At 52.2% G+C, this 69799-nt stretch overlaps 2 protein-coding genes across 2 annotated transcripts; one reads left to right on the top strand and one right to left on the bottom strand.

The window, feature by feature from the left end:
- Positions 1-23804: 23804 nt before the first annotated feature.
- Positions 23805-32042, bottom strand: IL10RA (interleukin 10 receptor subunit alpha). The gene is made up of 7 exons (XM_074936631.1): positions 31905-32042; positions 29137-29257; positions 28769-28953; positions 28045-28214; positions 26888-27038; positions 25830-25954; positions 23805-25280 (listed from the first exon to the last, which is right to left on the bottom strand). The coding sequence occupies exons 1-7, from the start codon at positions 31966-31968 to the stop codon at positions 24306-24308; spliced, it is 1791 nt and encodes a 596-aa protein (XP_074792732.1). The 5' UTR covers positions 31969-32042; the 3' UTR covers positions 23805-24305.
- Positions 32043-45217: 13175 nt separating this feature from the next.
- Positions 45218-69421, top strand: TMPRSS13 (transmembrane serine protease 13). The gene is made up of 13 exons (XM_074936628.1): positions 45218-45247; positions 53296-53473; positions 54608-54718; positions 57690-57812; positions 58778-58907; positions 60324-60416; positions 61369-61412; positions 63455-63614; positions 64462-64634; positions 66351-66449; positions 67138-67280; positions 67560-67712; positions 68563-69421. The coding sequence occupies exons 2-13, from the start codon at positions 53413-53415 to the stop codon at positions 68575-68577; spliced, it is 1305 nt and encodes a 434-aa protein (XP_074792729.1). The 5' UTR covers positions 45218-45247; positions 53296-53412; the 3' UTR covers positions 68578-69421.
- Positions 69422-69799: the final 378 nt, after the last annotated feature.

Genomic DNA, 69799 nt, shown 5'->3' with positions numbered 1-69799 from the left:
GTTTGTTTTTTAACATGGCAACAACTAGTCACAATAGCTGGGAAGGCCAGAAGGGACTGTGATGTTCATCCAGTTCGACCCCCTGCAGCACATGAGCCAGGGGCCTCCCCCAGGGATGCCTGCAGCAATCCCAGGGCTTGTGGCTGAGCTAGATTGGCTGGGAGCCCCCAGTGATGTGAAAAAACGGAAACCTGCAGTCACCACAATGGGACAAAGTATGAAAACAGACCCCACACCTGGAACCGTGCCACCAGGTAATCTGGGTTTGGACGGAAACTGACTCACTAACTGGAGGCGAGACAGGGCAACACCAGGCCCCAGCTTGGGACCCACGTCCCAGGACAGCTCCTTTGGAAAGGGCTGACCCAGTTGATCCATTGGGCAGCGTCGACCCCAGGGCCGTGGCAGCTCAGAGCATGGCAGCCTGGCTAATGAGCATTGCCATAGGCCTGGGAAACTCTGTGGCAGGGCCAAGCTCTCTGCAGTGGGACACTCTCTGGTGCTGCGATTGGATTCAGTAACTTGGGACCCCAGTTACACAGACTGGCAGGCATGAGAGGACGTGCTGCTGACCTGCTCATGCCAGGAGCCTTAGGAGAGCTCAGCTTTGCACTCACTCCATATGTCTTTATATCTTTAAATTTGCGCCTTAAGAAGCAAATTTCCCCCCACTTTCAGGCCCAGCCGCAGTATCTGGATTTGGTGCAGCAGAAGGGGTCAGGAACCTGCAGCAATCCTCCCCCTGCCCCCTTCCACCAGCCATGCTGTTCCCTGAGCCACTGGGGCACTGGAGCTGAGGACTGTTTTGCAGATTGTTTTACATTGCCCACCTTGTGCCCAGTCGCTCATGTCCCCCGCTGTGAATGTTCTGCATTGTTCCCGTCCCTCCCTTGGTGGGTGCTGCAGGAGCTCAGGGGAAAGGGAGTAACCCCAGGGCAGCTGTGATACTGGGGGCAGCAGCCCTGGGGATTCCGGGGACAGCTTGTTCCTCTTTCTAGCTAAAAGAGAAGCTTCCCTTGAACTGCTGAGCTGGAACCAGGCACGGCTTGGAAAGTGCACCGATGTCTCTCCCTTGTGTTCCCAGAAATGCTCCCTCTTGCTTTGGGGCACAGGGAGCACGGCAGCGCTGGGGGGAAGCTGACATGGTACGATTAGCAGGCAGGATAAACCTCTGTCTCTGGTCTTCAGAAATTCCATGGGCGAGGCTGGCTAGACTGGGAGCTAGACAGAGAGCAGGAATCTATCCAGGCTCAGCTCCTGTTTTGTCCAATGGCCTCACTAAGGAAGAACCTCATTTACATTCAGCACAGTGGAGTCCTGTCTCTCCGTTACTGTGAGATGCAATCGCTTGCTAGGATTTACCAGAGACTGCGTGCTGTGCTGTGACTCAAGGGGCACTCACTGTCAGCGGCAGCTTTGCCTGCGTCAGGGCCACAAATCAGGATTGGTTCGTGCAGTGCCAAGATGGGGATTGGGCCGCAGGGCAGGATGTCAGCATGTGCATGGCACTAGGTCACCCTCTAGTGAAAAAGGGTTCCTACCTCTGGCTATATCTGCTGGCGTAACACCCCTGTGCCATTGCTTGTGAGGGTTTTATCTCCCCAGGAGGCTGGATCACTTGTTGGGAAAACGTTGGTCTTGTGGCTATGGGGCAAAGCTTGGAGATACTCCATGCCTCGGTTTCCCCTCCCCTCTTGTCTCGTTAGACTCCAGCTCTTGGGGGAAGGGACTAAGAGTCTGTGCAGCACCTGGCACAGTAGACCCCGATCTCAGTTTGGGGATTGAGGTGTTGCTGTGATACAAATACAGACACTAATAATCAAACCAAGGCACCCTCATGATTTAGATCAGCTGCAAAGCCAAGCCGCTGTTGCTGACTGTATTTTCCTGGGAAGTGGTTGTGTTCTGCCCACTGAAGCTATAGTGGTAACATAGGGACTCCAGTGTTACCAGCTCCACGTGCTCAAAAAATCACGAGTCAGGACCCAGAAAATCCTGAGTTTGGCTTACAAATCATGAGGTTTTAAAAACAATGGGTCGAAGGTTCTTTTTCTTTCCCTTCTGGTCTTGGAGATGTTAAGGTCGTTTAGATCTTCAAGCTTTTCTCTGCAATCACAGGGGCTAGAACCACCCCCCCTGAGATTGTCCCCTAATCCTGTCACTCCAGGAGCTGGGCTTTTAAGCAAAGTATCAAATATCATGAGACTCAATAAAATGGGAAGCGCTGGGATCTTAGATTGTCAGCTCTTTGGGGAAGGGAACCAGCGCTTTGTCCTGCGTTTGCACAGTGCCCAGCACCAAGGGGTCCTGGGCCGTGGCTGGAGCTGCCAGCCATGACAATAACCCAAGTAAATAATAACAATAACTACATGGGACATCACACCAAGAGCAGGGACAGTCCGACAGCTTTATTAATCTGGGGCTGAGACCTGCTCTCTGTAAGTAGGTGGCAGCAATTAGCACTTCTCCAGGGTCATAAGCTATAGCAGGGGTAGGTAACCTGCGGCCCCCGAGCTGATTGTCAGGGGCACTCACGCTGCCCGGGTCCTGGCCACCGGTCCAGGGGGCTCGGCATTTTAATTTAATTTTAAATGAAGCTTCTTAAACATTTTAAAAAACCTTATTTACTTTACATACAACAACGTTTAGTTATATAGTATGGACTTAGAGAAAGAGACCTTCTAAAAACGTTAAAATGTATCACTGGCACGCGAAACCTTAAATTAGAATGAATAAATGAAGACTCGGCACACCGCTTCTGAAAGGTTGCCGACCTCTGATCTATGGTTTGCAGACATGACGATGGATGTCCCCTGGAGGAAGATGAACATTTGGCTGGATGCTTGCATGCATGGGAGAGCTTGCTCTCCTTCATCCTTCTGGTGTGCTCTTTAGCATCCAGTGTGCAATCTCGCAGCTGTGCACTACAGGGCCACACAGCCACACATGGGTCCAGCGTCATGCCTGGTGCAAACTCCTCTGACTTCCAGCGACTTGCACTGGGGATGCCTTTGGCCTGTGGCTTTGGCACTTGTTAAGCCATGTGGTGTGAATCCTGCCCTAGGAGAAGGCAGAGCGAGGATGACTTGCTCCCTCTCGTGATGGGCTTTCTCAAACAGCATGCTAGATGCCTAGATAGCTGTGTTCCAGGTCCGCTGAGCCAGCTCTTTTTCCAGCTGGGAGGGTCTCTCTTGTCCCAGCAGGTTTTGCAGTGGGGTAGGGAAAATGCCAGACTATTACCATCTATGTTAGCACCATGCTATTCAAGCTCTCCCTGGGGGAGCCTGGCTGCCCTTTCTTCATTGTTTGTTTTCCTTTTACACACTGTCAGGAAAACACAGGGCATTGCTACACTGGAGAGGCATGAGATTGCGCAAGGGAAAGTCACCTGCAAGAGTTTCACGGGGCAGGGCTCCCTGTGCTGAATTCCCTTTGCAGTGGGCAAAGGGGCATGATGCTCCTGGGCTCCTGGGCCTGGCTAAACTCCCTTTCCACCCCAACAAGGCCAGGAGGCCAAGGCTGGGAATACACTCCCCAAAGGTCTCATGTCTCCCTTGGGTGCTGCAGCCTCAGGCCCTTGGCACCTACCTGGCTGTCCAGCTGAGCCCTGCTCCCTGCACAGCCATGGCTGGCCATTGCATGGGGGGGGCCCTGCTTCCATTCATTTGGATCCACTCATGCTACAAGTTTCAGTGTCCTGTGGGGCAGCTCAAGCCTCAGGGGAAGGAGCCTCCTGTTATGGTTATTTTAGGGGCAGGCCCCCTGAGCACCCTGGCAGGTTTTCATTCCTCGCCCTGGGCCTTTGCAGGGGGTCTGTCAACCAATCTCTGCCTCTCGTCTGCTCCGGGCCGGCTGGTGAGATCAGCTGCATCCCCAGGCTTCCATTCCACTCCCCCCTTAGACAGGGTGGAAATGCAGGAGCTGTTGGGCCATGGGACCCTTAAGGGCTGTGCAGAGCAGAGGGGCCCTCGACACACTGTTACCCGGGGGGATCTCCGTTCTGTAAGGACGGTGCAGTAGAGTCACATCTGGCTGCCTGGAGTCTGCCGGGATGAGGCGACCCTGCTGAGATTTGCCCTGCAGGCCCCATAAGCCCAGGTGTGTGGGACACAAGGAGAGAGGAGGACACCCTTGGCCTAGCTAAAGGAAGGTGGAGGCTCCAAGGCTGAGACGTGGCTGGGAGCCAAACTGCCACCGTCACCGCAGGGGATGTTTGAAGAGTGGCTGTGCCTTGTCGGGCAAACACAGAGCAGGTTGTGTCAACAGGGGGGAGAGACTGAGGCAGAGCCAGGCGGATGGGCTGAACAGGACAACCCTGTCTCAGCCAGCACTGCTTTCCTCTCACCCTCAGAAAGATGATCTGCCCACCTGGGTGCATTGCATAAGCTGTTCCCACGGGTTTGGGGACCCAGGAAATAGATGGATCCCAAGCCAGGTAATTAAACGGCATTTCCTCTCTCCCCTGTTGGGCTGAGGTAGCTCATTAATGATGCTGTTGGAGGAGGTGAAAGATTTAGAGCATTGGCTGCAGCGAGGCACCCTCTCTAATCTCTGCTGATGCTCCTCAGTCCTGACCGGCAGCCCCCTTGCTATTCCAGCCCGGGGCTCCCTGCCCCCCACCTCTGCCAGTGCACCTCAGTCTTGTTCTGCTACACTCTGGATGCAGGAGATTGCATGTGAAGACTGCTCCCTGTACCACGCAGCATGGTGGATTTTGTGATGCTGCAGAGAGATTTCTATGCGGATGATGCACTGAAACTACCAAACTCTTTGTGCTCGTGAGCTCGGCCCTAGGTTTCCAAACATGCTGAACTGATGCATGAAATTAGTGACCCAGGAGCCCCTAAATGAGGCCTGTCAGTGCTGGTGGATCTGGTGGTAGACCCGGCCCCCTTGGTTTGCTGTGCAGACTTGCACTTTGCACAGACCATTCTCTGGTCATGTACAGCAGCAGTCAGAAGGCCACAGGCCCTGTATTGCTCCAGGGGCCCAGCAAGAACATGCTCAGTTTGCAAGTCAAAGGATGGCTTTTCTCCCCACTGGGACAGCAAGCTCCATCCAGGCTCCAACCCCCTGCTGAGCCCCTCCTGCTCTTCGCATCCCCCAGGAAAGGTTCTGTCCGGGGTGCTGGCCTGGCCGCTCTGTTGATGATGCGTGAGGCAGAACAGAACCCAGCTCCCTCTGCTGTACCCACATAGATTGGTCACAGGAGGGAACAGGGAGCAGGTCTGATTCTGAGATGCAGGGAGCGGAGCTGTGGGGTCCATAGGTGCCATTTTTACCTAGCTGCTTTTGTAGCAGCATTGCACTATAGGCTGGTTTAATTCCGAGAACTGGGTGGTTCAAGGAGCTGGTAACAGAGCTGGCTCACTGATTCCAATCCAGGCCCAGGCCAACAGGGACTCATGATGGCTGCTCCCCACGTAGGCCCAGTGCCACACTTCGCGTCTTTCTGGTTGTGATGCAGGTAACACCTGGCTCTGAGGAACTCTGGGCTTAAACCAGCAGTTCCTTTTGTGTTGGCCAGCACTGGCTTTTAGTCACTGCCTGCCGGGGGGGAGTGTAAGCCAGCGCCTTGAGGCAAAGGCTCCACATCTTCCTCCGGCCGTCCGGAGTAATGATTCCTGTCAGGCTCCATACCTGGCTGACTCGGAGGCACAGTGGGGCAGGGCGGTGCAATGTCCCACTGTCAAGCACTTGTGCATGCAAAGCCCAGATCAGAACAGACTTGGTGGCCCTTGTGGTTGCTGTGGTGACACACTGAGACCAGGGACTGGGGTCCTCAGTCTCTCTCCAGCCCCCAGCACTGCAGTGTCTGAGCATTTGGAGGCCTGCTGCTCCCCGGTTCCAGCTGCACTTGGGGGCTGTGCTCAGTGGATCCCTGCAGTTTCCAGACCGTGCTGTCCACATTCCCAGGTGAGGCAGAGTAAGCGGCTGTGGAGCGGGTTCTGTGGTGTGTGGGGGTGAGGAGCGCCCATGCATAGCCACTCTGTTTTATGCCCTGCTTTGCCTAGCCGTGGGCAGGAAATCTGGACTCTGCTCCAACAAGTTCCGCCGGTGCCCTCTGAAAGCAGCGGGGGGTGTTAGACAGCACCAGGAGTCGTATCTCCGCAGTGCATTAGCTGTGTCTCACCGGGCTGTGCAAATGTTACCTGGGATCTAGCACATGGTGCAGACACTGTGATCTCCTGGGGAAATGTTCTCACCCCAGGGGCATTTTTATCTAAATTGAGCTTGCTTGTTAGGTCTTCCTCTGCTGCCCCTGAGCCACGGTGTGGGGATCTGACCCAGACACAAAGCTGTTCCAGGCTACCCCGGAGTATTCCAGTCCCTGGGCGGGTTCAGAGGCCACAGAGCAGTCTATGGGGAGAGAGCCCTGAAATCAAAGCGACAGGGCCACTTTACTATGCTGCATGGCAAGAGGTGCTGGAAGGTGGCACGGATGCTCCATGATATTGACAAACCCTGCAGGCGTCTTCCTCGGGCACTGTAAGAAGCTGTGGCCAGCTAGGATGTCACAGCGTCACCGTGCGGTACATTGTGCCTGTTTATAACATCACAGGGGCAGAACTCAGCTCCTCCTGCTCTGAAAGCATAGGCCCCTAGGAGAATCTCCCTTAGCTGTCAGCTGCATGGGGGTCTATGACACACCATAGAACAGTTCTTATTCCTGCCATTAGCACACCAGCCAATGCATTACTGTACTTTTCACTGACCAGACAGTGGGAAATTCTTGACTAGAGATTTGTGCTTGCCCAAACTGGCTAGTTGGGGTGTGTGACAGCATCGCTGACCCCAGCCAGATCCTGAGATGGGCTGCAAATTCATAGGATTTATATAATAAAATGCATCATATAGTGAAATCATTAATAGTTACGCCAATGTCATATACAATTATATACAGCAGTTATGGTCTATACAATATAAGGATACATAAGAAATGGAACAATAAATAATAATTTGGGTTTTGTTTTCTTGGCCTTCTGGTTTCTGAGCCTTTAGGGGTCATGTCTCCAAGCTCTGCTCTGAAAACACAAGGGTTAGAAACTTGCTTTTTAAAAACAGGAGATAGGAAAGTCTCCCATCATCACATGACTCCAGCAGCTGGGGTTTACGAAAAACACCCTACACCACTGGTTTTCAGCCTGTGGTCTGCGGATCCCTGGGGGACCGCAGACTGTCCAAGATTTCCAAAGGGGTCTGCACCTCCCCTCAGAATTTTTTAGGGGTCTGCAAATGAAAAAAAGTTTGAAAACCACTGGCCTACACAGCAAAAGTTGGCAGTGCTGGAGTTGCAGAAAGCTGCATGGTGCTGGCAATGGCTGTGTCTAACCACGCTTGTTGCTGGCAGGCTTCCTACTCCATTTCTTGACCAGTACAGTCAGGGATTTTCTGTCTGAGAGCTGTGCTAGCACCAGTGCTGATCCACAGCATGGATGTGACCGTTTTGGAGGACTCTCTTATACCATAGTCATCCTCCACATTTGCAGTTCATCTATTTATAGGAGCTTCGTGGCACTCCTGGTTTGATCGTGCTTTGCATATGGGCCCAAACCTCGTTTCCGAGCTGTGTTCCAGTCTCTGTATCAAGGGTTAATGGCTTCAGTGCCGTGTCTGTGGGAAAGCCGTTGCAGGGGTGTGGCTGAACTGGGTGCTAACTGGGCAGCGGGTGGCGACTGCAGGGCTGAGGGTGGCATGGCAGGCACAGAGGAGATGCTGAGTTCCCTGAGCCCCGCTTAAGTGGGAGGCAGAGCTTGGTGTCTGAACACTGGCACCAGCTGTGTTAGCTCCGAGGAGACGGCTGGTACAGAGACCGGTGTAGCTGTATAGACCTCACGCGTCAGTGAAGCGAGAAGAAGCCTGTAGTAGACGAGGCTCAGCGATATGCAGCACAGCGCCTGGGTTTTGTAGGGCTGACAGCACTTGTTGTTCTCTGCAAACTGCTGCCCCTGGGCAGCTCTTTATGGGGTTTTGACTGTGGCAGGGCAGAGGCAGTCACCTGTGAGCAGCGTCCCCGTCCCTGTTGTGATGCGAATGCACGGGGGCCTTTCTCTCTCATGCAGCCCCTGCACCTCCACCAGCAGTGGCCCTGTGTCGAGCCGCCCGGTGCCCTGTTGCTGGTCGCTCTCTGTGCTGGGGGGCTGCCTGCCTCAGGGGTGAGTGCCTCTGGCAGCTAGGGGGTTACCTCTCTCCCGAGCAGGGGCCTGGCACAGCTGAGGGAATGACTCAAGCTGGGGGCTGAGATCGCCGAGCCCGCGGGCGTCTCCCTCGCGCTGGGTGTGTGGTCCAGCTGCCCAGGCTGCGGGTAACAGCTGGCTCGGGGAAGCCCCCCGCAGTCCCAGGCTCAGGCTGTGGGCAGTGCTTTGGCACCTGAGGCCGTCAGCGGGTCCCCTTTGCCTGCCCTGAGCTCACCGGACCCATCAGTGTCACACAGCCCAGGAAAACAGCTAAAGTGACGCAAAGAGCTGGGGGGTGCTGCTCGGCTTTGCCCACAGAGAGCCCCCCAGAGCCTGTGGCTGGCCCAGCACTCACTGGGGTGCCTGGCTAGCAGGGAGAGGGGGCTAGGAAGCTGCTCTTCGGCAGGGGATGGAGCCCATGACTGGGGAGACCCTGGGATACGCACTGATTGTATGGAGAGCTCAGCTCCAGGGTCCCTGGAAATGGGGTGCCCGCTGCAAGGATGGAGGCTGTGGCACTTTAGCGCTAGACAGGTGGGGCCATCGGTTCCTTCCAGAGGCAAAGCTTTATGCCGCTGAAGTATATGCCCCAGCCCTGGGATGAATTGTCGCCACTGGGTTACCAGAAAGGGGTGACTCCCCTCTGAGGCAGAGATCAGCCCGCTCCCCCTTCTGCTTGTGGGGGCGTTTTTTATCAAAGGGCTGCTGCAGGGGCCCCAGTGCCCTGCCCATGTCCCCCCACTCCATGTCTGTGCCCCCAGCCCTGCAGCAGGATGGTGCCCTCAGAGTCAGGGGCGAGAGGGACATTAGAGCAGTGGGGATGGGATGGGACAGCATCGAGGTGGGGCTTGGCTGGCCTGGGGCTCCTTCGATTCTCAGGGTGGGTAAAACTTCCACTGGCACAGCAGGACATGGCCGCTAGAGGGTGCCGGCTGCCCAGGAATTGCCCTGCCCAGGGAGACACGCTGCTGTTCGCTGCACTAAGGGGGCTGATGCATCACGGAGCTGCCCTACATATGCCCTAACGCATTGGGTCCGGCTTCCTATGCCAGGAACCGAGCCGTGGGGGGAGTTAGGCCCTGCTGAAGCTGAGAGTGGCAGTGAAAGGGAGTCCAGGGGGGCCCTCAGCCAGGCCCAGACTTCAGCCGCTGACGCTTGCAGGGCCCCAGTTGGCTCCTGGGGGCGATGCGGTGAAGCTGAGCAAAGGGGCTGAATCCCAGGTGGACCCAGGAGCCTCCCCAGAGCGCAGGGGGCCCAGTGCCCGAAACACTGGGCAGCTCTGCCCCACACATCTGAGTGTGTCCAGGGCTGGCTCAGAGGCTGCTGCAGCAGCCTGGAGTTTTGTCTCTGGCCCCCGCCGCCCCCCATGATGATTGTGCTTTCACAACTCTCGCCTCACCTTCCCGCTTCTCGTAAACCTGCCGGAGACTGAGCAGCCTTGGCCACGGGGGCTGCTGGGGAGCAGAGGAGAGCAGGCAACCACTGGCTGCTTCCCCTGTGCTGCGGACCTGTGACTGCCCTGTCCGGGGCGAGGGAGGGAGCAGGTACCGCTCCTGCCCTGGGCTATGGGCATGCAGGCAGGATTGGAGCTGACTTGTTTGGGCCGAAACGTGCAGACTCAGGCTGACAGACAAATTGTGCTAACTTGTGTTGATTGAAATACAAATTAAACGTGCTCCCAGCCCTTCTCCCATGGCCGGACCATGGGCGTGGCAAGGGGCCTGTCCCAGGAAGGGCAGGCTCACCCCTCTGAATGAGCGCCCATGAGGACAGAGGGGCCAGGGGAATCCATGGACCCCACAAGGCTGCATGCTGTACTGTGCGGGGCAAGGAGGCTCTGCCCCCTGATATGGGGGCCCCACAATCCTTGCCCTCCCTGCTGCTCCCCCATCCAGCCAGGACATCCCTTATCTGGGCTCAGCACCAGGCCCTTCCCCATGGCCGTGTCCCAGTCTCAGCCAGGTGCAGCAGGGCCTGGCCATGCCGGGAAGGAGTTGCAGAGATGTGAGTGAGCAGCCTGAGCCCAGGGGACCCTCGGGCTGCCCAGAGCCGAGGTCAAACCCGGTCACCTCCTGGCGGTAAACGTAGGCCAGGAATAGCCGGGAATTGGCAGCTCCTGGGTCCTGCTCCTGCGGAATGAGGAATCCTGTTTATGGCCAGTGCAGCTTCCTGTTTAGACTGAAGGCAGAGAGTCTCCTACGCTGCCCAGACTCACTGTGGAGACGTCACACTCCCTTCCCGGGCCAATTTTCCAGCATGGGGGTTGTTACACCTGCAAATATCCCCATCCCGCTCCTGCCTTTGGGGTGAACGTGGGGGAGCTGCAAGCAAACATGGCGCCTTGCACTTGCCAGTGCTGGGCTCCCGTCTCCCAAAGCTCCCGTCCCTCCTTAGCAGCACGGTGCGTATGACGGGCGTGCTGAGAGGCCGTGGTTGAGCCAGGGCTCCATGGTGCCAGGTGCTGTGAGAGACCGTCCCTGCCCCAATGAGCTCACAGTCTAACTAGACAAGATAAAGGAGGGGTGGGGAGGCCCAGCATGGAGAGGAGACTCTTGCTTCTCCATGGGAGTCAAAGGGAACAAGCAGGGAGCCAAGGGTGTTTCCTACCAGATACCCCGTGTCACTGCTGCAGATGTTCAAGGACCATCGTCCTGGACCCACTGAGCCAGTGGGGGTGTGGGTGTGGGGGTTGGTCAGACAGGAGAGGACTTCGTTTCTTTAAAAATGAAAGCTGGGATTCTCCCACAATCCCGTGACTCCAAGAGCTGGGGCTTTAAGAACAACCCTGGATCCCTGAGACTCAAGAAGCCCCAGAGGGTTGGCTCCACTGTGCCATGTTAGGTATTGTCTACATAGCAGTAGTGCCGTGCACAATCTCACCATGCCTTAAGAAGAACAGCGCAGCCGGTGACCTGGCGGGGAAGGGCTCTGTAGCCGACCCCAGTCTCCGGGACCCATCTCCTTGCAGCACTGAGCACCAGAGCTCCAGATCACCTCCCCAGCGCCTTGGGAATGTTCCAGAGCATGTCCTGTTTCTGACTTGCAGGAATCGAGCCCATCAGCATCCTCGGGCTTATCCTGGGCATCAGCCTGGCCTTGCTGCTCCTGGGCACCTTTGGCTACACCGTTCTCAAGTGGTACCTGAGAGGACCAGGCTGGCGTCGTAAGTATGGGCCAGTGGAGAAAGCCTTAGGCAGAGGCAGATACTGAGCCTTTAGCAGAGGTCACAGCTACCACAGTCCCCTCTGAACATCTCCATGTACAGTCCCATGTCTGACTCTGAGCCGGGGCTGCCCCCGAGACAATGGGAGCTGCTGATGGGACAGTGCCCTGGTCAGAGAAGGGGCTCCCGCTGGACCCCGCACAAGGATTTTACGTTTGTGTCTCCAGTGTCAGACCCAAGCCAGCTGTGTGGCACAGCTGGTGAGTCCCTGTGCTGCCGGGCATTGCTGAGTGAGACAGGGAGCGTTTGTCCCACCGAGACTAGGGCCAGGAGCGCAGCATCCGGCGTCTGTCCCCTGCTGCATGATGCTCTCGGACTCAGAATGGTGGACAGCACCTGCCATTTCCCGTGTGCACAACAAGCTACCTGTGGGCAGGAATTGCTCCAGTCTTGGGAGGAGGCAGCAGACAAGCAGCACCCAGCATCAGCCAGGATGTTACGGAGGTGGGAGGTTTGGGACAGACCCCAGGGCACCCAGCTCTGTCTTGCAAAGCTGGATCTTTAGTGCCCATGCAGAGCAGACGGGAGCTTGGCTTTTCAGATCTTGAATCCCAAAGACTCCCTGAGTGGAACCCTAGCTCTCGAAGGGCTGCCTCTCTGTGTGATCCCAGGGTGAGGCCATCCAAAGTGAGTCAGGAGAGGCCAGTGCAGCTGTTCCAAGAGGAGCGCTGGGTGCATTCGGCTTTGGGAAGCTCTGTGGCTGTTCCCGGTGACTCAGACCAGCACACAAAGGGAGGAGCTGAACTCCTATAGTCCGCTAGCTCCCCACTCATGCAGCGCTCATGAGCCCCAGCCAGGGCCCTGGGCACCCTACCAGCCTGCCTTGAAAGCAGCTGAGCTCCCGGAGCCGGAGCCCATTTTCAGTCTGTTCGAGAACGTCCCAGTGCTGCATGCTGGAGCAATGCCTGTCATTAGCACACCTGCCTGGCCTGGACCAGAGAAAAGGGGCAGGGTTATATGAACCTGAAAGGTTTCAGAGCAGAGAAACTCCTGGACTTTATCTTTCCCCACAGAGAGCCTCCACGCGTAATTTCACCAACTAGCAAGGATCCAGGACAACAGCATGGCTTGTTTTCAGACAAAGGCAAACCAGGCTGGTGCTGCGGATAGCCAGAGGGGCTGAACGTGGTGAATCAGCACAGCCCCCACCTCATGCCACTCAGCTGCCCTGGTTGGCATGAGCTCCTGGCCCCGTCTGGCAGGACAGCTGGCAGTTAGAGGCTGGGACCATCCTAGAGCAAGCTGGCGGGAGCAAGGGACCCCCTGGGTCAGTGTCTGCGGGCTAGAGACCAAAGGCCTTGAGTCATCGGGCTCCTTAGGAGGGGTGCTGAACTGCATGTTTGGGGCACTGTCCGGCCCAGCCAGAATGCAGGGCCAGATCCTCAACTGGTGTAAATCAGCACTGACATTTGCACCAATGGCACGTTTACCCATTCCATTATCCAGAGAGGCCTTTTTGCAGGTAAATGGGGAGCTAAAGGTTCCTGCCCTCTGTACTAATTTACACCCCACGTTGAGAGCAGCAGTTGCTCTGTTAACTCGTGCTTTGCTCAGAGTGTGCGATGGCACACACGGCTGTGGGGCTGACCCGTTGTGTCCACAAATACACGGACTGTGCTACCCTTATTGTCCTTTTAGCCACACCGAGGGAGAGAGTGAGGGAAAGCAAGGAACAAATGGCCTCTGGTCTGAGTTAGCAGCCTCGTGGCCGCAGCCTCAGTTGGGTAGATCATCCCCAAGGAGCTGCTGTGTGTGATGCCAGACACCCAGAGGCCAAGCCAGAGCTCCCATAGCTCAGCTTGTCCAGGAGCATGGACCGCCCTGGGTTAACGGGCAATGGGGTCTGCAGGGTGGTTAGAATGGGGCTTCAGGCAGGCAGGGTTCTGGAGTGGAGGGGTCACTGTCTGTGCCTAGGGAGCTCCCCTCCACACATCGCCATGCCCCTTGTCCGGGTCTGTGGACACCGTTCGCTCTCGCTATCTGATATGCAGCGAGACGCACAAAGCAGGCAAGTCAGGACAGTGCAGGCCAGGAACGGGCAATTCTCACCTACTGCTTCCTAGTGCCCTGTAGCTACTCCATGCCATGGATACGGGTGCGTTGTGTAGACTGCAGGCTGCAGCCCTTCTCCATCCCCCTAACGGTCTCCTCTCCTCTCTCCCTTTTTTCCTACCCAGGCCCTAATTTTGTTTTCAACCTGTATCACATCCGGTGAGTATATTTAATGCCCGCTGGCAGGCGTGTGTGGTGAATTGCCTCAGGTCTCTCCTCGGGGCAGGAGCGGGGTAATTCGGCAGTTTTCCCCAGTGTTATCTGCTAAGCCAGCCGGAGGAGGACAGCTCCCCATCATCACTCTCACTAGGCAGAGTCAGAGAGCCTGGTTATGCTCTGGGGGGAGGAGTGGCCAGTGCATCTGTGTGTCTCTGCCCGGTGCTCGGTGGAAGAGTTAGGCTTGGAGGAGGTGCTGGGCTCTTCCTGCTCTTGCCTTTTCTGTGAGTGTCCCAGGAGCGGGGCGGGAACAGAAGTGCAGGGCCCATTACTCTGCTAAACACGCCTCGTGCCTGCCTGTGTCAGGCAGCAGCCCAGACGCAGTGCCGTGCGCTGACTGGTGGGAGCTGCATTTGGGGCTGCAGTCCCATGCCAACAGCTTCCAGATTTCAGCTGCCAGAGCCAAGCCCAGTGCTGACTCAGCTTCAGACCCAAACCCTAGGTGGGGTCGGGTCTCTGCCTCTGGACTAGCACATCTGTAGCATCTGGGTGACATGGGGCCCCTCAGCCTGAGATGGAGATTCCAGGGATGGGATGCTGGGGCCTGTCGGGGCACTTCTGCTTGTAACGCAGGAGGCTCGAGTCTGCTCCATCCAGGATAACTATCTGCAGCACTTGGGCTTCTCAGGACTTGTCAGCGCAGCCCCTGGTACAAACAGATCGTGTGTGTGTATTAATGTCCTGGAGCGGCTCCATCAGGCATCTGCCTCTCTCTGGCTCCCTTTAGCAGCCTGAAGCCTGTGGAAGTGGAGCTGGCCCCGCCGTTCACAGTCAGCGGCTCCATGAGCGACATGGGAAGCGGCTACATGCGGTTCCATGACAGGAACATGTGACGCTGCAAAGCCAGAGGTACTGACGCTGCAAGGTGAGGCTGCAGCGGTTCGTTCCCTCCAGGGCAGGGAGCAGGGGCGGCTGATCATTAGCCGTGGGCGTCTTTATCTCAGACCTTCCTAAGAATCTCAGTCTGATTCAGTTGCGACATAAAAAAGTCTCTTTGAAACTGGGGAGGCGTGTGCCACTCATAAACCTTGGGTGGGGCAGTCCCCTTTCCCCTGCAGCTCTTTTCACTGCAGTCTGCTTTCCTCTCCTGCCTTCCCCTCTGATCATAGGCATGGGCTTCGGGGAGAGGCCGTGCTCCCTGGCCCAGGCCAGGTGAGTCAGGGTGGGAGAGGGCAGCTCTGTACCTGGCTCTTGCTTTTTCATGAAATATTACAGCCCACCCTCAACTCACTGTCCCCTTAAATGGCTGCACAGGACAGGCCTTGCGATCTGTGGGCCCTCAGCCACTGGGCCAGAAGAGCAAGCAGCTGGAGCTCCCTCTTTCATCAGCCCCACTGCTGCTGAAAACACCCAGTGAATACACATGAGAACAGGTGTCAGGTACACAGCTGGGAAATGGGCTTGTCCTCTGTGACTGGACACACCTGCCTCTCTGTACCCAGACAGCCTGTCCATTTCACCCCAATTCAGCATTCTCAAGGAGAGCCCTTTCCCACCAGCACCCCAAGGCATTGCTGCCTGCCAGAAATACATGTGTATTGGGAACCTAACCTTTCCCCTCTTTCATGACAGGTCATTGGCTCTGCAGAGGTGGTTGTGTGAGCAATATCCATTTCCCTGTGTCTTTGCTCAGGATACTGCTATCCACTACATGCACTGTCTCTCTGTCCATCCTCACTGGGCTGGGACGTGGCTGCCTTAGCTTGTGTGTGCGGCTAAGAAGGAATCAGAGCAGCAATGCGGTGCAAGTAACAGGCTGGACTTCAGCTTCTCACCAGGCTCTGGTTCCATCCCTGGCACTGGTGCTCAGACAGCAGCCTGGTTTGGGTCACTAGGGCTGATAAGAGAAAGCATCCCTGTCCTCCCTGTGCTAGGCCCACGCTCTTCAGTGGCTGAGAGTCATTACAACCTGGTGGGTGGGTGGCTTTTGGGAAGCTCCCTACATTCCCCAGTGGAAAAATCTCCTTGTCCCACTTCTCACTGCTGATGATTGGTATCCTGGTAGCACGCAGGGCCCCATGCTGTGGATCAGGGCTTTGCTAGGTGCTGTAGACGCAGGACAGAGACGGTCCCTGCCCTGAGGAGCCTGCTGTCTTAGGATCACGTGAGAAATGAGGTGGGCCCAACAGACGGACTGGGAGAGCCCCAGGTAACAGCACAGTTATGGCTGGCACTAAATGGCCCCTCGCCAACTCCTCCGGGTGACACCCAGCTCAGAGGTGCACAGCTGATCATCCCAGAAAAAAGCCTCCAGAGTGGATGAAAAGCGGATGGGTTTGTCCACATTCAGCCCAGCTGACCATGCTGCCCTGGCGAGTGGCAGTCCCTGGGTGGGAGAGGGCACGAGGATAGGCAGCTATTGGCTGGTCTGCAGCCCCACTGGCCTTGGTGCCTTGTGCTTGGAGAATGTGGGGCTGCTCCCTGGGAGCCAGGCAGCCACTGGTCTATCTAGTGCCATCTCTTGTCCTGCTGTTGGCCAGCTTTCCCAGGCCTGTCCAGGGGATTGAGATTTCCCCTCAGAAAAACCCTTGCCATGACTGAGGCCTGTTGGGTGGTGGGAAATCCTGGGTTTTCCCCAGGCTCCTGTTTCAATTCCCCCATTCACAGGCCTGCTCATGGCCTCGGTCTGGCATGGTGCCTGAGGGAAGTAACTTCCTCTCCAGCACCAAGTTGCTGCCCACAAAGTAACAGCTGAGCACTTCCCCCTCCTGCTCCGGAGCAGAGATGTGGGAGCGGCACCTTCCCTGGCCCCAGGAGCAGGGGCATGTCCACATCCACAGAGAAGTAATGCATTGGAAACTGGCTGGAAAACTGTTCCCAGAGAGCAGTTATCAGTGGTTCACAGTCAAGCTAGAAGGGCATAATGAGTGGGGTCCCTCAGGGATCAGTTCTGGGTCCGGTTCTGTTCAATATCTTCGTAAGTGATTTAGATAATGGCATAGAGAGTACACTGATAAAGTTTGCAGATGATACCAACCTGGAAGGGGTTGCAAGTACTTTGGAGGATAGGATTAAAATTCAAAATGATCTGGACAAACTGGAGAAATGGTCTGAAGTAAATAGGATGAAATTCAATAAGGACAAATGCAAAGTACTCCATTTAGGATGGAACAATCAGTTGCACACATACAAAATGGGAAATGACTGCCTAGGAAGGAGTATGGCGGAAAGGGATATGGGGGTCATAGTGGACCACAAGCTAGATATGAGTCAACAGTGTAACCCTGTTGCAAAAAAAGCGAACATCATTCTAGGATGTGTTAGCAGGAGCGTTGTAAGCAAGACACAAAAAGTAATTCTTGCGGTCTACTCCATGCTGATTAGGCCTCAGCTGGAGTATTGTGTCCAGTTCTGGGTGCCACATTTCACGCAAGATGTGGACAAATTGGAGAAAGTCCAGCAAAGAGCAACAAAAATGATTAAAGGTCTAGAAAACATGACCTATGAGGGAAGTTTGAAAAAAATTGGGTTTGTTCAGTCTAAAGAGAAGAGAAGACTGAGAGGGGACATGGTAACAGTTTTCAAGTACATAAAAGGTTGTTACAAGGAGGAGGGAGAAAAATTGTTCTTGTTAACCTCTGAGGATAGGACAAGAAGCAATGGGCTTAAATTGCAGCCAGGGATGTTTAGGTTGGACATTAGGAAAAGCTTCCTAACTGTCAGGGTGGTTAAGCACTGGAATAAATTGCCTAGGGAGGTTGTGGAATCTCCATCATTGGGGATTTTTAAGAGCAGGTTAGACAAACACCTGTCAGGGATGGTCTAGATAATACTTAGTCCTGCCATGAGTGCAGGGGACTGGACTAGATGACCTCTCGAGTTCCCTTCCAGTTCTGATTCTATGATTGGCTCCATGCTGTGCTATCCCTTCTCCACGGCCAGGTCCAGATACAACTGCTCTGTGCCCAAAGTAGCTTGCTCTTAATAAGCGTGCTGGGCAAGTACATGCAGCCAATGTGCTGGCTGCAGGCAGGGCTGCCCCATACGGAGGTGCCGGTGGCAGGGTGTTCTCTGGGTGTGAAATCAAACATGCCCCTGAGCAATTTTGTTCCCAGACCCTTTATTTTCAGGATTATTGCTGTGCCATTTGCCCATTGACAGGGATCCTACCCTGCTCTGTTCACCCCCCGGCATCCATTTCCCAAGCACCCAAATGTCAGGCCAGGAGGACTAGACTGGAGTCTTGTGGACCTGCTCCCATGGGGACAGTCCTGGTGACTCCAGCGGCATGGGATTGGCTAAGCAAGTCTCATTCCCTCCTTCCAAGGGATGCAGCTTTCTCCACTTCTCCTGGCCCAGGGAGCAAGGCACTAGGACCACGGGTCAAATCTGGTCTGCCCCAGGCCCAAAATAAGATGGCCAATTTCTTTGTATAAACGGGAACCATCATAGTCTCTGATTCCGGTCTGACTCCCCCACATTTTCAACAGTGCTCAGCTTTGGTGTGGGGTTCTTCCTAGTTTCGAGTGGTCACCAAAGCTGGGGGAATTCCTGGGCTCTCGGTTTCTTTGAAAAGGAGCCCAAAAAGCAGATGCTCCATTTCCACTGAAATGAAAGTGTTGCAATTTTTGTTTCTCAAATAACTTCTCCATCCACTATATCATCCTCAATTTCTTCTGCTGTGCCCCATTTCCTGGGGTGGGGAGGGAAACATGGGCCATGTCTGTATTGGGAGTGAGCCCTGATGCAGCTGCACCCAGTGCAAGCTACAAGTGTAGACTAGCAGAGCTGCATGTGCACCGGCCCAATTACCTCCTGCTTGAAACGGGGATAAGAGACATCAGTGCACACCTCAGCTTCCCTTGTCTGCACCAGGGCTGGAGTCTGGGGAGATTCCTCAGTGCTGAACCCCACACTGCACTTCCACCCGTGCAGCTTGGGAGCTGCTGGAAGGAAAGCTGTTCTGTTCCCACCGTTCTCTGCTGTGGAATTGTTTCCTGCAGGGACGCAATGCAGCCTAGTGCAGGGGGCTGAGCGTCAGGAATCCTGCTGTGGAATCTTCATGAGATGGCGATGATAACCCCGGCAGTATGGCCAGGCTTAGCTCGTTGCTGTCTGTAGAGCGCTTTGAGATCCTCTCTGGAACAGTGCTAGAGAAGGGCATATGCTGTTATTTTATATGGAACTGGGACCTGTATTTTCACACTTTAGAGCTGGAGTTGGGAGCTTTCCACCACTAATCACTCACGCAAAATACACTGGGGCAAAGGCAATTAACTCCTTGTGTGCCAGGATCTAGTGCCTGGCAAGACCCACTCATCGTTAGCACGTGCATGTGAAGAAGGGCGGCAGGGCCCTCTGCTGAACTCTTTGCATGGTACAAAATAAACAGGGAACACAGAAAACTCACAAGCAGAAGGTTACAGAATGTGTTGATGGGCCACAGAAATTGATAGTTATTTTTGTACAGGTGGGGAAAATGCCTTGTACAAAATGAGACTGCAACAAACTTCCCTCTTTAGTGAAGTAAATTAACAAACATGGAAATTTGGCCGTACAACATGAATAACGAAAGCAAATACTTCACAAAAGCCCCAAATGCTTGTTCGTGGTTTTCTGGTTGCCCTCTTCAGGACATGAATGTCCCCTAATGCCCCACGTGTGAGCAGCGGTGTGGTAGGGTGTGCGTGTCTGAGCAACAATATCTGCTGGCAAAATAGGAAATCACCAGAACAGCATTGAAATAAGAGGGGTGGGAAAGCGAGCATCCTGGCTAAACTCCAGCCTCGGGAGGAGAAGCATGGTCGAGACACTGGAGCAAAGGATGAGGAGGCAGGAACTCCCAAATTACCCCTGCACTGGGCATTGGCTCCCTCCAACTCCTCAGGAAAGGCATTTCCCCTCATCATGCCTGAGTGAAGAACACTGACCTACCTTAAGGGGATGCTCCATTCATTAAAGACTCTGAGGCATCAAACTCTAACAGCATTGTTCTGTCTACCTGAACACTTCTTGTCATGGCTGTGGGTTTGGCATGCTTCACCCCACTGTGGGCAGTGCAGTGCAGTGACTGCTAGGGAAACGTATGGGCATTAGGATATGTTATCTGTGATTGTCAGCTACATTGCCAGACGCAGTGTCAAATCATGGGTTGCGCCCCTGTGTCCCCAGCTGCAGAGCATTTGTGCTTTCTCGCAGAGGCGTTCAGCTCGCTACAGACTGCAGGGAGGAGGCTCAGGGACTAGAGTTGGAGACAATCTGCAAGCAATGACATTGTCTCCAGCACTGAGGGAGGGAGCAGCAGAACCAGCTTTCATTGCTCTGTGCACTTGTGTATTCTCTGCATCCTTTGGGCTGCAGGGTGTTCGTACAGACACATGCCATAAGCAGAGTTTTTGTAACAGTGCCTCTTCTGCTGTGCAATGCAAACCTGCCAATAAATGTCATCATCATCAGCAAGAGTGACCACCTTTAACTTACTACAAATGAACTGTCCCACGAACACAGAAATAACCCCCCAGGAAAGTGCCCTGTGGCAGTTTGGTTTTGATAGGCAGGTAGGTGCCCTAGGCGGATTGCATGCAGGTTGGGCAGGGCATAAGGGAAGGGATTTTTGAACAATGTATGGGAAAATGTTTTCTCAGAAGGAAAAACACAAAGAAAAAGCAAAGGTCTAGTTCAGCAGAAGGCATGAGAACAGAATCAAAACAGACTAGCTCCATGGCAGGGTTTGCAGGGGAGCAGAGCTACAACCACAAGAGAAGGCCTGCGAGAAGGGTGCTAAGTCTGAGAGTGCTGGAGACCTGCCGCTGCGCTGAGCTGGGACATCAACAGGAAACAGAACAGGTAAAAGTCACGGCAGGGGGAAGAAGCTGTCCTCTCTCATGGCCCCTTCCTGGGGGTGGGGCGGGGGCGCTGTGTAAATACTCCTGAGCACAGTAGGACTAGAGAAGTGAAGGAGAGGTGACTGGAGAGCTACAGACTGGCTGCAGCAACTGGGGGCTGGACTCCTTGTGGCTTTTTTGCTCACTTCCTGCACATGAGAAACTGGTAGCAGCCTGGGCCTGGAGCCAGCCAGAGGGAGTGTGTTCAGCCCTTATAGACCAGATTAGTGAGGCCAGATGAAATTCGCCTCCTTCCTGCCTCCCCCCCAACTCCTCGGGGCATTGGCTTGGAAAAAGTGTTCCTTAAAATTGGTATTTTTATTATTTGTATCATTGTAGCACCTAGGACCCCCAGTCATAGACCAAGACCCCACTGCGCTTGGCGCTGTACAAACACAAACCCAAAAGTCGGTCCCTGCCCTAAGGAGCTGACAATCCAAGTATGAAACCAGAGACAACAGATGGATACTGACAGCCCGATGGTGAAGTACGAGGACCCAGAGAGACAGGTTTATTCTCTACAAGGCTGGAATAAGCCTGGTTCTAATATCCGCCTTTGCCTCTGGGGGTGGGAGGTTCCTAAATGATAAAGGGCTCCCACAGGTTTCTCAGCTGGATTCCAGCTGTGCATAGAGCTGCGCCCCTGTGTTTGTATGCGCACGTCTGTCTGCCTAATTTGTCCATCTATCCTAGCGCGATGACTGATGGACCGACGGCTTTGTAATGGCAGAGGCCACTCCCTTTCCGGTCTTCTCTTCCCTGTCCCCTTGTCCCACTTCTCTTACCCTCACCCTTCTCTCTGCTCTGGTGGCTACCCTACACACAGCTCATTGCTGAATGGTGGGCCTGGGACATTGGACAGTGGACACAAGTTATCCAGAGCCACAGATTCTCCTTGTACTTCTAGGTCCCCTTAAATATTTACATACTTTAATCTTATTGGTTGGAAGGCGTCCACATTTAGTTACATACTGTAAGCCTGTTGGTTGAAAGGAATTTGCACATGTGCAATCTTGTTGGTTGGGAAGAGTAAGCATAATCATTTACATAGTGCAACCTGATGGCTGAAAAGAAAGGAGGCCTCAAATGAGAGCACTTGAGGGGCAGGCACAGATAGACATATCAGAGATGTGTGTGTGTGTGTGTGTGTATATGGTTATGTCGTTATTCCATTAGGGGAGGGTCTTTTCCATATGCGGAAACCTGCCATAAAGAGACCACTCAAGGTGCTAGCAAAAATGAGCCCTAATTAGCATTTCTCTTTAGCCAAAGCTGGAATTAAATTATGAAGTAAGCCCACTGGAAGTGGCAAAAATAGGCAGAAATGCTGCTTGCATGAGCGAGTTGCACCTTCCTGCAAAAGTCAGATGTAACCACCCTTCACGTCTCTAGCTGTCTGATACCATGGAAAAATGTGCCCCACTGGTGGAATTTCCTCTGGACTTTGAGATGGGTCAGTTCCTCCTTTCATTACAGGAACTTCTACTGTGTCACTGAAAGAAACAGTTGCATCCAGTTCTCTGCCAAATGCTGCAAATTAAACTTGAACATAACAAGGGGAAACTTCCTGATGTGCTGATAAGGACGATTTTTTTTTTTTTTTATTACTCCAAAGTCCTACTCATCAGCTGTGTTTAGGTAACCGGTTTTACTGAAAAAACCCACAGTGAAGTTTCTGTGAAGTTTGGGTGACTCTAGGAGAATTCCTGAAATGCCCTGGTAGGAGTTTAATTTAACCCACAACAAAACGCCCTTTGACCTTTTGTTGTGTTTCCATTTCTAAATGTAAGAAGAAGAGCGGAAATGGGGCGGGATGTGCCATTGCTTTGTAGCTTGTGTCATCATTTAAATCTGTGTGATGTGAAGGTAAAATTACTCCCATTCAGAGGAGAGAGGGGTTGCTGTGACCTTAAGAATCCCTCCCAGCCAGTTGTCAAAGGGTTCACTGTTGGGTAACAGCAACTCCTACCAGGCCTGACAAACGCCCTCCACCGAGCACACCTCTTTCATGGGCTGAGTCCATTGATGATGTCATGTGAGGGCACGAATAAAAACGTATGTCACACTGATGCTCATCGCGCGAGATGTCTGGAGGGATGCTATTTAAGGAGTTGTGTACAGGTGCTGAAAATACCTTTCAAAGGCTGTCACCAACCAAAGAGAATAACCAGGTTTCTTCCAGCCAGGAAGTAGGAGGTGTAGCTCTGTCGGAATGGAAATTGAGCTTTGTAGTGGAAGCCCTATTTACATGGGACGTCTCCTGGCGGCTGGGCAGTCAAGAGGGAGACAAGACACTGGAGAATGAACCACAGGCAGTTGCCCTGTCTCTGAGGGAAGACCATGAACTTTGAGGAATATAATGGGAAGGCAGAAAGACCCCTTTTGTCCGGCACCTGAGGAAGCAAATGGACAGTGCGTGTATAGTCGTGAAAACAGGATCTCAGTCAGGCTTGGCTAAAACGGGGTGAGATGAATGTCCTTAGACAGAAGGTTAGCTGCGACGTTTAGTCTTTGTTTTATATGTAACCATCCCGTTTCCATCAGCCTTAATCACCGGCGCGAGAGTTTTAGTCTTATGACTATGAATGGATCTGTGCTGTGGTGTTATATAGGAGCTGATCCAGAGTTGAGCTGTACGAGCTGTGTACACTGTTCCCTTGGGGACAGCAAACCTAGTATTACTGTGAGTGTTCACCAGACAAGGGTCTGGACACCTCAGGGGAATGCTTCAAGGGGACTGGGGTGCATATATTGTTAACTTGCAAGGCAAAGGAAGGGCTGGCATAGCCCAGAGGAGATGGTTTGGGGGCTAACAGACTGGAGTTGTCAGGGAGCTGACACCCAGTTAAGCACCAGCAAGTCTCTCTTTTGCAGGAGGAAGGGGTGTAACACAAGGTGACTCTCAGTGCTGTGTGCCCTGAGAACCATCCCAGTTGCCCAGTTTGCTCAGGTATAAACACGACAATTGGTGCCTTGCCTTTTGCTCATGATTTGTCACCGAATACACCAAATTTACAGGATTCACTTGGGAAAACTGCATTCCACTGCTGCCAGCTTATGTGGACCCGCAGGAGAGAAGCTGACTATCTTGCTCCTGTTCCTTCAGTTCTGATCTAAAAATTCTCTTTCTCATGTGCATGGTAACTGCACAATGTTGCAGTTCCCTGATCCCTAGAAGGGAAAACCCAACTGTAGCTTCAATACTCACACACAAGAAGATACACTGAAATAAATGACACCATTTGTCTTTTATATATTTAAAAATTAAATAAATAACATTTCTTTGAACAAAAGAGGCAAAACATTTCCAGTAGTCAATATACAACGCTCATAAATATGTCAGGGGTCTTGCTGCTGTTAACAGCCCTTGCGTGAGAGAGGAGAGGGAAAGGATATCTCTGGGCCCCAGGACTAATGTCCATGCAGAAATGCTGCACAATTTTAATACAGCTTACTGCCTCTATCCCTTTCTTCCCACAGACACGTTATATGTTTCCAGCAGGGGAGAGACACGTTCTCTATACTGAATAGGGATGGGTGGGAATCTCTGTCATGGCCAACTGCCCTGTTTGGTGGAGGCTGTGTCTGTGGATGGGGGGTAGGCTGCAGCTCCCTCAGCTCTGCAGTTCTGATGTGGCTCCCATCAGCACAACTTTCATGGTGTTGGCAATAGCTTATCACAGTAGCTGCTCCCCCAGGGACACCACTACATGAGGTAGTTAAGAACAAATCATACAAAGAGAGCCTGCTATGCTCGCAGCTCCCCATGTGACGCCTCGCTCCAGTCCAGGAGCAGACTCCCCCCAGCCTGGCCTATCGGCGACTGTCCTTGCAGTCAGCCCCCAGCAGGCTCCGAGAGTCGATTTCCAGGCAGAGTCGCTCATTTGAATGTAAGCTGGAGATGAGAGGCAGGGTGCCCAGCAGGTCTGTGTTGAAGATGTCCAATGCAAAGGGCGCCTTGGGGAGCTCAGGGAGGGATTTCGAGGGCACAGAAATGCCCAGCGCCCCGTAGTTGAGCAGACTTGAGCCGCTGCACTCCAGCCTGCTTGTAAAGGCCAGGAAGCCTGACTCCCCAGCGAGCACCGTGTCTGCATTGCCGCAGGCAAGCTCTGGGGATGCCTGCTTCAAATAGCCTTTGGCTAGGGCAGGCTCAGAGCAACCCATCTCCAGCGTGACATCTGTCCCGCCAGGGCTTTGTGTGGGAAGCCGTCCCTCAGTTTTGTCCTGCTGCCTCTCTACTGTACCCTTCGGCTGCTTCAGGTACCCACGAAACTCCACAGCCTCCTGGCCGAGTCCCCTGGCCGGAGGGGAACAGTCACGCTCTCTTTCACGCTGGTCCTGCCCCTCATCCACAGATGTATAGTCCCTGCTGCTGGAGGAGTGTGTCAGGCACGGGGAACGCCTCACCAGGCTTATGCCACTATCGTCACCCCCGGGCAGCTGTCTTTTGTAGTCCTGGCTCTCTGAGCCCGAGAACTGGCTCAGGCCAGAGGAAGAGTCTTGTAGGCAAATGCCGCTGTCGGTGCTGTTGCAACTGCTGTCCCCCCCGGCTAGGCCTTCCAGCTCCAGCAGGCGCTCACAGTCATCAGGGAGGGTCAGGAACACGCAGCCCTTGTCTGGTGGCTGTTGTGCAGGGCTGGAGCTGCTGTCCGTGCTGCTGTGTTGCATGGTGTCCTTTTGGCACATGGAGAGTTGCTGGACTGACTCCTCATCCAAGCACACAACCACGTCCCTGGCCCCGAAGGGGAAGTGCTCGTGCTCTGACCCAGAGGGTTTTAGGAGAGATTTCTGGGAGGGACGGAAAGAAGCAGGAAGATGGGTTATCTCGCTTTGTTCCCCCATCTTCTACTTGTTTCTGTTTGTTGCTTGGCTCACTCCCCACATCTACGCCCACACCAGCACTCGCCATAGGGGCAGTGCTCAGCTGGTGGACCCACTGCAGCAGTGGATGCCCCTTTTGGAGGTGCTGAGCACACCCAACTCCCATTGACGCCCTCTGGGGCCACCCATGCTCTGCATGTCTGACCATTCGGCCCAGGGGGCTGCAAAGTGGGCAGGAAAACAGAGGCCCTTTTGAAAACATGAGCAGTGTGGACTGGTGGCAAGAGCTGAAACTAGACCTGGGGGCTTTGAATTCTGGGTCAGCACCCTGCCTCCTGGAGAATGTGGCTCCCAAAGACTGGGAACCGAAAAGCTCTGTGCTCACGCAGAGCAGCGATGCTGTGTGTGGCAGGGATGGGCCTGCCCACTGCACTTAGCAACAATACGCCAGAGGGACCCTGGCACACTGGGAGTCAGAGAGATGCACATGTGGCCATTAGCATCTGGTCGGCTTACCAATATGGCTGGTGTCCTGACGGGTTGCTTTATATATGCACAGAGTAGAAGAGTGCCCAGGAGAAGAGCGGCTGAGGAAACGAGGAGGAAGATGCCAACGCTGACGGATATAATCCCCGTGCTCTCTGGAAAGGACAGAAGACTGGAGTTAGTGCGCCCTTGTGGCACAGGCTCTTGAGTCACGCCGCCATTGTCGGTCAGGCAATAGGCGCACATGGCGCCCTGCAGAGATAAGGGGCGTGAACCGCGCTGAGGCTCTGACAAACGAGGTGTGTCCATCTCTAGAGCCTTTGATCTCAGAAGCCCCAAGTGTGCATGTGAGGGGGGATCTCTGGAGGGCTAGTATGTGTGTGAGGGGCAGTATCTTGGGGGGAGCTGTGTAAGTGTGACGGGAGGATCTCTGGGGGTGTATACGGCCTGGCTAGAGGATTTTGGGGCTCCCCAGTAGCTTTATTCTCCAGGGCCATATCATCACAATCTCTTCTTCCCTCCCACACACATTCCTCCAGCCCCTCCTCCCTCTCCGCCTGTCCCTGTGTGCAGTGGCTATTGCCATACGCTAGGCGCAGGCAGCAGCAGGCCCCAGAGGCTGGGTGCCCCTGACCTCGCAGGGCGTGGGAGTCATCTCAGCCACAGGGCTCTGGGAATGTCGTGAGGACTTCAGAGCTGGCCACCTGGCTCTGCTGTGTCATGGAGGGGTCCCTCGAGTGGGGAGGCTCAATGCCACCTCAAGAGCATCCTTCCTGGGGGAACTCTCTGGGGCAGAGTCTCCCTTGTGCCTAAGCTCCACATGGAGTACAGGAGGATCTGGGGAATGGAAGGCGTCAGGATATGGCCACAGCTCTCTGACTCCGAGAGCTAGTCTGCACTGGACCCCACCCCAGGCGTGAGTCAGAGCAGCCCAAGAGCTGCCAAACCATACGTCAGCAGCATATGGTCCCTAAGGGTCCGCATGGCAGCTGAGGAGCAGGCAGGGAAATATCCAGCAGTGGCTCTGCCAGAGTGATGGGTGGAGCTCAGACCCAGGTAAGACCAATAGACCCAGCGTGTCCATTTACCGTCCTCCTTGGGGATCGCGACACACTTCTCCTTGGTCATGTTGGAGGCGACTGGCCTGGAGAGGACACATGGCTCTACACGGACGCAGTACTCCTCGCCCCACAGGAGCATGGGGATGTCAAACTCTTCTCTGGTCTCCACCTGCACCTGCTGAAATAGTCACCAGAAGGACTGTCACCTTTGGCAGGCTGGGCACTAGTGACCAGCACAGAGCGGCCCAGGCTGGGGCTGCAGACCAGAACCTGGGAAGTTTCTTGGACATTTGGAGGTGGTTCTTTCACCTGATTTGGCCCCTGTGGTTCTGGGTCTGAACTGGGCCTGCTTTCAGGCTGGCTTGGGCATGTCTTGGGAATAGCCAGATGTTCACGTGAGCAGCTGATCTCATGAGATTCCCACTTTTACAACAGTGCAGGTAGCTGAGGGTGCAAGTGTGGCCTTGTGGCTGGGACCTGGGGCAGCAGCTCAGGACTCCTGGGTACTATTGCCAGTTCTCTCACTGACCTTCTTGGTGACTTTAGGCAAGATGTTTATCTCCCTGGGTCTCAGTGCCCCATCTGTAAAATGGGGATAACCATCTATTGAGCCTCTTACTCTGGTCTGTGCAATGGGGCCTTGCTCTAGTGTGGGGCCATTCGGTGCTATTGCACACACATCACAATTACTTGCACCTGATCCCTGGATTGGCTTCAGGTCTGAACGCAGAACACCTTGGCCCATGTTGCTCTCTGTCTGTCCATATTAGAGCAGGTCAAACATTTAAACTCTTTCTCTTGAAAACCGTTGCTCTTTCAAAGTTGTTTTCATTTTACAGTTCATGGTCCATAAATGTTCTGGGTTTTGTGAAATTCTTTTATATTTTTAATTGAAATGCTCATTCTCATTGACTGAAAACCGACTCAGCAAAATGTCCCAGTGACGGATTTGGGATCTATTCCAGGGCCAGTGTTGGTGAAAACCTCACAATTTATTGTTTATAAAAAAATTCAATATCGTTGATTCTTTTGTAAAAAAACAAAAAATTTAGTTTAAATCATGGCAATTTGTCAACTTAAAAATGTCTTGTTCAAAGCATCTCAACCAGTCCTAAGTATGAAGGCCATCAATACTGCCCCCCAAACCCCTGGAGTCTGGGTGACACAAGTGCTGGCTGTCTCACCTGGAGATTGTCTGACGCCCTCCTGACATACGTTCTGTATTGTCTACCATACTTTTGTATGTCTTTGTATGAGACCGTCTTGTTCCCCACTCTCAGGATCAGCTGCTGCACGCTCACGTGGATGGTGTTGTCTCTCACAGACAGACTCACATCTGATAGACGCAGAGTAGCTGGAAAAACATAATACAGAATCCTTGAGAATTGTTTCTCTTTCGTTCCGCTAGGAGAGGTTTGTTCTAATCACAGGAGCCCAGTGTCAAACAGCTCTCGGCCCACATGCATTTCAAGTGCCACTCTTCTATTCTATTCTATCCAAGTTCTTAGCCCACCCTCACCATCCCAGCATCTCACCCCTGGCAGTAGTGCATTAAGTGCTGTGACTAACATCTGTCACATGAGGTTTGTTCAAACTAAACCAAAACAGTTTGTCAGAATGAACTCTGGCGCAGTGACTCTGCCATGAACTCTCTTGAGCACCATGGCCAGCGCACGGGCTGCGAGTGCTTTATGAATGCAGCTGTCGTTATTAGCACTTAGTGACTAGGCACCTGAGTAATCATATACCAGGGGTCAGGAGTAAACTCCCCAGCTAAGCAGAAACAGAGCTCTGACACCAAGCACGTGAAAGATATTTGCTAGCAGCTAAATCAAGTTTACAGGATGCAGTTTTGTGGCTATGGATTTTAGGGTCCCGAAGAGAAAATGATGGAAAAACCCCAGGTACCTTCTTTTGGGGAAAAAGCGTTCGTCCTGGCCCAGAGAGAGGTGCGGTTTCCAGATACTGCCCTAACTCTTGCATAGTAGCGTGGAGAACGTGGTTGAGTGTCCATCATCTGGTAGGTCAGATTGCAGGAGTGCCCAGAGATCCCAGTGCAGTCTGGGACAGCCGTCCAGGGAGACTTACCATACCTGTAGGGAGAATGTCACTCCTTAATGAAATGTTTTCTGGGTGTGGGAAGCATTAGGGCTGCTGGAAAGTTAACACAAGATTTCTGTGAACTGATTTGCACATTAAATATCAGAGCAAGTGTAAAGCAAAAGTGACTTGGGTTTCAGAGGAGAGTTCATCTCCCTATGGTCCTGGGAACTTACAGCTTATATTCCACTTCATACAGCGTGTCACTGGAGTAGTTCACTCCGGGCGTCCAGTGCAGTGCATAGTTGAAGATGTCAGCAACAAATCGCACTTTGCCTGGTTGGGACAGACTCTCACCTGCAGGAAGGAATCAAAAGGGAGAGTTTGCAGCAGGCCAGTCCTGGGGATGAGCCAAGGGGTCCAGGTGCATTGTGGGGTGTGATCTTATTGCAGCGATGTGCTCACCTCAGCACACACTCCAGAGCTGGGCCTGGGGAGATGTCACTGTGGACAGGAATGTGGGGGAAGTTCCAGTCTGTCTCGGAAACCCAGCATTAGAAGCAACAACCCTTTCATTCTACTCATCCTCCAGCAGGACCCATCCTTCTCCGAGCGAGTGTCTCCTCTGCACTTATCATGGAGAAGACACAGACCCTCTCCACAAACAACAACAGGAATGAACTCTGCTCCCCCTGGGAGCTTCTGCAGAGTATTGGGTCATAGCTATAAATATCACCTCCCTGGGAGCAGCTACATCATCAGCTGCTCTGCTTTTCCCTCTCTCCATCTATCTATCATGTTCTGTCTTCTCCTGCTCCACGTTCCACCCAGTAGAACCTTCCTGAGCTTCAGAGCCCCACGTAAGTAGCCCATGAACAGAGTCATGACAGCAACGCCAGCCATATGGTCCACAACCCCCTAGTCTCTCTTACTGCACTGTATGGTGTCCACAATCCTCCCAGGGGGCTCAGCGTGAAGCTGCCTTTGTTTGACTCCATCACTGCCGCCAGGCTCGCTCATTTCAAAGGAAAAGGAAAGAACATTTTAAGCAGAGTGCTGAGCTCTCAGTGATTGCACCCTGGCGGTTAAACTCTCAATGCCTGGGGCCAGCAGCTCATCCTCATAACACCTGCCGTGACTTTTAAAATATTCATTAGGTGCTGTCCACACCTAACAGGAAAGCCACAGAGTGAAACTCCAAGCAAGGAACTTGCTGAAACCTTTTTCTTTCTTTCTTTCTTTCTTTCTTTCTTTCTTTCTTTCTTTCTTTCTTTCTTTCTTTCTTTCTTTCTTTCTTTCTTTCTCATTAATACCAACAACAACAACAAAAACAGAGGTGAGAAGCACCAACCCGTGGTTCCATTTTGAAAATGTGTAAACAAATGTTCACAGGTTTCTGAGTTCGGAAATTCATTGAAACTGGCTCTTTACCATAGTTTAAATTTTGACAAATCTGCATTTTTCAATGATAAAAACTTTAGCTGAAAAATTCCTGACCAGCTCTAATCAATATCCTCATTTTGCAGATAGGAAAACTGAGGCCGAGGGAAGTTAAGTGACTAACCCAAGATCACCCAGGAAATAAGTAGCAGAGCCAGGAATAGAACCAGATCCACAAGTCCTAGTCTCCTGATCAGTCACTGGACCATGAAGTGTTGTGAAGAATATTTATTTAATATTTTGACAGTGCTTTGGCAATTAAATTGTTCGATGTTATCCTCTTCCCCCGCTTTGACTGAGGGATGGTTATCTGACACTAGTTTGCTGAACTTAGAACCACTTGACAGTTATTTGAAATGACACAGAAGTGCTGTACTTGCTAGTGACAGATTATGCTAAAGGCAGGAAAGTGCAGAGATATTTTCAGAAAAATCCCAGCCAGAGGAAACCCAGCTCCTAGACTTGACCAGGTGAGAGTGGCATTCTAGGGAATGGGCATGGAGAATGGATTTTCTAACCAGACAAAACACTGTCCATGGAATTTGTTTGAAAGAATTTCCTGTCACTTTGTTCCTTTCTGAAGCTGCTGCTGATTTAATCCAATTGAGATGGGCTGCAAGCTCCTTGCAGCCCTGGGTATTTTGATTTGTGGGCTATGGAGGGACATCATCTTCCTTGGTGTAGCCAATACAAGCATGGATACAATGGCAAGTAAGACACTCAGAGAAGGAACACATCTGAGAATGACTCTACCCTTTAGACAAAACCCTAGGAAGGCTGGTCCAGTGGTTAGAGTGAGAGGCAGGACACCTGGGTTCAATTTCCTCCTCAGTCACAGTTACGGACTGTCTCTGGGACCTTGGGTAACTGCAAACTTCAAACGACTTAGTTCTCAGCTTGCATCCAGCCATCCTGCCACTATGTGGATGGGAAAGACCTCTGGACTCCAAATACCTTGTGTCTTCTGAGCTGTAACATTTCCAGGTCCAATGTCAAAATATTATCAGCTAACGGCAGTTACTGCTTTCCTGTTTACCTCCTTTGCAGCAGCTGCCGTTCAATAACAAATATTAACCCACCACCTGCTTCCAAAGCCATGGTGCGCCAGCACAAGTGAGCAAAGCTCAGGGGGGTTGGTGACGCTGACTTCACAGAGGGTCTTTGCAGTGACAAGGGGCCATGTTCATAGGGAACTGGGGTCCAGATTAGCATTCCCCAAATGGAGACAGACGATGTACGGGGACAAATGGGGATTTCAGGCATTGAAGATGTGTACTTCAACTAGAGGAGAGAGTGATGGACTTCCCTCCTGCTGCCCTGCCAGTGTCACCCAGAGAAATCTCATGTGAAAACAAGGATACAAATAAATATGAATGAAATATTAAAAATCCAAGAGGTTCCACACACTTCCCCCTATCCTCAGCCCACCTAGCCAAGCTCTGAACCCCAACCCTGGGCTGTGAATCATGGCACTGAGGAAGGAAGGGAGCAGGAGACCCCCTAGATTAGTATTTAAGAAGTAGGGAAGTCACTGGCTGCTGATTAAGGCTTGAAGATGGCTTACCATATATCTGCAGGCAGAGGGACACCACAACCCCCACTGTCAGTGCTGAGAAACCTGGTGCCATCCTGGGATCTGCATTGTCCGCATGTACCTAGCAGGGAGAGCAGAAAGCTGTGATCTCTGTAGGTCTCACTAGCACCCTTGTTTTTCCTCTGGGAGGCTGAGCTCAGTATGACGTCTGAGGGGGCGTCAGCATTACACCACAGCTCTTCTGCTGTTTCCACATTTCTCTAATTTCCGCCCACTCCTCCGCAGCTAATTTGTCAACTGCAGTTGGGTATTTCCTCCAACTGGCCTATAACGAATCACGCCAGGGACTTTTCTATGAAAAACTGCTAGTTACAGAAAAAAGAAAATCGCACCAAATGATCTATCCACCCCTTGGACAACGGTCCTTTTGCTATTACAATAGAATGGAAAAGCACATCTCATGCCCAGTGGGCAGGGTGGAGAAAAATCAATGTTGAAAAAAAAAAGTATTTAAATCAGATTTTTTTATTTTTTTGTTTAAATTATAATGTCTTTCTTTTAAAAAATAAACCGGTTTAAAGTGAAATCTGAATTTAATACAAGATATGTTTAGGCTTCAATTTGTTATAATCTCTTAAAACATTTAAATAAAAATTAAATATGCTGAATCCATGAGCCTCAAAACTTTGAGTTAAAGGCTGCTTTTCTATATAAAGAAAGTATCAATGGAAAAATTTCCAACTTTTGAGATCAAGCTTTTATAAATCTGGCACAGTAGGTCATGTACTGCACTAAGAGCTTGTTTTGTTTAGTAAAATAATTTGATATCCTGATGTGTGTTTAATTAAATTCCAGTTACCATCCTAAAGCAGCTTGACACAAATCATGAGCAAACAGTTATATGATATAATAAATCAGCAATATCTCACCCACCATTTTCTAACATAGTAAAATGTACAAGTAATTAATAAGAAGCTGAAAAGATTAAGCTATGTACTGTGCTTAAATAAATAAATATAGTTATAGGTCCACTCCTAGGTAGCAAAAAGATGTACCAAATTTGGTGTAAAGGCTCTATTTAGTAGTAAATCAACATATTTTAATGGTCATATCAACCAATGAGAATGCACCTTGCTTTAGAAAATGACTGAAGTACAAATGGAAAAGTTGATTAAAATCAATTATTTAAATTGCAGTTTTCCACTTGGGGATTAAATCGTAATTTAAATCAACCCATCCTGCCAGGGGGAGAAATTCAGTCCCATGCAGACAGTCCAGCATCGTCTAGTGCATGCAGTGACTCTTAACAATGATTTTACATAAGGGTGTGGGAATGGCCAGACTGAATCAGACCCATGGGCCAACTCCGCCCGTGTCCCATCTCTGACAGTGGCCGGCACCAGCTGCTTCAGAGCAAGATGCAAGAAACCCTGAAGTTATGAGATCAGCTGCCCCCAGATCTTTCTGACTCCCAGTTGTTGGAGGTCAGATCATGCCCTGAAGCAGGAGGTGTGATAGCTCTTCCTAAACTCTGGGTTGTGTTTAAATGTCCTGTTCTAAACAGCAGGCATTGGGGATTTTCTGAAGACATCTTGGTATTTATATTTTCGGCGGGGGTCACTGGGCTCTTCGGATTTTCAAAGTTTTGGGTGCCATCCTACAGCCCAAGGCCAAAGTGTTCTGCGAGAGATCCTCCCAGCATCTAGATCTAAGGCACTGAACAGGGGTTTCTTGCACATGCTTGAGCTGGGGTGTGGGTCTGGCCATGCCACAGTGCCTCATTCATGCCCAGCATGCCAGGACGGATTTGGACATGTGGCACTTGCTTTGTACTTCAAGCTTTGTAAGGCCACTGAGTTTATTTGAATGCTTTGTTCTGCTATTGCAAAATGAATCCAAACCAAGCCCCTGGCTGGGGGGTTTTTCCTGTGGGCGATGAGCTGTGCAGCAGCCCTCGTGATAGAGGCAGTTTCTGTTTCAGAAACTCAAGTAGAGCTGAGGGGAGAAAGAATTTCCCACCTGTGCCTCCTCTTTGTAAATAAACAGAATGAGACAGAAAAGACCCAGAGAAATTAAGCAGATGTCAGCCCCTTGGCACACCCATGATGGGCAACCTCAGCCAGCTCCTGGGCTGAGCTCAGGTCACTGGCTTGCAGAAATCCACAAAGGAGAAGAGCTAACCAGTCCCATTCCTAGGGGCAGCAGATTGGGTCCGCTGGGGCTTTGTCCTGGGTACTTGTAAATGTCTTAAGCAATGAGGCTTTCACTGCCCTCCTCAGGAGGCGATTCCAGAACTGAATAGACGAGATCTCGGAGGCAGGAAATTTCTCTTCTGAATCTCTCCATTTTCCTGGGTATGCCCCTGCTGGCACCCTGCAGATGAGCCCCTTAAATTCAGATCCTCACCCAGCCCAGATGTGAAACTCTAGCTCCTGCAAAGTGAGCCTGGAAATCCTACAGGAACGTCAGGTCTTTTGCAGGGCCCCAGAGCTGAGAAATGCAGGGCAAGGTCCCAAGCCCATAAGAAACTCAACAAATGGGAAAATAAACACTGCTACCCCAGCTCTAGACCAGTGGCACTCACTGTGCTAGGGACCAGGCTGCGTCTCGTGGCCTAAGAGCCGGGAGTTTGCGGGCGGAGGCAGCCGGAGGGCAATAGATGGGGCAGCAAGTGTGCACAATTCCACTTGCTACAACAGCACGGCTACCCCCTGCTTTCTCCGGGGACTGGAGTGGGGGAAGCTGCCGGTCCCCTGTCAATTCACAGCTGTCCCCTTAGTCAGATCTGATCCATGCTGACTAGAGGGCCCCGCAAGGCCTGAAATGAAGACGCCAACACTCCACGCACTCTGCTACTTTCTGTTTCAGGCAAAACCCTTGGAGTGAAAAGCCTGAGGAAGAGAAATGCAGAAGGAGGACGCACTAAGAAAGCAGAGCATGGACAGCCATGTCCAGCCGGGCAGTGCGCTGAGGGGCCTGGGGGAGGCTGTGCACAGTTTAGAAGAAAATGAAACGGATTGAGGAGAAATCGCAGCTGTGAAGCACACTCATTCTGAGAGTGCTGGTTTCACACCCCAGCCCGGCGCTGCAGGGCCGGAGCTTGTTTGGCAGGAAATATCGAGGGCTGCTCCTAGCCCCCCACCCCCACCCCGGCCACTCATACACACTGGCTTCCTCATGAATTGAAGAGAGCTCTGCTGGAGACTCTGCACCCTGCTGCCTTCAGCAGCACGGCGGGGCTTTGCACACAAGGTGTGCTCAGAGCCGGAGGGGTCAGGTACTTTCAGCAGCGTTCCCAGCACACGTGTTTCAGACACACGGGAGGCCTGAGATTCAGAGGTGCCTGCTGGGTTCTGCGGGGCGGCAGGTGCCTTCTTTCCAGATATGTGCTGTGCCTTCAGCATCACAGCAGGCACCTGCCGGCCCGGGGACCTGGGGGCGTTCGGCGGCAGGGCAAGCGCGTGTGTTCCCGACATGGCTTGTCCCTTCGGCAGCGTCGCAGGCACGTACGGTCTGGATGTGCCTGGGCCGTTCACAAGCGCCAGGCACTGCAGGCACACCCAGCATCTTCAGCTGTTCACCTACTGCCTCTGGGAGTCCTGGTTCCACAATAAACCCCCATCTGTCTGCCAGGGCGAGCCAGCCCACCTGGGTATGGGCTTGGAGTCCCGCTACAGGGAGCTGATGTGTCAGACTAAGGAAAGAGGAGAGGCCCTTGGACTCCCCTGGTGGGTTAATCTGCCCAGCCTTGTGTAGGCAGCAGACAAGATAGACTTTGCTCTTCCTTGGCCCCAGCCCTCTGTATATCCCACAGGCTTCTTCATCAGTTAGCCATGTGCAGATGCCTCCAGCCCTGTCCCATGGCCTACGAGGGGGTGACAATAAACGAGGGCAGAGTGGCTGTGCCTATGCCCAGCTCTGTACTAACCCTCCACACACCAATCTGTCCTGGAGAGGGGTGTGGGCTCTGCTCAGGAGGGGACACAGGGACACAGGCTGGGGAGGGGAGGTTTGAGGTTTATGATCATATCAGATTATGAAAGTGCTGCTGAGTTTCCCTTTCATGCTCCAAGCTATTGACTAATCTCTGCTTTGACCACCTGCTCCACATCTCCAACAAACTGGAAAGCACCCAATGGCCTCGCAGAGTGACACGAGTTTCAATAACTCGGTGAAGTTCCTACAAGTGACAGCCAAGGGTGTTAGAAGAGGGGACAGGGAGCTGCGATTCAAAGGTCTGTTCTGGGTTGTGCCACTGACTCACTCTTGGCCTCGGGCATGTCACTCCACCACTGCGTGGTTCCACTGGAGGAATTTTTGCTGCTTGTGGGGTGTTTTGTGAGATTGAATGAGCTCATTGTCCATGCTAGCTCTGGGCAGGTGCTGCTGTCAGGGTGAGCGAGGCACTGCAGAGCATTGGTCAGGGCTCAGTGTCCAGTCCTGTTATAACTGCCCAAGCAATGGGGCTTCCCCCAGGGAGTCTGTTCCCCAGCTCTTTGCTTCTCATTACTTGGAGATTTTCCCAGAGCCGCACCCTACGGGTTTCCTCTGCTCAAATTCACCCCAGTTAAAGGATTAAAACTGGGAAGCCAGGGGAAAGTTTGACTTGGCTCAAGATTCCATCAAAATATCAAAAAGCTAAAAAAAATATCAGCCCCTCGGTGCTGGGGAGAGCTCTTTGGCCAGGCAGTCTGTTCATTGCCGGCTGCACTGGGACCCCGATCCCTGACTGGGGCCCTGGGGTGCCACAGCAAGAGAGCTAATAGCAATGAGAACCAATGTGCAACTCTCCCTAGCACCTCTGAGTCTGACCCTCGCTCCATCCCCCTCCCCACACAACGTAACAATGGGTCCCAAGAGGACTGCTCAGGGACTGGGTCTTACAGTGAAATGCCCAGTTATGGGATGGTGCTGCAGCTCAGCACTGTAAAAACAGCCTAGAAGCAGAAGTGCAAAAATATTTTCCCTGGTGAGCACATATTTTCAGTGGAGTCCATTGAATTGCCCCCTGCCCCCCATGGGGATTGTTTTGTTTAATTGGGACGACTAATTTTCTCGTTGTGGGCCCCCTTGTCTCGCCAGAAGCAGGTGCCTCCGTCTCTTTAATGAAATACCATGCAGCAGAGGAGTTTGCCCAGGATGACACCAGGTGCGCACTGTTGGGGTCTAAACGGGCATCGCACAACATGGGCTTTGCAATAATACCTGCTCAGGAAGCTGGGGAAGTTGCTGCTCTGGCTTGAGGTTTTGTTTCATGCTGGCAGTTCACAGGGTAATGCAGCAGCAGATAGAGCTGGCGGGGGCTGGGGGGGAGAAAGCTCTTTCAAACCAGAACTGCTAAGGCTTCCTTTTGTCCTTTTGTAAATACCTTTGGTCCCAGAGAATGCATCAGGGAGCCTGACCCTGCAGCACTGCTGCCTAGTTGGATGGCTGTTGCTCAAGGTGATTTATGTAACTAATGTGTTCGTTACACAGCCATGTTAGCATGTGAAAATGCAGCTCGGGCAAGTGAACAAACTGTGTGAGGAATCCACAGGTCACATGGAAAGGTGGTGGGGATGAAGTTGGTTAAAGAGTTTTGTGTGACTCATTGTTTCCTTATTTGGCTTTGTAAAAATCATTGTTGGAGTTGCCCGAAGGTGAGTCTGTAAATCATTCTCAGAGTCAATGGGCGAGGTGAAGAGGAACCCAAGTGCTGGCAGGCACATGGACAGGCCAAATTCAGATCTGGTGCACGCACGTACAAATTCACTGGCATTGCACAGGCCTGATGAGCCCCCTCCAGCTCTGCACCAGCAAACAACAGAGCGTGAAAACAACAAATGTAGGGGCGGCCAAACAAAATGAACCCCAGAGTCATGATGGCGCAGGAAAGACAAACATGCATGTACTCTACATCCATCCACCTTGCCAGACACAGTGTTTGAAATGCAGCAATGTCCAGAGCAGCCATTCTGCATCATTATCACGACATCCAGTCCAATCACATGGGAGAGGGGAAGGGCATGAGCACCCTTGCAGTGTGTGGGCTGCATTTGCAGCTGACCCATTGAATGCATGCAGCACCCAGCCCAGTGTGATCAGCAGGTGCAATGCTGACCTTTAGAATGTGTGACAAACCCCCAATAAAGAACACTGCGGCAAGCAACTGATGAGACGAGAGCTGGAAATGAGCTGGTGTTACTTTCCTTCCCACTTAGGCAGCTGTGCATTACCTGGGCCTCCACTGCCACCATTTATGATGCCAATATACTGTTGTCAGGAGCTGCTGCGGCAGGGGCCCCAGGTACGGAGTCAAATGCTAGCAGTGCATGCCCTGGTGCCACAGGGTGTGGAGAACCAGTTGTGTTCTGCCGACTTCAGCGTGCCTGAGTGAGGGGAGCTTCATCCCCCTGGGTGGCCTCCCCAGTCCCTCCCCCCGAACAGGAATCTGCCCCGCACTGTTTCCCTTGCTCCCTTCACAAATGCATTCTCAGAACTGACACAGACCCTGGGTTCCCTCTCACCCCACAGGACTCACTTCCCTCACCCCGGGTGACGTGGCAAAGCTGGGGGGTGGGGGAGGGGGATGTGTGGGTGGAGAAGGATGATCATTGAGAGACTTCTGAAGCTCCAGCTAGTTGGCTGAGCCAAGAGACGTTTAGGTGACTTGATCATGTCTCTGGGTACAGTCTACACTGCAGCTAGGAGCCTGCTTCCTTGGCTCAGGTAGACAGACATGCACTAGCTCTGCGCAAGCTATCAGGTTAAAAATTGCCATGTAGCTGTGGGCAGCATGGAGTGGCTTGGGCTAGCAGCCCAAGCATGTACCCAAGGGGTCTGCATGGATTTGTGTGGCCTACTTGAGCTGCTGTCTGTGCTACCCCCACTAACTGCTAGTTTGAGTGTTCACTCAAGCAGAGCTAGTGCGTGGTGTGTCTATCTACCCGAGCAGGGAAGCAGGCTCCTGGCTGCAGAGTGAGGTATCCTGTAAGTACCTATGTGTGGAAGAGACCTCTGATGGTGGAGGGCTGTTCAGTGTAGCAGCCAAAGGAAGAACAAGATTCACTGTCTGGAAGCTGGAACTAGACAAATTCAAACTAGAAAGAAGGTGTAAATGTTTCATGCTGTGGAGAATTCACCACTGGAACAACTTACCCGATGTGCAGGAAGAATAGCAAATATGGCCAGCGACCTGCTTGGCTTAACAGAGAAATCTTTGATGAGCTTAAACACAAAAAGGAAGCTTACAAGAAGTGGAAAATCAGACAGATGACTAGGGAGGAGTATAAAAATATTTCTCAAGCATGCAGGGGTGTAATCAGGAAGGCCGAAGCAGGCTAAGGACTATTTAGAAAAGTTGGACATGCACAAGTCCATGGATCCGGATCTAATGCATCCAAGGATGCTGAGGGAGTTGGCTGATGTGATTGCAGAGCCATTGGTCATTATCTTTGAAAACTCGTAGCGATCGGGGGAGGTCCCGGACGATTGGAAAAAGGCAAATATAGTGCCCATCTATTAAAAAGGAAAGAAGGAGAATCTGGGGAACTACAGATCGGTCAGCCTCACCTCCGTCCCTGGAAAAATCATGGAGGAGGTCCTCAAGGAATCAATTTTGAAGCACTTGGAGGAGAGGAAGGTGATCAGAAACAGTTAACATGGATTCACCAAGGGTAAGTCGTGCCTGACCAACCTGATTTACTTCTACGATGAGATAACTGGCTCTGTGGATATGCGGAAAGCGGTGGACGTGATACACCTTGACCTTAGCAAACATTTTGATATGGTCTCCCACAGTATTCTTGCCAGCAAGTTAAAAAAGTATGGATTGGATGAATGGACTATAATGTGGATACAAAGCTGGCTAGACTGTCAGGATCAGTGGGTAGTGATCAATGGCTTGATGTCTAGTTGGTAGCCGGTATCAAGCGGAGTGCCCCAGGGGTCTGTTCTGGGACTAGTTTTGTTCAACATCTTCATTAATGATCTGGATGATGGGATGGATTGCACTCTCAGCAAGTTCGCGGATGACACTAAGCTGGGGGGAGGGATAGGGTCCAGAGTGACCTAGACAAATTGGAGGATTGGACCAAAAGAAATCTGATGAGGTTCAACAAGGAAAAGTGCAGAGTCCTGTGCTTAGGATGGAAGAATCCCATGCACCGCTACAGGCTGGGCACCGACTGGCTAAGCAGCAGTTCTGCAGAAAAGGACCTGGGGGTTACAGTGGATAAAGAAGCTGGATATGAGTCAGGAGTGTGCCCTTGTTGCCAAGAAGGCTAACGGCATATTGGGCTACATTAGTAGGAGCGTTGCCAGCAGATCGAGGGACATGATTATTCCCCTCTATTTGGCACTGGTGAGGCCACATGTGGAGTATTGCATCCAGTTTCGGGCCCCCCCACTACAGAAGGGATGTGGACAAATTGGAGAGAGTCCAGCAACGGGCAACGGAAATCATTAGGGGGCTGGGGCACATGACTTATGAGGAGAGGATGAGGGAACTGGGGTTATTTTGTCTGCAGAAGAGAAGAGTGAGGGGGGATTTGATAGCAGCTTTCAGCTACCTGAAGGGGGGTTCCAAAGAGGATGGAGCTCGGCTGTTCTCAGTGGTGGCAGATGACAGAACAAGGAGCAATGGCTTGACAAAGCCCTGGCTGGGATGATTTAGTTGAGGATTGGTCCTGCTTTGACCAGGGGGTTGGACTAGATGACCTCCTGGGGTCTCTTCCAACCCTAATCTTCTTTGATTCTATGACGGGGGATGTGGGGGGGAGAGGTTCTCCAGCCGTGCAGTGGGAGAGGTCGGGATGAATGGTCGTCATGGTCCCGTCTCCAACAAAGATTAGGAAATTGTGCCTTGCAGCTAGAGTCTGGGTGTGCAAGGGGCCCAAGCAGCCCTGATTTGCATTATTAATAATAATGGCTTGCAGAGTTATTGCACTTTAAGTCAATATTTAGGAAAGTCCTTCCATAGGTCAACAAGCACAAGAGAATTTCATCTTTATTTTCTTTATGTTACAACACAGAAAGAATTTAGGCAGATGGAAAACCTGCTGTGCCCCGAAGAACTCACCCGATCTGCTGCATCTCTCGACATCTGTGAAATGGTAACAGGCAAGGGCGTGGAAGATGACTGTATTAATTTTTGAATGTTAAAGATCTCACTGTGGGTTTGGTGGTTATTGTCCTGCTGTCTAACAAGTACTAAACAGTAATTAGAAAGGTCCGTCACCCTTTGGCTGCAGGAACCAAAGACAATGGCTGTAGAGAGTAGGTGTTAATTCCTTTGATGTTCACCTCCACCACTCAGAGCAGGAAACCTGCCTTACCAATAATTGTACTTAGGGGACAAATGCAGCAGCACCATAAAAACTGATGGAGAGGACATGTAGGAAAGCAAGTCCTCCTGGGTCAGATCTCAGCAGGTGAGGGATGTCTTAGCTCTCATGGGCCCTGTTGGGTCAGAGCTGCATAACAGCTGAAGACAGGAAGTGAAGAAATATACTTGGTGCAACTGAAACTGCAGAAGGGGTTGAGCAAATGCAGGATGTAGTTACCGAGTGGAATTTGGCCAGGTAATCTTGGCTCACCCCCACAACTCTTCCAGAAAGTGCCACGGGACCTTCAGTGACAAGAAGTGGTCTGGTTCTGAGTCTTATGGGAGTGAATTGTCTATGTCCTGGAATAAGACGTCTCCTTGGTGGGGGTTGCTTGAGCACTGACTCAGTGTAAAGAGAGACACTGAATCACCAGTCCCACTTCTTCAGATATCCTAGGCTTTCCTGGTACTGTCCACGCCAGTTTTTGCCAGAGCTGATACAATCACAGAGTAGATAAGATCACAGCCTGTGGTTGTGTGGCTTCCACCTAAGTTAAAGAAACATTCTCTGAATGAGGATACTCAATAGCTGCTCTCTATGGCATTGGAGCCTAAAAAGCAACAACTTGCCCATGAGACAAGTTACACACTGAAGAGAAGCTGAAGGCTTTGGCTATCTCTAAGGCTGCAAGTCTTTCATAGAGGTCATGGAAGTCATGGATTTCATGACTTTCTAGGACCTCCATGATTTCTGCAGCAGCCCGGGTGGCTGACTCCAAGGCCCCCCGAGCAGCTGGGGTGGCCCCGGGGCCAACCGCACCAGCTGCTGCTTGGGCGGCTCCAGGCAATTGATCCCGGGCCCCAGAGCAGTGGTCTGGGAGCAGCAGCAGCCCCCCCCGGGCCGCCGGCCCCCCAGGAGCAGCAGCGTCCCCCAGAAACCTCCCCCTCCCAGAACAGCAGCATCCACAGGAGCGCCCCTCCCCTCCCCAGCACCTAAGATTTAGATGGGGTATTTTTAGTAAAAGTCGTGGACAGGTTACAGGCAATAACCAAAAAGTGGCGGCCTGTGACCCGTCCACAACTTTTACTAAAAATACCCGCAACTAAATCGTAGCCTTAGTTATCACCAAGCCATTTGCTGCATTCCCCTGTGGCTGCCTGCCCACAAATCCATAGCAACAGCATGCTTTACAGTGCCCCCATTTCAGGGGATCCCAGAGACTCGAATGGTACTTACCTGGACCATGATGCTGTGTGGAAGGGCCTCCCAGGGCCAGAGACTGATCACATTCTGCAGGGAGATAAAGTGTGTTAGCACAGACCTCTTCTTCAGTCCCGAGGCACTGGGAAGGGCTGCCCTTGGTCTGGGATCAGTGTCCAGAAGGAAGCCTCAACCATCCAGTGCACAGAGAAGCTGAATCTACACAGCCCTGCAGCTTGTGGCATCACTGATTCCTGTGCAAGCAGCTTTCGGATCTGGAAGTGTTTTCAGCCCACTTTCCAACTGACAATGCAAGGCGTTTCGTTCTAATTACAGTGCATCTTAGCTCGGAAACCTGCATGCTGGTCACACGTCACAGCACCCTTCGCAGGGAGTGGCATCTGGGAGTTTGGACAGTGGAACAAACGCAGTGGGACTGTCATGGGCAAAGTTCTGGGCTTCTCTACTATAGCTAAGAGCTGGGTAAAAAAAATGTCATTTGAGGGGGGGGATTTCAAATTAGGAATTAAAAAGTCACTTCCAGCTCACATTCTTCCATTTTCAAAACCTGTTTTTGATCAAATTTTCGGTTTCCAAAAACTGAAACATGGCAATTTTTAATGAAGACTGACAGTTTTCACTGACAAATATTTGGTTTCCGGTTTCTCAAGGGAAAAACAGAAAACTTCAAACAAAATTAAAATTTCCCATGAAATTGTTTGGTCCAAAAGCTATTTTGTATATACGTTTGGGGTGGGTGGGAAACCCTGCTCAGCTCTGCTCTAGAGTTCTTGTGAATCAGCACAATCCCAACTGTGCACCACGGACCAGGAAGTTCTGTATAACCTGTGAGCAAACCAGAGGCCAGCCCCTACGGTAGCTGAAATGACTGCAGGATTGGCATTCAGATCATGTGGAATTCCCACTCCTGTACAGCTGAGTCAAGAGGCTAGAGGGAACCAGGTTGGGTGACTGAGTTTGCAGAGTCATATGAGCCACATATGGAGGATCAAAACCAAAGAGAATGTTCATCACAATCCCTGCAGGGAGAAACCCGCTGCTGCTTTCCTCCACACTCCAGACACCCTGGCTCCACCCTTGGCTTTCCAGTGAGAGCATTTGGGGTGGGTAGGGACCTGGATGAAAAGAGGGTTGCAGTGTGAATGGGAGGGAGGAACCCTGGGGAAATGGCAGAACAACGTGGGACTCAGAGGGCCTGGCTCCCCACCCCCTTGCTCCTGCATTATCATTGTTTACACAGGGCTGTGAAACGCTACCCAATCCAAATTCCCCAGGAGGAGCATTCCAGCCACACTTTGCACAGCTGTAAGTGACTGCAGGAGGGGCAGGCCGTGGGGGATCTGGCCAACAGAGTGTCAGGAAAGGGTCTGAAATGCTGCCCTTAGCTGGCTCCCTTCTCTCGCCATGCAGCGTTCGCCCGAGATCACACAGCAACATGGGAGCGACTCTTCTCCATGTAACGCAGCCAGCCCACTGCTCCCTGGAGGGACTGGGGACAGCTCCCCATTGGCATGTGGAGTCGAGAGGCCACTCTCATAGTGTCCTGTTGCAGCAGAGATTGGTCACCCCAGTTCTTCCTGCTTCTGTCATAGGACGTTGCTCGGTGACATGGTTTGTTCCTCTGCCAGAAATGGACCATCACATCCTTCCACAGGAGCCAGGGTAGTGAATATTGTCACTGAAAGTTTAAACTAGCAGGAAGGTTCACAGGTAACAGCTACCCATTAGGTTCCGTTTTCTCCTCCAGCTGTGGCTTTGGGAGTGACAGAGGAATGTGGGTCGGGAGAGGGAGGGGTCTTTTGACAAAATCTCCCAAGAGATAAGGGCCCTGATTCTCCTCTGCAATCTGCTCCTGCCTTTAGCTCAGGATGAAAGGTGTGGGAAGGAGCCATGTTTGTGTCTCCCATATTCTGGGGCAGTGGGAGGGCCTACTCAGACCCCTGGTGTAACTGAGAGAAGTCTCAGGGATGTTCTAATTTATACTCTCTTTCCCATGCCCCCCTGTGGCTTGTGGGCAGCACAGAATAGCCAGAGATCTGTGTCCCACAACTGGAAACCTCAGCTTGGTCTGTGCTGCTGTGCAGGAGCTGGGTCCCTTTCTCCCAGGATAGCAATAAGTGATCGGGCGAAGAGGCGTGACATGACAGCACCTGCTTTGTGTCCTCTGAGTCAGACTCTCCAGCTAGGAGCCTTACGAGTGTGACCTCACGCCCATGGGAGTTCACTTGAAACTGGGCTGCTCTCAGGGGAAGGCAATTAAGGACTGGGGAGGATTGGGGCGGCTCTGAGCTCAGGGAGAACATTTGCGAGCCACTCAGTGTGAGACTTGCCTTGAACAGACCATCTCTGAATGGAACAAAACCTCCAAGGGTCCCACAGGCTTTGAGTGTCACTGTCCATAACAGATTATCTGGCTACTCACTAGGGGTGTCTGGGAACTGTTCTTCCAGAAAGATACGTCCGACCCTGTGGTGAGAACTAGGACCCCTGCCAGGTTCCTACCAAGTTTCTGTTGCCTCTGTACAAAGACACCCCTGCCCAGCTGTCAGGAGCAGGCAGGACTGGCTGATGGGCCAGATTGTAAAAGGCAGATATTTTTACACTACCTACTGGGTAATTGGAAACAAACAGCCAGCAGAGCTGAGTGACAGGTCAGGCCGGTTTTCCTCTGTCAATTACCCTGGCAGTTACCACACAGGTACGAGCACAGACAGACTTCCTGTTCCATTCCCGCAGAACTGCCTGCTCTCTCTGGATCGGACACTCTCCAGAAAACCATGGAGTTGGCGGCACTGTGATCCCTGGACTCCAGCCCTGGTGGCGGCCATGGAACGGGACAGCTATCTGGTAAGCTTGCTCCTCCAGCTCCTGGCAGAGCTAGCAATGCAGGAAAGTAGCCTCCCTGAGATCAGTGTTTAATTAACGAGCTGCTTTGTTTGCATGACAGGTAATTTCTGGGGGGGAACCTGGGTTTGTTTTCCTGCCCATTCTATAGGACATTCCTCTCCAGGCAGCGTTTTTGTAAGAGATGGGAGAATTTGATGGCGTAGGGAGGGAATCATGACTTCTGGGTTCTATTCCCTGACACCGACCATCACTGCTCCATGCCTCAGTTTCTCCATTGGTAAAAGGGGCAGGATAATAGTTACCTCCCTCAGAAGGCGCTTTAAGGCTTAACGAGTGTTTGCCAAGAAGATGGTGGCATTGTGCTAGCGAAGGGGATCTTACTTTTAACTCAGTGGCATTGATATTTCATGGTGAAATAGACCAAGACCTCATGGAAGTGCAAGGACCAGGGAAAAGGCCAAATGCTTGGCTAGTGTAAATTCACCCTGCTCTGGTGAAGTCAATGGAGCAGCACCAATGTGCTCCCACAGAGTATGTGGTCCTGTGTTTGGTACAGAGAGGCAGTGTTATCTGAGCATGGGGCTGGGAGCCAGGAACTCCTGAGTCCTGAGCTCTCCACTCCTGCTGCCCGTTTCTAATTACGATTTTCACCCTCTTAGCCAGGGGTTCTCAAACTGGGCGTTGGGACCCCTCAGGGGGTCATGAGGTTATTACATGGGGGGTCGCGAGCTGTCAGCCTCCACCCAAACCCCACTTTGCATCCAGCATTTATAATGGTGTTAAATATATAAAAGTGTTTTTAATTTATAAGAGGGGGGAGAGCCGCACTCAGAGGCTTGCTGTGTGAAAGGGGTCCCCAGTACAAAACTTTGAGAACCACTGCTCGTAGCAGAAAACATCCAACAATCGTCTCTCCTCTTTCTGGCCTTCTCCCTTTCTGTCTGGCGAGCAGTGACCACGGTCCCCTGTGCACGGTACCAAGCGGAAAGAACCAGCCTCGGGTGAACAGCTGCATCGACTTCGACTGAGGCACAGTAGGTTCCTTGTCGTGGTGAAACCTCCCTGTCTGTGCCCCGGCCTCAGCCCCTGGGCGTTGGCCCCGCTCTGCGGGTGGCGCACCTTAGCCCTGCTGCTGGGCATGCATAGGCCCCGTGGCAGTGGCAGAAAGTGCAGCAAGGAGGAAAGGGCAGGCTGGACTTTGCCTGTGACGGTGCTGAGCCGCAACAGAACACACCCCCTGTGCTCAGGGGACTTGTTCCATTTAACCAAGAGAAGGTTATGGGGTGACTGGATCATTAGGGCCAACATGGTGCTGAAGAAATAGTGAGTTCTTTGATCTAGCAGAGAAAGGTCCAGCACGAGCCAATGGCTGGGATTTGACGAAGTCAGACGGGAAATAAAATGCAGGTTTTAACAGCGAGGGTAATGAACCCTTGGAGCAACTCGCCTGGGGGTGGTAGGTTTTCCAGCATGGCCATTTTTAAATCAAGAAGGGGTGTTTTTTAAACAGTCAGCTCTAGCTCCGACAGGAGTGACTGCTGCTAGGCAGGAGGTAGATGATCACCGTGGTCCCTTATGGCTCTATAATCGATGACTCTAGGATCCCAGGGCGTGCTGACAGCACTCACCATCCTTCTTGCTGGTGCAGCAAGTACACCCCTCCTGTGTGCGGGGGAGGGACAGCCACTTCTGGAGCTCCCCCTGGGCCAATGTAGCTTCCCGCTGCCCGGTATCAATCCGACAGTCTGGCCTAAGCTGAGTCCAGCTCTGAGTGACGTTGGAAGGTGAGGGAAGAGCAGCACCTTCGCAAAATCAGGCCAGTCATTTGGACACCCACATATCAAGTAAATTACCTAACTTCAGGCAGTCACATTGGGCAATTTTGGCTTACCCTCTAGTTGAGAAAGCATGGACTTGGTAGTCAGGAGTCCTGAGGGCTGATCTCAGCTCTGCTGCTGACTCACTTCAGGACCTTGGGTAAGCCCCTTCCCTGCTCTGTGTCAGTTTCTCCATCTGTAGAGTGGGTGGAATGGTGCTCACTCCCTTTACAGAGGGCTTTGAGATTTGTGGATGAGAGGCTTGTCTCACTGACTTGCAGGAATCCATTTCTGACCTGCTCCAGCTGACTCAACACAGAACCAACGTTTTAGCCTTGCAGAACTTCCCTTAATATGTCAGCATTATTCCCTTCTTTGTGCTGGCATCTTCTAAAGCACCTGGTCTCTAAAGTGTCTGACCAGATTTCAAAGAGGAGAAGTCACTGTGACTGATGGCCATGTTCCTTGCTCAGAATCCCAGTGACTGGGTGCTAAATAGACCCCTGCCTGTCCCAGGGTACTTGACAGCATCAGAGGAAAAATCCAAGATAGCATTGCAGAATCAAGCATGCTTGGTTTTGCTTCGTCACACCACAGGTTTTGGTTCATTATAAACTGTCTATGTTCTCACCTCAACTTCCTCCTATGATAGTGTATGAGAAGGGATCATTTGTTTATATTCACAATGGGTGAAACTCTGGCCAGCACAGGGGCCTACTGACCACTTAATCCCATCCTGCAGATGCAAGTGAGGCATAAACCTTGTGCTGGCTCTGCAGTGGGAGGAATTTTGCCAATTGCTAGGCAGTCAGTAGTGTCATTATTATTATGTTAATGCACTATTTATCAGGCACCAGCAGCACTGTGCAAGCGCACAAAAGAGCCCGGCCCCTGTTTACACTCTAGCTCAGAGAAAGGCAAATGAGTTCAGAGGCTAACAGCAGATTGTGTGATGATCTGGGGAATAGGAAAGAAGAAAAGCAGATATTTAGGCAGCTCATTTCAACTAATTCAAAACCGCATGGGTTGTTTGATCTGCCACTGATCTCATTCCTCTTATGTGACTGCTACTTAAATGATTCCTGTGACTTTCTGTTTCTAAAGCCCTTTGGTGGTGTCCTTTCATTTTGAATTAAATACCCACTCTGAAGGTGCAGACAATTTCTAGCTGTCTCTTGCATCTGCCTTCCTGTCATTGTTTGATTTTGAACACTGGGCTTCGGCCCATGCTGTCCCTCTGTGGCGGGTCTCCCTACCTTGTGAACTTCATGTTAGGGACATGGCAGATTGTTTCTCGCTTGCAGTCTTTAAGTCAAGATGAGATTTCTTTTGAAAAGCTACACTATTGCTCAAGCAAAAGTTCTGGGACTGAGGCAGGAATTACTGGGTGAGGTTCTCTGGCTTGCGCTAAGCAACAGGGCAGCCTGGATTTTACCATCATGGTCCCTTCTGGCCTTAACATCTATGACTCTACATTGCTGACGTGCTCCAGTTTTAATTCAAAGAGTAAAACTGGAGAGGGGCAAACAGTTAATAAAGCGCTGCTCGTGTATGTATCTCCCCCCGCCCCCCGTCTCCAGGAACAGGGCACACAATGAGAATCAATAACTGTCAGGAAATCGGTTTGCAAAATATCAGGAAATTCAGCAGAAAATTATTCTACCAGCTCTACTTCAAACCTCTTGGGCCTGATCCTCCACTGAGTCAGTGGCGCTGGGCGGATTGACAACAGCGAGGATCTGGCCCGTTAGTTTTCTAGTTTCTCTCCTCCTTGTTTCTATCCCAACGTTTTGTGCACAGCACATGAATACTTGTTACAGCCATTTATTAAATTTGCAGTGGCCTCCTGAAATTGGCTTGTACTTTGGCTGGAAGATTCAGCCCTGCAGCAGGACCTCAGTAACAGGTTTGGCTCAAACCACGCTCACACTTGAGATCAGCCCTTTGTGCATTACCCAGCACACTTTTTCAGTGGCCAGCAACTCTCACTCCATGTTGTCTGGGTGACAGAAGACAGCACAAGCCCCTCGTGCTACTTAAGTCCCACTTAAACCTTCCTTCGCCTGGTACACAGAGATGACCTTTTTTTGCTCTCTCTGGATGTCTGGTCTGCCACAAGTCCCACCTCCAATGAACCCAACGAGGGAACTCCCACCCGAGCCTTGCTCATGGGACTGCAAGGAGCTCCGGCCATGCAGCAAATGGGTTCAGCTGAGCGTGGACCTTTTTGAAATTCAGGCCCCTGTTGCTCCTGGTTAGCCACACTATTCTGGGGGAGGATCTGAGAAGGGAGGCTGGTTATTTCAGTCGAATTAAAATAGCTCAGCCCCTGGGCCACTCCGTGACGTGCCAAGTCCTGTGGGAAAAGACAGTAAGGCAAACTTGCCCTTCTTCTCCTCCACTCCGGGAGTGTGAAAACCTCAGGAGGGGCACAGGTAGGAAGTGACCTCTCTGCTCCTCTGTGTGTTTTTGAGGGAAGGGCAGAGAGCCACTCACGGCCCACCTTTCTCACCCCACTCGGGATCCTGACTCACAGCTTGCTTAATCCTTGGCTGCTCACTGGTTGTGCTGATGGTGTAGGCAGGTGAATGCCACTAGGGACTAGCTGGTCAGGAGTGATGCTGAGGTCACCGCGGTAGCAGTCGCACATAGAGACTCTGAGGTCTCTGTAGAGAAGGACAGGGCCTCTCTTCCCTATTGAGGGAACGACCCCAGTGTGCTGCTGGCTCTGTCTGGGCGAGGGTTTGCGCCCTCCCTCCCCCCCCACCCCCCCAGTCTCACGCAGATGCTTAGCTCATGCACTGAAGCATGAGGCTTGACTGGCCTTATTGCTGTTTGCTTAAGACCTGACCATTGCTTACTGAAGTCAGCAGGAGTCTTTCTATTGATTTCAGTGGGCATTGGATCGGGGCCTCAGATTCCTGTACGTGTTACTGAAGGAGGCAGTGTGGTCTGATGGGACTGAAAGCCAAGAATCCCAGAGAGCTCTGCTCCCAGATCTGCAGGGCAAGTCCCCCTGGCTAACATTTTAAAGGGTGACCATGCAAGTTTGGGTGCTCAATCTGAGACACCCAGATTTAAGGAGGCGCTGAGCACTCACAACTCCGGCTGGAGCCCATGGGGCCTGTGGGGTGCTCAGCATCCCTAGCAATCTGGCTTTGGTGCACCACGCTGAGCCCCCAAAATTAGCCGCTGCTTTTGAAAATGTTGACGCTAACTCCTCTGTGCCTCACTGTCCCCCCCCAGTGAGGCACTGGCTCTGAGCCAATGGGGTTGGTCATTAGAATTGTCGTAACGTGAGCCATGCTTTAAAAACCCACCCACAATCTTTGAGTCAGTGACCTGTTGTGCAGTGAATTCCATGGGCAGGCTAGACACTGGGTGAACCAGCATTACTGCTGTGTGTTGTACGTAGACTGCCCATGTTCTGGGATGGGCAGCTTTCACTCCATCTTTCATCATTCTGTGTCGCTCAGTTAAATCCCCTTGACGAGTTTTTAAAGGGACAGCAAGACCCACAAACACCACACGATACAACCAGATTTAAGGGGACTTCAGTCAATGGCCTTGCTCAGCCAAGTAACATTGGAAGAAACCTCCAAAAGGTTGGGATTGTGGGGCCTGATCCAAAGCCCATTGAAGTCAAGGCTAAAGGGGAAAGGCTCCCATTTAGATTAAGAGGCCTGAACAGAACAGCTCTCAGGTGATGTACAGGGCAGGGCTCAAGAAGGAAGCACCCCCCCATTTTAAGAGTGTTGCAAGAGTGGCGTAAGTAGAGTGGGGCAAAATTTTTTGGCCGAAACTTTTTCTGAATTTGTGTCATTTTTCACTGAATTGCTTAAAAGAAACAAACAAAACAAATTCCAAAAAAGTCAAAATATTTTGATGTTTTGATCTGAAAGGATTTCTGGTTCAGAAATTTCCTGCAGTTGTATCTAAAAAATGTCAAAACGTTAAGAAAAGCTAAAAATCCAAACGAGACACTTCGGTCGACCCAAAACAAAATTTTTTTTCAACGTTATGATTTGCCAAAAATTTCATTTTCAAGGCGACCCAAAACATTTTTTACAATTTTTCTGGATTGCCAGAGAACTGACAAATCAGTCATTCACCTTCTGAAAGTGGTAAGTGTAGGCAGGTCGAGAGCCCTGTCCCAGCAGCCTTTTGTGATGTTGTTGTACTCCTCCAATGAGAAAAAAGAGAAAATAGTCTGATTGTAGGTGGGGTAGGGATATCTGTGGTGACTCACCCAAGGAAGCTAAATATTACATTTTAACAAAGGGCTTGAAGGTATTTACTGAGTCTACAGTGAAATGTGACAGCCTTCCAATGCACTCATGAAAGAATCTGCTATTCCCATAGCAAATTGGGCAAAACTAGGCCAAATACAACCCTAAATAAGAAAATTCAGCTGGAATCAGCTGAATTAACTGCATTATAAGCTCTTGTGATTTCATCATGAGTCTCAGGCTGTTCGGTGGTTTTCTTCAAGCCCAGGCTCCTGCAGTCATGTAAATACACCAGCATCTCAGTTTACATTTTTTAAAAAAGGAAGTTCCTGGTTGTGGAGACAAGCTTGAAAAAGTGACCCCTACAGGCTCTTAAGCCAGAGGGCAAATGGAAGGAACTCCAAAGATATGAATTTAAGCTGATCTCATGACTTTTTGGAGCCTGACTCACGATTTTTGAATGTTTTGGGTTGGCAGAACGGTATTAAGCGCTGGCTTGTCCGGTGGCGTGTCCCTTGCTTATGGCATACACCCTTCCTTTGCGATACTGTATGTTGTGTAGAGATGGGCATCAGAAAAATCCCAAAGGCCAATGGTTCAGGCTCAAACCTAACAGTTCAGGCTCACTTCCATCACAGTGATGTGTCCAACACCCTTGAAAAGGTTAGTGCCCAGGATCTCAGATTAAACAATGGATGTCTGTCCTGATGATGGAATGGTTCTGCCTTCTTTCATTGGGTGAGTAGTCTCCCTCACTCAACACCTCGCTGGGGAAGCGGCTGCTTTGGGTCAAGCCAGATCTTTCCAGGTCTGTTGCTTATGTCACGAATTAAGGTTTTGAGAGAGTTTCTGTGGGACAAATCATAAGTAAGCACTGAAAATGAGTGGAACCCCCCCAGGAGAAAGATCCCAAAGGATATAGCCCTTGCATTTTTCACATGGAGAAGAACTATGAACTCAATGTTTATGAACCATAAACATCTGACTTGTTTCCCCTTTGCACGAACTATATCAAAAAGCTGACTCATAGCAAATTCTGGTGGTTGCTGCACCATTCCTGGGCTCCCTCACTGCACAAGTGAAATTTTCTTTTTTGCAAGTTCTCTGTTTTATGTGACTTTTTTACTGCTAAAATTAGCCAGGGATTTAAAACAGAACCCACATTAGCAGCAAAACCAATGTTTGTTCTAAATTCAAAGCTCAGGCTCTCTCCAAGGAGAAATGGGGGAACATGACACACGTATCTGGATTAAATTAATAAAGCACTCAGGAGAGATGAATTTGGGTAGAGGAGATAAATATTTGGTCCTATATTCACACTGATCAGTTGTGACATAATTGCAGAGCAGCATTCCAGGGCTCAGGAAGTTTCGGGCTTGGAACACCAATTATGAAATGTTACTAAATAACAACTGGAAGTTACATTGGCATTTTCTGAATGAGTGACTCAGAGGACTTATATAATGATAGATACTCAGTTTCCAAACCTGAGTACATAAATTGGGGCACCTAATTCCTCACCTGGGTGCTCACATGGGCACTGAGACACTGGACAGGGAAACAAGCCACCAGTGACTGAGCTGAGTACCAAACGTGTAATCAGATGCCCTGAGCTAGGTGATCAGCTTGGAAAATTTGGTTGTCAGCCTCCAAAAGGAGAAAAACCAGAATGATGCAGCGTGATTCTTTGCAGAGACGCTCAGCATTTTCCAGCTGGACAAGAGCTCTGGGAAGAGGCACCTCTTGGGCTTTCTTTGCCTCCATAAGCTGGCCCGTTGTACTCTAGAGGTACATCTGCTGGGATGTTCGGCTGCCAAAGCCAGCCAGCTCCTTCGGGAAGCTCTGCTACTTGGATTTCCTGGCTGCATACATGAGCTCTTGTCTCATGAAGGCAAGTCTTCTAGCTTTCCCTGGGCACCCAGGCCGGCCTTTGGCTACAGGGAGCTATCATCAGGGAATCTCCAGTAGTGTGTGTGAGTGATGGTGTTTTCTTTACCTACAGATCAGTCTGGCTCTGCCAAACAGCAGCCTTGCTCCCAACCCCTATGCCTTGTGAGTCAGTTGCCCCATCGCCACCCCGTCTGCACATCCACGAGAGAGGGTCTGTGGGAGCAACTTCATGCCGTGCGCTCCAGAGTCTGGACTGGCTCCACCACGATATGTGGTTTGTGACAACACAAGTAAGATGGGTGGGGCAGGTCTCTTGGCAGCTACAGCTACTGGGAAGTCCTTGCTTCCTGGAGAGGTTGGGCGTGTTCTTCCAGCCAGCCTTGGAATTGTGAGCCCCAGTCATTCATGCATTAGCTCCTGCCACGCTGGGAGAGCTGACTGGGAGATAGGACTGGATGGTGCAGTCTCATACGGAGAGCTACCGGTGATGTGTCCCATCACCCCCGGCTGGCTAAAAGGAACACCCTCAGCAGGGAGCTGGCAGGCTCCCTGCGGCCCGTGGGATGCGGTGGCAGCAGTGGAAGGAGGGGAGGGAATGCCCAGGGGTGTATGTTACCCTCCTGCAGAGCGATGTGTAAGGGGTGTACGTTACACTCCTTTGCACTCACTTAGATGCCTGTGGCCTGGCTCTACCTGGCTAGCGTCAGGAGCTGTACTCACAGCACCTTGTGCATCACCTCTGCACCTGGCCCAAGGGTGGGATGCGCCCTGCTTTGAGGAATGGGGAGGTGACGTGGATGGCCTGTACATCCTGTCTGTGAGAACCAGGGTTTACACTAAAATTACCCGTAATGGGGACAATGATGGTATGGACCAATCTAGCCTTTCACCTGGAGGCTGCCAGTTCAAATCCAGCCCACGTCTGCCGTGACGGAGCACCGCTGTGCGGTGGCCCATGTGACCTGCGTTTCTGGGTCCCAGAAAACACTGGGGTGAGCAGCTGGGTTGTCAGCCCCAGCAGAGGGACCAAGGAATGAATGTGCTAGGAGAACGAAGCCTCTCTCAGCCCTAGCAGGAGCCCGGGCGTATTGGCAGGAGAAGCCTTGGGATGCTTGCACTGCCTCTGCCCAGGCTGCCCTCCGAAGGTCTAGTCACAGTGGGAAGCAGCTAGCCTGGGATCCCTGGGCTGTAGCAGGAATGGTGTGTGCTAGGGATACCCGCTCCCCTGCCTGTCAGAAATGGCATGTGCCTGCTGGTGAAGGAGCAATCGCACATCCCCAGACATCCCTCCGCGGGCCTAGGTAACACCACTGCCATGTCCAAAGGGCTGAGCATCCCTCCTCTCCGTTGGGGAGGAGCTTGGATGGGAATGTCTCGGCAACCATGTGTGCTAGTGACTGTGTTTCTGTCATCCCAATCTCCAGTGTCCCCCGCGGCAAGGTGCAAGGCCTCGTCGTGCGTGGGCCAGAAGAAGCTGGTGCTGATCCTTTGCATCTCCTTTCTGATAGTCCTGCTCATTGCCCTCATCCTGCTCTGTGAGTCCTTTCCCCTTCGTTAGCCACCAGCAAACCTGGCATATCCTGGGGTGCAGGCCAAGTCCCTGCGCCCATCTAGGGGCTTGGCCCATTGGGGGAAATGTGTCACCCAGCTTTGGGTTTGGGCAGGCCAAGCACAGCCACGGGCCTGCCAGCAGGGTTCTGGGACTAGAAATGCTAACAGGAGGGAACCCAACAGCCTGTAAAAGGAAATGGAGAAAACCCCTGCAGAAATAATCATCTGACAAGCTCCTCGAGCTCTCTCCAGTGCTGCTCGGATTGTGGTCGCAGGAGGGGATGGCTCACTGGCCTAACCTTCACGTTTGCTAATACTGGAACTCTCACTGGGGCTGAGCTGGGCTGGCCCTGCTAGCCACGGGTGAGGGATCAATGGGGTTCCATGCACCTGAATGTGTAGTTCTCAACTCACAGGGCCTGTACACTCAGCAGGGGCATCAGATGCCCTGGGGCCCTTTGCCTAAGCATAGGGGATTGGCCAACGTTTCTCCCTCAAACCCCCACTTCTCCCCATCCCAGAACTGCATCTGTGCGCAGCCCAAACGCTGCGTTGTAAATTACTGTTGGAGTTAGCATTACTGCAGCACTGGGGATGTCACTGTAGTGAGCTGTGGTGCATTTTTACGTGGAAAGATTATTTCTGTGTTGAATTTCAGTGTCTAGTGACCTTCTGTTGGGATATGCATTTGCTTTCTATTTTTAACAGATTCTAGTGCTAATCTGCACTTTTTAAAATGACACCTCATTAAACTCCTGTGAGCATACACTATCTTCTTCTATACACAGTTCATGTACTGAGAAATCTGGGTTTCACCCAGAACAGTTGTCTCAGCCTTTCCACCCGAGTTACCTGGCAAACGCCCCTACCCACTATGAGTAAGGAGCTAACCCTGAAAAGAAGACAAGTACTTAAGGACCTGATTCAGAGCTCCTTCAAATAAATAGAAAGACTCTCACTGATTCCAGTAGGCTTTGGAGAGCCAGAAATGAAAGCCATTTCCCCATTCTCACATTCTTTAACCTGCCCAGCATATGCTACCTCTGGCCTGTCCCATCGTGCAATGAGACATAGGTCTGAGTTGTTGTAAAGCTTGCGTCAGCACCCATGCTCCCCTAAAGTTCAAGGCTGCTCAGATTGGCCCGTTATAGAGGGACATGAGCTGGGATTTTCTGATTTGGGTCCAAAGTTCCCCCGAGACTGAAGACGGTTCAGATCTGATGTTCCACTCTGGGCTCAGCTTAACAGACATGGACTACAGATTTATGGTCTGTATTTTCTGCGTCATATACAACCTCTTGGTTTAACACCATTGATTTGAGACTGATAACAGACTAGAAGGGGGTTAATTAGGAGCTCAGCTGGTCCCCACTCCTTCTAGCTCTTCATATCCCACTGGGTGGGTTTGATAGTTGTTCCTGTCAACTCCAGCCACAGCCTGGGAACTACAGGCTAGCACATAATGGCACTGCCTGGCTGTCAGAAGGAGGCAATGCAGCTGCAGTGCTAAGGATGTGATTCCTGGAAAGATGGCCCAGGTGGTGAGATGCCTCCATCCTTCTATTTCTTGAGTTTTCCTGACATCTGCTGGACACCTGGGAGCAAAGAATTTCACAAGGAAATTAAAACAACATCTTTCTGAGAATTGTTTTAGATGTGACATGCACCCAAGTAATCAGAGGCAGATGGTTAGATGTTTAGATAAGGCCAACACTTTCCATTTCCTGCAAATATTTTCAGGTGTGGCCACAGCCATCAGCACATATGCTAGTCCCTCCTACTCTGAGTTAATCTCTGTGCCAGGCACACAGCCAGCGGGGAATTAGTAAGAGCTCACCAAATGGAAAGGGAAAATCAGCGGAGACCGAAAAGTTATTTTCCAGGTTTTATAGATGATGAAGCGGTTGTTTTTTTAAAATTCCTTTGTCAAATCTAGCTGCTAGTTTTCCTTTTATCAGTTGCATTATTGAGTCCCTGCTGTATCAAGTGGATTCAAAACATTTTTACTGGGCGAATATTTTGCAGATGCAAATTAAAACTGCGTGAAGTGAGAATGGATTTTGAATGGAGCTGAGTCAAATGCAGCTGTTTTGGATATCCTGGGACAAGGGTGGGGATCAGGTGAACTAGAGATTGGCCTAAAGCAAACTCTGGATCTGACCTTGAGATCCCAAGGGCAGAACCCTGGCTCAGAAGATGCCCAGTCAGATTTGGCCTATAACAGCCTGAGGTTTGAGCTGTAAACCATGATCCAGGCTCAGATGTTGCATCCAGTGTTTGGGCTGTGAACTCTTTTCTGGGTGTCGTCCATGTGGATTCACGTCCCTCTGAGCTCTGGTTCAGGGGAGCCCAAAACTGTAAAGGGAAACTCAGTTGACTTCCACTTGCTTCCTCCTAGCGACCACTGAGCTTTGCCTGAACCCAGCACAAACCATAAATGGGCCACACGTCGTCTGAGTGCGTGTGGGTCTGTGGGGACTGAGCCTGGCTGCGTTTCTAGGGGGCCAGGTTCTGGAGGTTTCAGAAAGAGTTTTGTCTGTCCAGTTTTCCAGACAGTTCCTCATGGAGAGCAGGGGTTGGGGCGGGTTGTAGCACTGATATAGGGGTGGGGGCTTGAGTGTGGGGGCATCGGAGGGAGGGGCATCAGGCTGAGTGACCCTGCTCTTTACTGCTTGCAAACCTTGGAGCAGGATACCGCGTGAGGGGGATTGTGCCTGGGGAGCATCCTCTCTATACCCCTGACCGGGACTTTGGAGCAACCACAACAGCGACTGCTCCAAAGAATCCAGCCCAGGTTAGTGCAGCCCTGGCCATGCACCCGCTGGGGTGTCTGGGGCCTGGGCTGAAGGAGCTGCCAGGCCTGGGATGGAATTGGCTGGCCGGAAGTATCCCCTCCCAGTGCAGGTGACCTCCCGCCCAACTCTCTCCAGCTCACCTCTGTGTGTTTGCTTGCAGTCCTGTTCTGGCGGTCCAACACCGGCTTTCTGTACAAGGAGCCAAGTGAGAGCTGCAGCCACAGAGCTGTGCGCTGCGACGGGGTGGTCGACTGCTCCCAGAAGAGCGATGAGCTGGACTGCGGTAACTCAGCTGGGACGCAGGTGTCCCGCAGGGCAAGCGGGGAGCGGGACAGGCTCTGGAGTCATGCCGCTGCTTTCATCCATGCCCTGTCTTAGGGCCTTGTGCTCTAGGCTCCGAGCGAGCCCCCAGACATGACCAGGTCTCTGGGGCAGGAGTTTGCACTGCTGCCAAAGATGGCATGGGGCCCAGGGAATGCTGGGACCTCCGATGTGCAGGACCTGGGAGGAGCTGGGGCCCCTGGCGTGAGAGGGGACAGCAGCTGGGCTGGCAGGGTGTAGCCACGGACCTGATGTTTGCTCTCACATTTTGGGCAGTGCCTGAAGCTGCTGCATGTGATGACTCTGGTGAGGCTTGTGTGGGGTTAGCTGGTGCTCCCAATTCCCAGGGGGATTCAGAACTGGCACCAATTACACACACCTGGCCCCGCTGACAGCACCTCAGGGAGATCAAGGCTGGAGGGGACAAAGAGGCTGAGCTGGGCTCTCCCTGCACTGGTTTCCAGTGAACAGGCTGAGGCATGTTGGCTGGGGCTGCACGCAGGATGCTAGTTCTGCCTTTGGCTGCCCCTGCCCCCTGGAGAAACAGGCCTTTGGTCCCCAGCTGTCACCTGGCGCTGGGGTGGAGCTCACAGTCACACTGCACATCCATTCACAGAATGTGCCATGCCCGTGGATGCAAAGCGCAGGGGCGGGCTTCTCCTCACCCCCCTGGGCCTGGCGCCCATTGAACTCTGTCGGTTCAGTGGGGCTGCTCCTGATTTACACCTGTGGGCAGGAGAGGGGAATCAGGCTGGTCATTTGCCAGCTTTTGTGCATGATCATGACACAAGGGCCCAAGTTCAGTCCTGGTACAAGTGGGCTGGGCTCTTTGCCAGGCCCAGGTGCCTCTCTCAGAGGGTGAGCTGGAGCTGCAGTACTGCCCGTAGCCCCTGCTGATTCTGCTGTCTCCTTCCTTTGTGCCTGCAGTGCGGTTCAGGTGGGATCAGTCTCTGCTCCACGTCTACTCCAGCACCGAGAATCAGTGGCTGCCTGTCTGCAGCAGCGCCTGGAACGACTCCTTCTCCAGGAAGACCTGCCAGCAACTGGGATTTCAAAGGTAAGTCCCCAGAGACGGGCACTGTGCGTGTAGTGATGGGGGACGGAAGCCAGAAACCCAGCCCACGCCCAAAATGACCTGCTCCTGGGCTCCCCATATCCAGGGGGAGCTTTCCAAAGGCACAAGGGAGAGTGAAGTACTCAGCCCCCAGGCAATGCCACTGGGCCCCTACCAGCCCTTTGTTCTTTGAAAATCTCTCCCACAACGGCTTCCGGCCACCAGGTACTTCCCCCTCCTTTGCCACTGCTCTGTGGTTGCTAGCTGCTGAGGATTGCACGGACTCCTCCTGTTTCTCTCTGCACCTTCCCTGTATGGCGTTCGCTAAGTCACCCTGGGGTTTGCAGCAAGGGGAACCTGACCTGGGAATGGCGGGGAATGGCACTGATCCATGCACAGCTGTTATTGGAAGGGGAGTCAAGGGGCTTGTCTGCAGTGGGAAACCCCTGTGTAGCTGCACTGTCCCATTGCAAACTCCCCCCCACCCCCAGTGCAGATGCACAGCACCCTTGCAAGAAGTGACTTGAACTGGTGCAGGTTATCCAGGTTGTTTTTCACAAGCAATGGTGCAAATAACTTTCTACACTAGTGCAGTGCGTGTGTACTAGGATTTGCATCTGTATGGCTAAACTGTCAGTGTAGCAATGCAGAAATCCCCGGGATAGACCAGCCTTAGCTCTAGTGCAACTAGGATGACCAGAGGTCCCGATTTTATAGGGACAGTCCCGATATTTGGGGCTGTGTCTTATATAGGCACCTATTACCCCCCATCCCCTGTCCCGATTATTCACACTTCCGGTCTGGTCACGCTAAGTGCAACCCACTTTAGGAGTTTGGATCTTTGCCACCCTCTAGTGGGTGGTTCACATCTGGCTACTACAGCTGCCAGCTAATGGGTCTGTCTTCACTGCAACTAAACACTGACAGCTGGCCCAGGTCAGCTGACTCAGGCTCATGGGGCTCTTTAATTGTGGGGTAGATGTTTGGGCTCAGGGACCCTGCGAGGGGGGAGGGTCACAGCAACTTTTAGCCCTGCAGCCTCAGCCTCGCAAGCCCAAGCCAGGGATCTTTTATTGCAGTGGAGCTGTACCTTTGAGGCCCTTGCTGTTTGCTCTGGGGGGCTTGGGTTCAAGCCCTTCTGGTGACCCAAGCAGGGGGTTGTTCTAAACGGACAGTGGGTGAAGACCGAGGTTCTAATCCAGAGTGGGGTACTTGTGAACTAGCGCTTTGCGGGGTTCGAGTGCCAGGGCCCCATCACAGCACCACCCCGCAGTTCAGTGTGAGTGGCAGCAGCAGGGGGAGATGCCCCGCTCTGGGCTACGGGATTTTAGCCCCTCTGCTGCATGCCTGATTTTCCCTTTGCGGAGCGAGAATTAAGGAACTCTGGCAGCATGACATGTCTGTTCTGTCTCCTCCCAGCACGTTCAGCACGGAGTACGTGCCAGCCTCCTTCCCTGGCAAAAGCCTCACTGTCACCAAGGAGCACCCCTCGATCCAGCAGAGTCTCAACAGGTAATGAAGAGGATCAGTTGCCTTTTCCCTGCTCCTCCCCGTGTCCTCTAGTGTCCTCGGGGCCCCTCTCTGCCCATGGCACTCGCTGCACGGTCCCCTCTGAACGAACTCGGGGAAAAAGGCCTGAGTTTGTTGTGGACACCGGAACAAAAACAGGGGGCAGGGCTGGGCACCAGAGATGATTAGCAACCTGGCAAGACTGGGCTCTTTGCTTTAGAAAGGAGACAGTGGTCTGTCGCCTTGGCCCAGTCTGGCAGCCCTGCTCGGAGGGGGGCACACGGAGCCCCTCCACCATGGCAGCTTTTCCAGCAATTCCAGGAAAGGGAGGGGAGGGCTGTAGCCCAAGCTCTGCAGCCCTAATGGGATGGGAGCGCTAATGGCCAGAGGAGCAATCTGAGCAGTCTCTCGTCAGCTGGATTTCTGAGAGAACCATGAAGTGCAGTTAGCCCCTGCACTCGTTCTGCGGCGGGAACCCAGGCAAAACTTCATGTGCCCCCAAGGAAAGTCAGGGCAGGTCTGAGCCTGCTGGAGAGTGGCCCATGCTTTAGCAATGGCCCACGGGTGCCTGGTGCTTAAGGGAGCCGAAGCACCTTGGAACAACAAACTCTGATCTCATTTTACACCAGTGTAAATCTGGAGTGGCTCCAAAGTAGTCATCCCCTGTCTGTCTACCACTGTGTGCACCTGCCAGAGGTGGGGCTGCAGCTGCGAGACACAGAGAGGCAACCTGAAGGGATTTTCCAGGAAGTGAAGGGGAGACGTGATCTTGTAGAGAACTCCCATTTCTCTTTACTGAACAACAAGAGAGAATCTGTGTTGCTTACATGCTGGCTGAGCATGTTAGGATGGGCAGGAGGGTGAGGGATCATCCACTCGGACTCTTTCTCTTGTGCTGTCTCAGCCTGGGTCCATGATTGACTTTGTCTCTTCTTTGTTTTGTTCTCTCCTGCAGCTCCAAGTGTCCCACAGGAAAATACGTCTCCCTCCGATGCACAAGTAAGAGGGAGGTTTTACCATTGCCATAAAGCATAGACATGGTGACAGGAGAGCTGGGTCTAGAGCGGGTCTCGAAACCACTGAAAGAACTGGTGTGAAAATGGTGTGAAAATGGTTTTACTGGGTTTTGGAAATGTTGCCAGATCCCAGTTTCTCGGCAGTTGGTTGGAAAAGTGAGAGAATTTTCACCCAAACTTTTCAGGAGGTTATTTTTTTCATTGAAATTTTGAATTTTCAATGAAAATTTTAACAAAAAATTTAAGTTCACAAAATTTAGATCAGCTCAGCTGATCTCATGTGACATCATGTCAACTGCCATTTTTTCTTTATCACAGTTGTACACTTTCTTTCTTTCTTTCTTTCTTGACAGACTGAAAATATCAGCCTGTGCTATTGTCTATTTATGTGCTCACTTTCTGTAAACGTATACAAGTAAATACTAGGGGCCTGCCCCTAGAACTGGTCATCTATCCTAATCTACTCATCTCTGTATCCTATCTGTCTGTCACAACTCAGGGGTTTTTAAGGTGTCTGTCACTGTGATATCTAAGCAAAAAGTCCCTGTTTCTTATCATAGAATCATAGAATATCAGGGTTGGAAGGAACCTCTGGAGGTCATCTAGTTCAACCCCCTGCTCAAAGCAGAACCAGTCCCCAACTAAATCACCCCCGCCAGGGCTTTGTCAAGCCTGACCTTAAAAACTTCTAAGGAAGGAGATTCCACCACCTCCCTAGGTAACACATTCCAGTGTTTCACCACCCTTCTAGTGAAAAAGTTTTTCCTAATATCCAACCTAAACCTCCCCCACTGCAACTTGAGACCATTACTCCTTGTTCTGTCATCCGCTACCGCTGAGAACAGTCTAGATCCATCCTCTTTGGAACCCCCTTTTGGGTAGCTGAAAGCAGCTATCAAATCCCCCCTCATTCTTCTCTTCCGCAGACTAAACAATCCCAGTTCCCTCAGCCTCTCCTCATAAGTCATGCGTTCCAGTCCCCTAATCACTTTTGTTGCCCTCCGCTGGACTCTTTCCAATTTGTCCACATCCTTCTTGTAGTGTGGGGCCCAAACCTGGACACAGGACTCCAGATGAGGCCTCACCAATGTCGAATAGAGGGGAATGATCGTGTCCCTCGATCTGCTGGCAGTGCCCCTACATATACAGCCCAAAATGCCATTGGCCTTCTTGGCAACAAGGGCACACTGTTAACTCATATTCAGCTTCTTGTCCACTGTAACCCCTAGGTCCTTTTCTGCAGAACTGCTGCCTAGCCGTTCGGTCCCTAGTCTGTAGCGGTGCATGGGATTCTTCCGTCCTAAGTGCAGGACTCTGCACTTGTCCTTGTTGAACCTCATCAGATTTCTTTTGGCCCAATCCTCTAATTTGTCTAGGTCCCTCTGTATCCTATCCCTACCCTCCAGCGTATCTACCTCTCCTCCCAGTTTAGTGTCATCTACAAACTTGCTGAGGGTGCAATCCACACCATCCTCCAGATCATTTATGAAGATATTGAACAAAACCGGCCCGTTTTTGATACCCCTCCAGCTCAGTGGAATATATATTACTTAGCATAATAGCTACCCTATTTCACCGTGGGTGTAAGTAATAGCCCATGCAATTCAAAGTCGCAGGGGTCAGAGAGTCCAATTGTCCAGCTGGATTGTAAAAGTGGAGGTTGAATGACTTTAGACTCTTCTCCCAGCATGCAGCCAGCATTGTACAGCTGTCTAGGGTATTATTGGGTTCTCTCTGCAGTTCCACTGAAGCAGAAAGCCATTGCCACAGCTGGGGGCAGGATACTGGAACCTATGGGCCACTGCTCTGGTCTGGTGTGTTAAATGCTCTGTCCCTGTTGGTTGAGTGTTATCCGTGAGCACGTTTTGCCAGGTGTGCGATCTGTTAGGTGATCCTGTAACATGCAGGTGGGCCTGGCTTGATTTTTCCTGTCGAGGCACCTGACTGAGCTAATGGACCTTTTTGAGTTTCCCCTCAGGCTCCCACGGGAAGATTTGCCTCCTCAGCTTGTTTCTCTTCCTTCAGGCTGTGGACAAAGGACTTCTGGCCGGATCATTGGGGGGAACGAAGCTTCGGCGAGTAAGTGGCCCTGGCAAGTTAGTCTCCAGTATGGGCCGAGCCACATCTGCGGGGGGACAGTCATTGATACCCAGTGGGTGCTGACAGCTGCCCACTGCTTCTTCATGTAAGTGGTGTGCCTGCTAACTGGCTGTGTTGGGTGCAGCCAGCAAGGGTTGGTTTAGCTGCGGCTGATGAAGGGAAGGGCCTACGTGAGGAGAACAGAAGATGGGAGTTATCGGCAGCCATGTTCCACTCTTGGTCACAGGGTTGAAATGCAGACAGACTCTGCTGGAGCTTGAGTCACCATGGATCAACGCTGATGTCACCTGGGATCAGAATTTGGCTCTCTCTCTCTGCTGGGACTTTGGACCCGAAACTGGCAGCTCCACCACAAGAGCTAACACAGAATTTCCACTAGCTGTCAGCCACTAGAGGGCAGGATCACAGCTGTGTTCCAGCCCAGTCCGGCTCCTGGGGCCCGCTGCAGCTCTCAGTGCACACCAGTAGCCGATCCTTGCACAGGCCCCCGGTTTATACGTAATTATTTTAAGGTGGATGCATCCACGGCTAGGGGCGCGCAGACAGAAAGCCAATAGCAAACACACACGTCGGGGCCAATGGCTGGAATAAGAAATCAGCATTTGTGCAGAATGTACAGCTGAGACCTGTGCTGTAGATAAGAGAACAGGGACATTGCCTTTGAAGGGGGCGAATTAAAGCGCTGACCTGCGTATACCGGTCAGGCTCAGACATAAGTCCTGCTTGGATTGGGCTGAGCGACCCAAACCTCAATCGGCATGGTGGAGAAGTTGGTAGGGAGCGGGGTCTGAGCTGAACAAAACGGGGAGAGGGCGTTTCGTGCCAATTTTTTAACTCCAGTCCTTGAAACTAAGTGCTGGAGGGAGGCTGGAATCTGGCCCTGCTGTTCAGGGCAGTCCCTGCATTACATCCCCCTTTCTACATCTGCTTAGGAACAGCGTGAAGATCCTCAACGAGTGGAAAGTGTATGCCGGGGCCTCCAACCTGCTTCATCCTGCCAAGGGCATCCCCACCTCCCAGATCATCATCAACTCCAACTACAGCGATGACTATGATGACTATGACATCGCGCTGGTGAAACTTGCCACGCCCTTAACGATATCGGGTGAGGCTAATTCCCAACCTCCTCAGACTGGGAGCTGCAGGGCCTGTGCGTCTGCTTGACTTGGCCAGCCAGACCGGCTCCAGCTCCACAGGCCAGGCAGGGGCCAAGCGTCTTTGGGCAATGAGGTCTGACTCCAAGACGCACGAGAAGCAGGGGGGGAGCCAGATGCCGTCGGTAAGAAGGTGCCGGTTTTACACAGGGTAAGACCCAGCTGTGTGCACAGTGCTGTACTGAGCATGCCCACACCGAGACCCTGTCTCCCTGCAGAGCCTGAGGGTGACAGTGGGGCTTTATGCAGGCACAGGGACCCTCTGCACGTCCGGCGGCAGGACCGGGGCTGACAGCCGTCACCGGGCAGACAGGAGGCCGAGGGGGTACTGCTGAGCTGTTAAATGGGTGTTTATTATCATCCCCCCTGGGCACCATGGGCATGTGGGGTGAACAGCCCTGCACTGCTGAGCCATACAGAGAACATTTCTTGATTTATACCTGTAAAAACGGGTCCTGGGGTCTTCATAGGCAAGTTCATGGAGATCGGTTTAGGGTCGGGCTAGTGGGATGCTGGGCAGATGACCTGGGACTGAGACTCCAAAAGCACCAATGAATGCACCCCCTGGAAGCGCCATCCAAACCCCATTACAGCCAAGAACTTTCCCCTCCCTCCGTGTAATCTGAAAACGGCTCCGCCCAGTGCTAAGGAACCAGCCTGACAGCCATTGCCACCTGGTGTGGGCTAGTGCGGGGCTCCTGGAGCACACTGGGCATGGGCCTCATGCCTCCCAGCCCCCGGGGAGGTGCGCCCCAGGCCGATGCTTGCTGAGCCTTCTCGCTTGGCTTGGTCACAGTGAGGATGTCACGGGGTGGCTGGCCCCGGATCCTTTGTGCCGGAACAGTTGCTCCCCTTTGGCCAGGCAAGGGGGCAGGGCAGCCCCTGGACAGTGAAGGACCAGGGACAATCTGAGGGAAAGGGCTGGTGAATCAGAGCTGCCTGAGCAAGGGTCAGGAAAAGGGGCAGGTGAGAGCTGCCAGAGCCAGGAGGTGTATCGTGGGGGAAGGCAGGGAAGCAGCAAGAGGGGGTTGCTGGCTGACCTCCCCACACCGGAGAGGGCTTCAGGTGTGGGAGCAGCGGAGAAATTTACCCGCTGACATCTGCGTGCTGGAGAGCTGAACCCCGGGGACCAGTGAGGGGGCCAAGGGGCGCGATGGGCGCTCCCTGGAGTGGATGATCTCCCAGCAGAGAGGCTGGGAAGAGTGGGTGCACTCCAGCTGGAAGGGCTGGGGTGCCTGTCCTGGCTGAGGGACACAGGAGGGCTGACAGAGTCTGGTGTGGCGGAAGATGCCGGAAGGTGGCATGTGTTCTGTCAGTGGCTGAGAGGCGATGTGATTTGAAGGACTACTTGCACTGGGGTGATAAAGGGACTGTTTACACTATGCTTCTGTAATAAATCAGCCCAAGGCAGGAGAGCCTGGCAGAGTCCTTGGGTTACCTGAGAGGAGAAACTGAGGCAGATGCACCAGTTCTGCCATGGCCTGCCACAGGAGAGCACTCCAGGAGGCCACCCGTTGACAGATAGTTAGTGAGACAAGACCCGAGTTTAGGTCCTTCAGAAGACAACGCTCCCTGCGGAGGCTGCTGGAATATGAGTGACTGCAGCTATTCCCTAGTGCGTGTCAGGCTCACTCTCTTTCCTTGTTTGGTGTTTTCCTCTCTCCCAGGGCAGGTCCGCCCCGCTTGTCTCCCGATGTCTGGCCAGACATTCCAGGCTGGGAGGACGTGCTTCATCACTGGCTTTGGCAAAACCAGCGAGAACGAAGGTGAGAGTGGGGACTGAATCTGAATTCCCTTTGGGGAGGGGCCACATGCCCTGCTGTGGCCTCAGTCCAGCCGGGCAGCACCATGGGGGAGGCCTGAAAAGGCAGCTATGCATCGTGCTGCAGGGTACGGGGGAGCCAGAATTTTCAGCCTGGGCCAATGACTCTGAGTGCCTCAGTTCTGAGGGGCGCAACCTGAGACCTGCTGGTCCTGATTCTCAGGGGCGCTGAGATGCTGTTGATAGAAGTCCAGGGGGGCTCAGCACCTCTGTAATATCAGGGCCCAACAGGTCCCGATCTGAGGACCCCCACAATGAACATGCCTGAAGCTGGTGGCCAGTTCTGCTAATGTGACTTTAATCTGTGAAGCCACCATAAAGATGTCTGTGAGAGGAAGCCCAGTGGTCTGAGTGATGGAAACAGGGCATACGATTTCAGAGAATACCTTTCTGTGGGCACGGCTAAGAGCCAGCGACCTGCCTGCTGTGGGATTCTGTAGTACGAACAGCTCATTCAGTATTCAGTGCAGTCGTACGTTACAGCGATCCCTGTGGCACCTTCGCTTACGGCTGTGATGTGCCGGGGGCCGGCAGCATGTGATCTAGGGGTGACAGCAGGTGGCCAGGGATTCGCTTTCTGTGCGCAAGCCAAGGGCACTGCTTCACCTGTCCCTTTTCTGTCACTGTTCCAGAGAACACCTCCCCAAAGCTGCGGGAGGCGGAAGTGGGCTTGATCGACTACAAGATCTGCAACAGCAGTAGCGTGTACCAAGGCGAGCTGACCCCCCGCATGATGTGTGCAGGGTACTTGCAAGGAGGGAGGGACTCGTGCCAGGTGAGGTTTCTGCCAATGTTAGTCTGGAAGAGCCTGCAGCCCTAAGCAGGGGGGGGGTTGGATAGAGGGGGGTGGGCACCACGTTGATCCACAGACACCCCTCGTCTTAGCACAGACGTGTGGTCGAGCCGCCCCTGGAGATGTGCTGTGTTCTGGGCGCTGCACCTGGCGGCACCCTGGAGTGGGCACCAGCTGTGCAGTGACCTGAGATCTCTGTGCGAACTGAGTGCACGGCGGGGTCTCCCTCCGAGTTCTCCTGACTCCGCCTTCCCGCTCTAGGGTGACAGCGGCGGCCCCCTGGTCTGCGAGGATAACAGCCGGTGGTACGTGGCCGGAGTGACGAGCTGGGGAATTGGCTGTGGCCAGAAGAACAAGCCCGGGGTTTACACTCAAGTTACAGAGCTCCTCAGCTGGATTCACAGCAAAATGGAGGTGAGCTGGCCTCAGGACTGAGCTCCAGTGGGAAAGTGCCTGTCTCTGCCCCATGTGTGCAGGCGAATGCCGCGGTCACCCTGGCGAGAGCGGAGGCTTTCCAGATGGCTCCCAAACCAACGTGAAGGACCTTGGTGGCTTGACTCTTGTGCTGCAACTGCCATCAGCCGCAGGCCCTTGGCAGAGCGCACGCCGTGCCTCCAGCTTGTGTCCTGGCTTGGGAGCCCCGGCTGAGACAGAGGCAGCAAGAAGGGAAATGAGGAAAAGTGCGAGCGCTAGAGCCTCACGTTGGCTCATCGGGAGTTATGGGGTGAAAGCTTCATCCCCTGAAATGCTAAGTGGGCCAGATGCTGCTCTTGGTCCCACTGCTGTAAATCCAGTGTGATGGTGTCGAGCTCAGGGGACTTACAGCATCCCTGAAGGCAGGATTTCTCCCATTGTCTTTATGTCGTTGCAGACAGGTTGTTAGACAGGAAAACGGGGTTCGGGCTGCAATAGCTCTGCAAAGGCGCTGGTTCCAGGCTGGCCCAGGCAGCCATGTTGAGCACCAGCCTTTCCCGGGACCCTGCCTGCCCGCTGTGGGTGTTGCAGATCCCCTGGTGCTTCCCCAAAGACTGGGGTTTGACTCAGTGCCTTTTGACCAAAATGTCCCTTCCCCGCAGCACCACTCTGCCTCTGTGCCACTGCCTATACAGAGGGTTACGGGCAGTTGTGGTGCATCACAACTCCACTGAAACCAGTGGGAGCTAGGTTGTGTGGCACATGGAAATCAACACAACCCTGGAGCGTGCTGCTTGAAGCTTTGGTGTTTCCTGTCTAACCAGCGCTCTCCTCCCTTTTCTCTTCCCAGAGTGAGAGCGACTAAGGATGAGGCAGGCACCTAGTGGGGCTGTGGCTTCTCCTGCTAACAGCTCCAGGTGCAGCTAGATCCTCGGCGCTGTTCTGCTGTCACAGGGCGAAATGCCAGTGATCGCCCTTTGAGCATGGACTGTCCGAAGGATTTATGACCTGGTGCTGCCCTGAAGCCCTGAAAACACAGTGCCTCCAGAACTTCAAAGTCAATTCATTTTGCCAACAACCAAGATGGGAAATATGAGCAGAATACCAGGGGAAATGTCCCAATGGTGAGACCTGTGAGCTGGTGAAATACTTTCCCAAGGGAAGTGGCAGAAGCCCTATTACCTGAGACATTTAAAACTGGACTTGACAAAGCACTTGAAAATATGCTATAAGGCACAGTCCTGCACTGACGGGTCCCTTCTGTCTTTAAATTATACAATTCTTGTTGTCTTGTAAATGGAAACGTCAGGCCTGCTTTCTCTGAGTCTTTCGTGTCAGAACCCGGGTGGACAGGCAGGTCAGTGCCGCAAGACATGGTACTGGAAGGGAAAAGACTGAAACTCACATGGTTCGGCCCCTTTGCATTCTGCTCCTTGCGTTATAGTGGCCCCTCCATAGGACGAGGGGCTGCACCAAGCCCTGGTCAGAGGAGCTCCCTGTCTAAATGGACGCAGGCTGTGAGAAAGGAAGGATAATTCTCCCCAAAGAGGGCCAGTGACATGTCCAGAGTCACGCTGGGGGTCAGTGGCAGAACTAGGTCAGCCCAATGCTTTAGCCACAGGGCTGCCCTTCACCATTCCTGTGGGCAGCAACGCATAGTTCTGTAAACTCATGGCTCAGCGTCCACACATAGCTCCCTCTGCAGCTAACGGCCCATGTCGTCATACCCTCTCGCAGTTGTCAGTGGAGGGGATTTGATTGGTTTGTAGATGAGGTTTCTGTACCGTGTAGGAATATCTGGTGGTTTTTTTTTTTTAATGGTTTCAAAATGACCTGCCCAAGCAGTCCTGCTTTTGTCTGTCCCAGCACCACTGCCCTTCACCTGGCTGCTGATGTGGAGGTGAACTACTACAGTGCAATGTGTGTTCTAGTCATGGACAGGATTATATGAACCAGCTGGAATTCTGGGGAGGAAATCTGTGACTTCCGCAGAAGTTTAGGAGCAGAGGAAAGGTAGAAAATTCCAGATTTAATGGGAGCTGCCTTAAAAACACACCAAGCAGGTGATTGGCCAGAAGGAGCCGTGT

Source organism: Natator depressus, chromosome 22, assembly GCF_965152275.1.
Source record: "Natator depressus isolate rNatDep1 chromosome 22, rNatDep2.hap1, whole genome shotgun sequence".
Classification (NCBI taxonomy): Eukaryota; Metazoa; Chordata; order Testudines; family Cheloniidae; genus Natator; species Natator depressus.
This window is presented reverse-complemented; position numbering and strand designations above follow the sequence as displayed.

Excerpts from the sequence above, each read along its gene's own strand:
- IL10RA (XM_074936631.1), bottom strand. The coding sequence starts at position 31,968 with ATGGCACCAGGTTTCTCAGCACTGACAGTGGGGGTTGTGGTGTCCCTC. Across the intron at positions 28,215-28,768 it reads CGCTTTTTCCCCAAAAGAAG|CTACTCTGCGTCTATCAGAT; the intron begins GTACCTGGGGTT and ends ATGTTTTTCCAG. Across the intron at positions 27,039-28,044 it reads GGGCGTCAGACAATCTCCAG|CAGGTGCAGGTGGAGACCAG; the intron begins GTGAGACAGCCA and ends TGACTATTTCAG.
- TMPRSS13 (XM_074936628.1), top strand. The coding sequence starts at position 53,413 with ATGCCGTGCGCTCCAGAGTCTGGACTGGCTCCACCACGATATGTGGTT. Across the intron at positions 60,417-61,368 it reads ATCCAGCAGAGTCTCAACAG|CTCCAAGTGTCCCACAGGAA; the intron begins GTAATGAAGAGG and ends TCTCTCCTGCAG. Across the intron at positions 64,635-66,350 it reads CACGCCCTTAACGATATCGG|GGCAGGTCCGCCCCGCTTGT; the intron begins GTGAGGCTAATT and ends CCTCTCTCCCAG.